The sequence below is a fragment of the Danio rerio genome, chromosome 13 (assembly GCF_049306965.1).
Source record: "Danio rerio strain Tuebingen ecotype United States chromosome 13, GRCz12tu, whole genome shotgun sequence".
In the NCBI taxonomy this organism is placed as follows: Eukaryota; Metazoa; Chordata; class Actinopteri; order Cypriniformes; family Danionidae; genus Danio; species Danio rerio.
Genome location: NC_133188.1, coordinates 3826191 through 3898279, shown reverse-complemented (window position 1 = coordinate 3898279; position 72089 = coordinate 3826191). Strand labels below are relative to the sequence as shown.

Here is a 72089-nt window from a genome sequence, read left to right as displayed (position 1 = left end):
GGAGCTGGAAGAGTCTGGAAGGGTCAGAAACAACTCGGTAAATGTCTGTAATGTTTGAAGAGCACAGGAAAAGCCTATTCCAGTTCTGAGACTTTGTCTATTATAGATTGTTTCTTTACAGGGATAGTTCACGTTCTCTCATCTCTTATTAATCTCGCAAACCTGTGTGACTTTCTCTCACTCAGATATTCCTGACCGCTCTCCATTCACACTACTGTTCTAATGTTTGTGGTTGTAAGATTTCATTCCATCATTTCACCTTTGGCTCTGATTTATCAGAGGTCGCCACAGAGGAATGAACCAACAACTACTCTAGCATATGTTATTTACAGCGAATGTATTTAATCCACAAGCGCATGTGTTTGGAATGTTGGGGAAACCAGACACCCAGAGGAAACCCACGACAACACGGGGAGGACATGCAAACTCCACATAGAAATGCCAACTGGCCTAGCTGAGAGATTCAAACCAGTGACCTTCTTGCTGTGAGGCGACAGCGCTACCCACTGTGGGTAGCACAATCGCCTCACAGCAAAAGGGTTGCTGGTTCGAGCAAGTCAGTTGGCGTTTCTGTGTGGAGTTTGCATGTTCTCCTCGTGTTCGCGTGAGTTTCCTCCGGGTGCTTCAGTTTTCCCCCCAAGTCCAAAGATATGCGCTATAGGTGAATACGGTGAGCTAAATTGACCGTAGTGTATGGGTGTTTCCCCAGAGATGGGTTGCAGCTGAAAGGGCATCCACTGTGTAAAACATATGCTGGATAAGTTGGCGGTTCATTCTGCTGTGGCGACCCCAGATTAATAAAGGGACTAAGCCGAAAAGAAAATGAAAGAAATGTTTGAGTAAATCTGATAATGAGCCTGATCAAGAGAGATGGAACTGCACCCCTGGATCAGGATAGCAGGAGACAGAAGCAAAGCGATCTCAAGTCAGCCACAAAACATGGCAGAAAGGTAACTGTGGGCTCCTCTTGAGGTTTAGACAGAGTGAGTCATTTTCGCTTGGAAATAGTGAACTGAATATCAGTTTGAATGTCAGTTTGTTTGTTTGTTTGTTTATCTATGGCTGACCGTTAATGTTTTATTGCACAAAATAATTAAAGACCGTTCAGAATTTTGATGCTTGATTTTGCTATAAGCGCTTGGTAACGTCATGTTCCTGGAAAACTGTGTGGTGGACGTTGGTCTAGGTAACTTTTATTACCTGGTTGTGTTCCGGAAATTATACATTTACAAATGGGCTCTATGCACAGCTAGAGTTTCAAAGCCAGTGATTAACTTCCGGTTTCAATTTCACAAGGTTGTTTTTACAGATGTTGTAATGTAATTAAAATCCATTCAGTTAGACTTAAGCATTCATTTAATTGTTCAAGCGTAAAACAAGGTGAAAGACCGTCGTAACCACTAACGCCGTCAGTAGCAACAGGCTAGCGCAGAAATTCTATACTGGGGTAAAATGAACTGTCATGTTTTAAAAATGGATATTATGGATATTAATGCAGTGCTTCTTGTCCGATCTGAGACCCACTTTACATCGTATATCTAAAAGGTAGTGAAGATCGCTGATTTTTGAAGAGATTAGGTCTTAAACGTGACAATTTTGTAATGGAAAGACACTTTGTGTGCATATAGCCCATTAAGCTCTGGGTAGTACCCAATTCAAACGTGAGATTTTGGGGAAACAGATCTAAATTTACAGAACGGTCAGGTCAGGTAAAAAACAGGGCAGGTTGGGCAGCAGGTGAACAAAGACTGAATATACTGCGGGAGCTGTCCGGTGCAAATAAAACCTCACGGGAACGAGACAAAAAAAAAATATTCCCACACAGACCTTTAAAGTAAGCTCCAAATTGACAAAAAAAAAAAAGTACAAAATCACAGAGAAACAAAAGTTTATGCTAATAATAATAAAAAACATTATTGGGGGGATAGTTCACCCAAAACTGAATTTACTCTTGTTCCAAACCTTTATGAGTTTCTGTTCAACTCTAATAGAAGAAACCTGAAAACCTGTAACCATCGACTTTAAAGGGCACCTATGGTGAAAAGTCTACATTTCAAGCAGTTTGGACAGACATGTGTGTAGGTATATTGTATAGATCGTCATATTGGGGTGATATAAACACACCCCATCCTTTATTTTTTATTTTTTCAATTTAACAACATAAAAACGGTGGACCAATTGGAGCGGTTTTGAGACCAACCGCAACTTGATGTAGGAGTGCGGTCCCCCCGCCCACCAATACTGATGACGCATGCATCGTTACATAGCGGCGGTAAAGCTATACAAAGACACAAATGATTTTGTAACTAGCACTCTGACACATTCTGGCACATTAGGAATATTGATTCCTCAACAGTCGTCTCTGCTTGTTCTGTGTCCGAGTCGTACATGTACGGCTGAATGCTGGTCCTCTCACTCATGTTGCTTCTCTCTGTCTGCCTGTCTGCTGCCATACACAAAGTGGAGGAGCTCTTGGCTCCGCCCTCTTGTTATGTTGAGCGGGGAGTCGAAACACACCCCTAAAACAGCGAGCTGTATACACAAACCCAACATGACACTTTTTAACACATTTTAATAAACAAATCTGAACTGTGTTTTGAACTGAACCTAAACTGGCACACAAAGAAGAGCCATAATATTAATATTAAATCTTAAAAAAGGTGTAAACTAGGTGTCCTTTCATAGCATGTAAAACAAATACTACAGACAGGTTACAGGTTTCCAACTTTCATCAGATGATCTTCTTTTGTGTTCAACAGTCGAAAAAGAGGATTGGAACAAGTACAGGGAGAGTAAAAGATGACAGAATTTGCATTTTTTGTGAACTATCCCTTTAATTCAGTCTCGCGCAAGCTCTGAAACAAACTACAGATGCCATTGATTTTATTTAAAGAGCATTGAAGTAATTAGGTGATCAATTTAAGGTACTTTTGTGTCATTTTGGGGCTTCACAACTCACTTTTACTGTATGATAAACTTCCAGAGTCATCTTCAGCTCAGAAAGAAAGTCATACAGGTTTACAGATGACAGAATGATCATTTGCGGCTGAACTATTCCTTTAAAATGTAACTTTGCTAACCTCTATGTCTAATGCCTTCAGGATATACAGGACTCACGACTCGGCCATTAGAATAAACTCAAGTCTCTATTTCATAAGCAGTAAATGATCTCTCCTAAAGAATGCATGGGGAGGAATGTGAATGTCTGTACTTCCCTTTTGGCCCAGCCTTTTAGAAGCAGATACTGCAGGACAGTCACCCACACACACACACGAAAGGAAAGAGAGAGTGTGAGATCTGAACGAGACAGTCTTGAAGCAGAGATATTTGAGGCAGTGTTCAGCCCTTACTGCTGTGCGGGAGCCAGGCGGGTTTCTCTCGGGCCGTCACCGAGCTGCCGCGGGCCTCTCCGTCTTTATCCTCCTCCTCGTCTCCTTCAGAGAGGAGGTCAGAGATCTGCTGCTGGAGCTCGGGGCTGATGTCGTTCTCGGCCAGGACCAGAACACGCAGGCAGGTGGGGTAATTCTCCACCATGTCCAGGAAGATCTACAGAAGTTGCATCCCAGATGACTATACACATACGTGAGTAAGACATTTCCTAAACAACTTTGCCCTCTAGTGGAGATTTATGGAAAAATCCTCCTCAATATTGAGTTTTGAAGAAAACCAAGAAGGTTTGAGAGCTTTAAAAAACAAAACATCTACTTTTTGCTGACGTCATATGTGATTTGTGTTGACCAGCTGTATTTTTTGTCGTCTATGAAGCACAGGTCGCATTTTACAAACCAGGACTACTGAGGAATTATGGCTTAAAGTTGTGCTTAATCCATTATTTTCCTCCACAATGCTATTTTTCAGCAGGAGGTGATAGGAAAGCAAAGATCAAGGTCCCATAATGCAATTCACAACACCATAAATAAACAAAAAAACATTTGTAAATCGCAAAATACAGAAACTTGTAATTAACAGATATTTTTTACAGTGTACACTCACCGGCCACTTTATTAGGTACACCTGTCCAACTGCTCGCTAACGCAAATTTCCAATCAGCCAATCGCATGGCAGCAACTCAGTGGCATGTAGACATGATCAAGACGATCTGTTACAGTTTAAACCGACCATCAGAATGGGGTAGAAAGGTGATTTCAGTGACTTTGAACGTGGCATGGTTGTTGGTGCCAGACGGGCTGATCTGAGTATTTCAGAAACTGCTGATCTACTGGGATTTTCAAGCACAACCATCTCTAGTGTTTGAATGGTCCGAAAAAGAAAAAATATCCAGTGAGTGTCAGTTCTGTTGGCACAAATGCCTTGTTGATGCCAGAGGTCAGAGGACAATGGCCAGACTGGTTCCAGCTGATAGGAAAGCAACAGTAACTCAAATAACTACTCGTTACAACCGAGAGCATCTCTGAACGCAAAACACTTCAACTCATCTTCTGATGGCTACTTCCAGGAGAATAAGGCAACATGTCATAAAGCGCAAATCATCTCAGACTTCTTTCTTGAACATGACAATGAGTTCACAGTACTGAAATGGCCTCCACAATCACCAGAACCCAATCCACTAGAGCACCTTTGGGATGTGGTGGAACGGGAGATTCGCATCATGGATGTGCAGCCGACAAATCTGCAGCAACTGTGTGATGCTATCATGTCAATATGGAGCAAAATCTCTGAGAAATATTTCCAGTGCCTTGTTGAACCTGTGCCATGAAGTATTAAGGCAGTTCTGAAGGCAAAAGGGGGTGTACCTAATAAAGTGGCCGGTGAGTGTATATATAAAATGTGGAAATTAAAGGGCTAAGGGGTATAATTATCATTGCTCTAAACCTGTCCCTAACCTTAACCGACTTGTTAACTGTTTGCAGTACTGCGTGTGTGATATACCTGTGCTGACTGATTGGTGAGGCCGGTTCCCTCCAGGTCCAGAACTTCTAGGGTTCGACTGGATGCCACTGCGACAGCCAACATCCCAGCAATGTGATCCCCTGAAAACACAAACTGAAGGCTCAGAGCGCAATACGCAATCCTGCTGAATTTCACAGTGCAAACTCTGCACTTCTCCAGCAGACAAATGTGGACACTTCATACCCCGGGGAGCAACGGTCAGCAAAATAAATGTCTCTGTATATATACATCATCGACCCCATCCATTATACTTCAGAGAAAGACATGCGGTGCTTGAAAGACTTATCTGTTAAACCAAAGTGTGTTGCTGATTAAAAAGGCTTTAAAGCTGTACAGTAAGCAGAGGTGCAGTTAATGAGAAACAGAACAGAAAACAGAAAATTCTGTCATCCTTTAGACATTCATGTGTTTGTAATGTCTTAACTATTCTAGTTTTTAATAGCAGATGGTGCTCTAGGCTAGTTTTTAACTGCAGATGACGCTCTAGGCTGTCTTTTAACAGCAGATGGCGCTCCAGGTTTGTTTTTTAACAGCAGACGGTGCTCTAGCCTAGTTTTTAACAGCAGACGGCACTCTCTAGGTTAGTTTTTAACAGCAGACAGCGCTCTAGGCTAGTTTTTAACAGCAGACGGCGCTCTAGCCTAGTTTTTAACAGTAGACAGCGCTCTAGTCTAGTTTTTAACAGCAGACGGCGCTCTAGCCTAGTTTTTAACAGCAGACGGTGCTCTAGGCTGGTGCTCTAGGCTAGTTTTTAACAGCAGACGGTGCTCTAGGCTGGTGCTCTAGGCTAGTTTTTAACAGCAGACAGCGCTCTCGAGGTTAGTTTTTAACAGCAGATGGCGCTCTAGGTTAGTTTTTAACAACAGGTGGCGCTTTAGGCTAGTCTTTATCTGCAGACAGCACTCTCTAGGTTAGTTTTTAACAGCAGATGGCGCTCTAGGCTAGTTTTTAACAGCAGACAGCGCTCTAGGCTAGTTTTTAACAACAGATGGCGCTCTAGGCTAGTTTTTAACAGCAGACAGCACTCTCTAGGTTAGTTTTTAACAGCAGATGGCGCTCTAGGCTAGTTTTTAACAGCAGATGGCGCTCTAGGCTAGTTTTTAACAGCAGACAGCACTCTCTGGGTTAGTTTTTAACAGCAGATGGCGCTCTAGGCTAGTTTTTAACAGCAGATGGCGCTCTAGGCTAGTTTTTAACAGCAGACAGCACTCTCTGGGTTAGTTTTTAACAGCAGATGGCGCTCTAGGCTAGTTTTTAACAGCAGACAGCGCTCTAGGCTAGTTTTTAACAACAGATGGCGCTCTAGGCTAGTTTTTAACAGCAGACAGCACTCTCTAGGTTAGTTTTTAACAGCAGATGGCGCTCTAGGCTAGTTTTTAACAGCAAATGGCGCTCTATGCTAGTTTTTAACAGCAGACAGCACTCTCTGGGTTAGTTTTTAACAGCAGATGGCGCTCTAGGTTAGTTTTTAACAGCAGATGGCACTCTAGGCTAGTTTTTAACAGCAGACAGCACTCTCTGGGTTAGTTTTTAACAGCAGATGGCGCTCTAGGTTAGTTTTTAACAGCAGATGGCGCTCTAGGCTAGTTTTTAACAGCAGACAGCACTCTCTGGGTTAGTTTTTAACAGCAGATGGCGCTCTAGGTTAGTTTTTAACAGCAGATGGCGCTCTAGGCTAGTTTTTAACAGCAGACAGCACTCTCTGGGTTAGTTTTTAACAGCAGATGGCGCTCTAGGTTAGTTTTTAACAGCAGACTGCGCTCTAGGCTAAGTCTGTATAATAACAGAAGATGTACTGGCAGTTTATTACAATGTTTTTGTAGTGTAATGTACAACACCAACCCAGACAATATAGCACTGCAAACTATTTGAAATGTTCATAACTCATCACTTTATTTTTTACTTTTCAAGGTTAATTGTTGTAAGAAAGATCAAAATGCAACTCAAAAGCAGAAATAAACAGGACAAAATATGCAAAATACGTAAAAATACTAATTCACGGATATTTTTAACAGTGTGACGGTCTTATTTAATGTTCTCCACAGACATCTATGCCTCAAACCTGCAGAAAGTCACTCACCCAAGGGATTGTAGTCGAGGTTGAGGACCCGTAATTGTGAGCTGTGAGCCGCGGCGATGGCCAGTCGTGCCCAGCCCTGAGAGCTGATGGCAGGGTTGGCACTCAGCGTCAGCTCTTTAAGACCTGTGTAGAAAATTCATGATCCCATAGAAGAGACTTTTAATTCACCGCTCATGCGCTAGATTTACCATAAAATGAATGTTTTCAATGAGGAATTTCAAGTGCAATTCATAGAATCATCTTTAACTTCCTTAGGTCTTAAAAAAAAAAAAACGTACACAACCGTCACATTCACATTTATAAATCAGCATCATATAAACAATGTTACAAAATAAATTCAGTACAATACTACATAATATAATATTCATTCATTTTCCTTTAGTTTAGTCCCTGATTTATCAGGGTTCACCACAGGGGAATGAATCGACAACTTCTCTGGGATATGATTTATGCAGCGGATGCCCTTCCAGCCACAACCCAGTACTGGGAAACACCTATATACTCTCACATTCACACATACACTCACACATGGCTAATTTAGTTAATCCAATTCTCCTATAGCGCATGTGTTTGGACTGTGGGGAAAACCAGAGCACTTAGAGGAAACCCACGCCAACACAGTAAGGCATGGAAACTCCACACAGAAATGCCACATGACCCAGCTGGGAACTGAACCGTGTCATTCTTGCTGTGATTACCTAAAAGAGAGTTCACCCATACATTTAAATTTTACCATCATTTACTAACTCTTCTTTGAGTTCTCAAACAGGTTTTTAAAAAGGGAAGGGGGAGTAAATGGTTGCAGACACAGTTTTTGTGTGTATTATCTCTTTAATTGTGTTTTTTATTTCTTTTATCACTTTATGGGCTCCCGAAACATTTCCAGCATGTTCTGTGCCTTTATTTAGCTTGTTTCAGTATTTTGATGAAGATATTAGAATGTTGGAAACTGGTAACATTGATTTCCATAGCATTTGTTTTTCCTATAGAAGTCAATGGTTACAGGTTTTCAACATTATTCAAAACATCTTCTTTTGAGTTCTCAAACCAGTTTTTAAAAAGGGAAGGGGGAGTAAATGGTTGCAGACACATTTTTTGTGTGAACTATCCCTTTAATTGTGCTTTTTAATTTTTTTGTTTTGTTTTGTTTTGTTTCTTTTATCACTTTTTGGGCTCCTCCGACACATTCCCATCATGTTCTGCAGCATTATTTAGCTTGTTTCGGTATTTTCATGAACATATTAGAATGTTGTAAACTGGTAACATTGATTTCCATAGGATTTGTTTTTCCCATAGAAGTCAATGGTTACAGGTTTCCAACATTATTCAAAATATCTTCTTTTGAGTTCTCAAACAGGTTTTTAAAAAGTGAAGGGTGCTCCCCCGAAACATTTCCATCATGTTCTGTGCCATTATTTAGCTTGTTTCAGTATTTGATTTCCATCGGATTTGTTTTTCTTATAGAAGTCAATGGTTACAGGTTTAAAAAAGTGAAGAGGGAGTAAATGGTGGCTTTTTTTTGTGTGAATTATCCCTTTATTTGGTTTTTTTATTTATATTATACCTGTTTGTCACGTTTTGGGCACCTCCGACACATTCCCGTCATGTTCTGCGCCATTTTCTAGCTTGTTTCATGAAGATATTAGAATGTTGGAAACTGGTAACATTGATTTTCATGGGATTTGTCTTTCCTACTATAGAAGTCAATGGTTACAGATTTCCAACATTATTCAAAATATCTCCTTTTGCATTCTCAAACTGGTTTCTAACTCAAAAAGGTTTTTAAAAAGTGAAGGGGAAGTAAATGGTGGCTTTTTGTGTGAACTATCCCTTTAATTATATTTCTTTTTTGGGGTTTTTTTAATCTGTTTTGGGCTCCTCCGACACATTCCCATCGTGTTCTGCAGCATTTTTTTTTTTAGCTTGTTTCAATATTTTCATAGTGTTTTTCTTAACTTGCAGTGTGTTTGAGCTCTCTGAGCCACCATATAGGGAACAGTGTGTACAGGTGAAGTTTTGCTGTTTTACCTGATTTGGCTCCATCTGGAGGAAGCAGGCCACAGAGGAGACGGATGGCCTCGTCTCCCAGCATGCAATCTCCCAGATCCAAGGACACCAGCGAGGGATGAGTGGACAGAGCTGTGTTCAGGGTGACCAGGCCTGCATCTAAAAGTGGACTGCCGTGGAGGCTGAAAACAGCACAGCAAAAAGTAGACAGACGTAACAAATCTGTGCTACGTTTACATGCCTTCAAGAAAATGTCAATGCTTTCAACACAGCAAGTAGAGTTTTAACTGCGGCTTCTGCTTAACCAAAATAACGGGCACAGCAGCAACTTCAAGAAAACATTTCATTCATTTTTCTTTAGCTTAGTCCCTTTATTCATGATAGGTCACCACAGCGGAATGAACCGCCAACTTATCCTGCATATGGGGTAAAACAGGTGCCCTTTGAATTCTGATTTCACTTTTATTGTCTGAAAGGTTAAAGTCAAGTATAGCATGTGTCTTTTCATTAATAATATCTCTAATAATCATCATCGCAATGTTGTTCACTTGCATCACACACAAGAGGGTCTATTTTTTTATTAATGTATGTATAATTTGACAGCTCTTGGAATTAATATTAATGAAAATAACATTAACATTCTACAAATAAATAATAAATAAACAAGCAAATAATGATGTTGATGATGAAAAACTGAGTTTGAGATTCCTAAAAGACTATTCACAGTGCAGTCTCCGATTACTTAGGAGGATAAAACACTATTCACTGATATTACAATGACGTCATCGTTTCAGAAAGGCTTGAATAAACTCCACCACAAATACATCAAATAAACTTGGTATTTTTGACTAATGAACTATTTCAGATTTATCAAAGTCGGTCTCTGTCACTGACTGCTGTTTATCTGACGTAACACAATGAGAGGCAGATGCGCACATGGGAACGGTGGGCGGGGAGAAGCAGCTCATTTGCATTTAAAGCCACAGGCTACAAAAACAGCTAGTCAGACACCAAAGTGGGCAGATTCTGAAGGCTATAATAAATAATCTGACGGGGATTTTGAGCTGAAACTTTACAGACACATTCTGAAGACACCAAAGACTCATACATCTTGTCAAAGGAGTAAAATATGTGGCCTTTAAATTCTGATTTATATTTTACTGTTTGAAAGCTTAAAGTCAAGCACAGCATGTGTCTTCCTTAGCATCTCTAATAATCATAATCACAATGCTGTTCACTTGAAGATGTATCACCCGCAAGAGGGTCTATTTAGGCATAATTTGGCAGCTTTGGAATGTGAACATCAACATTCTGCAAAAATAAATAAATAAACAAACAAGTAATGATGATGATGAATTTCCTACAAGAGAGATTCCTGGAAGACCATTCACAGTGCAGTCTCCACATTTAATCTGAGAAAGACCACCATGTGCTGATATTACAATGACGTCATCCAGCTCGCTTGAAATTGGATGGCAAAACAACAGTGGCAGGTCTTCAAACTTAGTACGCAATAGTATGCACACTTTAAGTGCGGATTAAAACCCTTTCAAACGGATGGGAATTTAAGAGCATTTTCAGCATATTGACTGATTTCGCTTTTATTGTCTGAAGCTATAAAGTCACTTTTAGCATTTTTTTTTCTTCCATAATTGTCTAAAACACTAAAGTCAATTATAGCATGCATCTATAATTGATATCTATAATAAACTGTTAGTCAGGTAGCCTAAAGCATGCATCTTTTTCTTCCACAATTGTCTAAAAAACTAAAGTCAATGCATGTTTTCTCTTCCACAACTGTCTGAAAGGTCGATTAAAGCATGCACATTTTTTCTTTCAAAATGGTATGAAACGCTAAATTAAATTAAAGCATGTGTATTTTCCACATTAACATGTCTAATAATCATCATTATTTAAATGCAGTTCGTTTGTCGCGTGTGGATGCATCACTCACAAGAGGGTCTGGATGGATCTGTTGGCCTTCAGCGCATCTGCCAGCTGTTTGGTCCGGCCGATGGTGGACACCACGCCGAGGTTGAGGTTGAGCTGGGCCAGAGAGTGCGACTCCGCCACCCCGCGACACACACGACCAAAGTCCCGGTCTGAGAGCTGACAACCGCGCACCGACAGCAGCCGCACGCTGTTCTCCTTCAGGCTGTCGCATATGTCTTTGATTTCAGCACCGGACAGCGCCTCTCCCGTTATCTGAATGGAGCCCGGCAGCATCTCGGTGGTGTCAGGCTCGCCCAGCGCGCATTATGGATCCTGGAGGTCGGATCTGATGTGTCTAATAGTGATGATAATAATCCATCCGACGCCGGAGCTGGAAGGTGTGGTGCTGCTGATGTTGCTACTACGGTGTTTTGCGCTTGCACATGCTGCTGGAGGATCCTAAACGCGTCCCTCTCTTCAATGCATGAATACTGCTGTTGGTCTGCCTCGAAATGTCGCGTTAAATTGCTCTCATCTCATTGCCCAACAGCGGTATTGGTGAAGCAGGTATTACAGGAGGTAATCCGCCTGAAAGCTGATGCGGGATTGGCCACACGGAGAGTACGTATCTCTGTGTGTGTCACGAGCGCAGCCTACTTCTATTCATTACTCTCTCTAGGGATTATGATGATGGTGGTGGTTACTTGGTTATTGGATGAAAGCTAAATGAATTGCATTAGAAAATAGAATTGAAAACTAGGAAATGTAAGTTAGTTTTTTTTAAGAGGGACCTAGCTAGCAAAATTCATGCGGCTCAAATCCGGCCCACATACAGCATGGAATGATGAAACTTGGGTGGTCCGCTCCTGTTTGCCACACCTGAGCCACTTTATATCAAGTGGCCTTACATACTACATACTTGCATTAAAAATTACAATGTGCTTGTGTTCATATGTGTATTGTGCACCACTTATGGTAAAGGACTAGTTTGGTGGTATTTACAGTCGAAGTCAGAATTATTAGCCTCCCTGTTTATTTTTTCCCCCCAATTTCTGTTTAACAGAGAGATTTTTTTTCAACACATTTCTAATAGTTTTAATAACTCATTTTTAATAACTGATTTATTTTATATTTGCCATGATGACAGTAAATAATATTTGACTAGATATTTGTCAAGACAATTTGTATATAGTTTAGAAACCAATCCCTGTGTACCTTAAGAGTCATGCAATAGTTTCAACAAGGGGCGTCCTTTAAGAGGAGCCATCCAAAGGACCCCATAGGCTTTAATGGCCGCCCTCAGCTGTAAGTAAAAGAAAAAGGAGGAGCTTTGCAGATTAAACTTAATAGAAAGTTCTTCGAAGGTATGGAGGCCATTTTCACCAGATTACCCAATGTGTGAATACATTTGTCATACCATTGTCGACACTGGCCAAACTAAATTGGATGCTTACCAATTAATAAACCGTAGTTATTAAATATAGGAGGATTCCAAGTTTGAATTAATAATACAGACCTTTTCTGCTGCTCTTCAGACTGAGAGAGTGTGATATTAAGGGGCCAAAACTGAGTTTGCGCTTATTTTTTAGGTATATTAGCAAACAAAATTTCATTGAACGTCAACGGAAGAACCAAGTTTTTTTTCAAGTAAATGCCAAAAAACTTCAATTTTATCATCAAACCAGCAAAGTAGGGGATGAAGGGTGAAAGACCAGTTATAAAGTTTGAAATTTGGGAGTGAAAGTCCACCAGCATATCTGTCTCGTTGTATTATAGAAAGTTTGAGACGTGATCGTTTGCAATTCCAGGTAAATTTGGTAATTACTCTCTGTAATCTATCCTAGAAATGAGTAGGAGGTGAAAGAGGCAACATAGTGATTTAGCTAATTTTAAATAAGTAGTCTAAACAAACAGCAAAGTTTTTATTTTTAATTTTTTTTTTGAGAGAGAGACAGAAAGAATAATATATATAAAACGTATAAACGTATATACGTATAAAATGTAGGAATAACAATGAATCAGTATTTTGTTGCTGCACGGTGATAAACAACATGCCATTTCTGTTTAGCTGTTCATGCGGATGCACAAACACCATTCGTCCACCTGCTCATGTGAGGCCTGTGAATAATATATTGAGAGGATCCACATGAATGTCACTTGTCTTTCTCTGAGCAACAGTCTGCGGATGTGCTGGTGGATTGTATGACCAATTGTACCGTAGCGTGTCTGGTTGCATGGCCCTATCCTTGTGTCAGCCTCAGCGAGAGCAGGGAAACGTGAGCCATCAATTCAACAAACACAATCAATTCCTTATGCAGTCCAGTGTATGGACTCACCTTAACTTACCCGGATCACACTGAAACACCGGAGACTAAAAGTAAGAGTGGGGGTGCATTTAAAAATTGGTCATACTTTATTTTAATTCATACAAACCACTAATAATTTATCAAAAAAAAACTGCCTTCTTTCATCTGAGAAATATTGCTAAGTCACGAAGTATGCTATCCATCTCAGATGCAGAAAAATTAGTTCATGCTTTTATGACTTTTAGGTTGGATTACTGTAATGCTCTGCTTGCTGGATGCCCAGCATTCCCTATTAACAAACCTCAGCTATGCCAAATTCCTTCAAACTATTGTGAGAAGCTCGTGGAAGGATACCCCAAACATTTGACCAAAGTTATACAGTTTAAAAGTAAAGCTCAAAACATACCAAGGAAATGTATGAAAACTTTTTACTGTGTGGAAATTAATAAAAAATTCTTTGAAAACAATTCTCACATTATTCTGGCATTTAGCAAATGTAAACGATTTAGGTAATCCTGACGAACCTAAAATAGTAAACATTTAGTGTGATTTACCATCAGACATTTTACCAAAAAAAATGTTATTTTCCTTTTTTAGAGTGTATGTAAACTTCTGGTTTCAACTGTATATGTATATGTATGTGTTTGTATTTCATTAAAAATGTATTTGTTTTTATTTGCACATATTTGTACTATATAGAGCTCAGATATTGGAGAAAGTGACCTTATAAACTTAACTTAAAAGATATACGAGTTCAACTGACTCTTTTTTTTTTTTTTAAGTTTAATAAGTTCTGCCAAGTAAAACTTTAATATACAAGTTGTCAACACATTCAATCCAGATATGTTAACATAACTCAAAATATTAAGTTGTCCCAGCTAATTTGCACAATCGTCTTTTACAGTGTAGTTGCCTCGGTGGAAAACACAATGCATTTCATTTCAGTTACGAAGGCAGCCTCAGGTTTTTGGTGTGGACACAAGGTGACAACACAGTTGGTTTTCTTCAGCGCTACACTGAATTAAAAAATAATTAATGTCAGTTTTTAAGTGGTTGCAAACCATTTTTATGGGCTAAATTTAAACAAAGAAATTAAAGTTGAACATGACTAAATTGTATTAGTTTTTTTTAAATCGAGCCCATATAAACTGTTTGCAACCATCTTTCTTAAAAAAAAAAAACATATATCCAATAAATCATTTTTTCAATGTAGTTCTTTGGCATAGGCTTGGTGTGTCCTGGCCTTTAGAGTCCTCTACCTGCATTAACTTGAATCTCAAGTCTATCAAGTCTAATAAGCTTTGAGCTTATTTCCGAGCATCATCCATTAAGCTGCATCCAATCATTTGGAGTTGTGAAATTGCTGGGAGGGCGGCACCGTGGCTCAGTGGTTAGCACAGTCGCCTCAAAGCAAGAAGGTCACTGGTTCGAGTCCAGTTGGCGTTTCTGTGTGAAGTTTGCATGTTCTCCTCATGTTGGCTTAGGTTTGCTCCAGGTGCCTTTCCCACAGTCCAAAGACATGCGCTATAGGTGAACAAAATTGGCCATAGTGTTTTTGTGTGTGTGTGTGTGTGTGTGTGTGTGTGTGTGTGTGTGTGTGTGTGTGTGTGAATGTGTGTATGGGTGTTTCCTATTACTGGGTTGCAGTCAGAAGAGCATTCGCTGTATAAAACTGTATAAGCTGGAATAGTTGGCGGTTCATTCCAGTGGTGACCCCTGATAAATGAGAGACTAAGCCAAAGGAAATGAAATTGCTTAGAGAGTTCAGCAAGCCATTCACATTCAAAGCATCAGCTAGAGCTGTGTGGATTTCCAATCTATTTAACAGTGTAGTTATTTAAATGGCTTTTACTCAAGTTAAATTTCACAACCCAACAGCTTTAATTCAACTTTTCAGACTTTTGCTGCTTTATTTTGATATGTTTGTACAATATTACAGCACTTAGGTTTGAGGTGTAAAACCCCTAACCATTAGCACTAGACATCTCAGCGCAATGCATCTGATCACAAATGAGGACGACAGCATTTCTTTAATTCCAGGAACCCTTTAAATAAGCTCACATGTAAAAGACAACATAATGAAAGAGCACAGAACTTCCTCACCCCCAGCCATAGCTTTAAATAGGAGGAATCAGACTGCACCAAAATGCCTGGCTAACTGTGGATTAGGAAAAAAAAAACAACAGACTGCATGCACCAGAACAACCTCTCATCTTCAAATTAAAGTTTTTTCAAAATCTGTACACTGAACAAAATAGATTTCTCTACTGTGTCTTAATGAAGAATCAAAATGACGTACGATCGAAAAACAGAAGTGTTATGTGATTTCATCCATTGTCTCAATAACCGAGACATCTCTGAGGACTATTGCACCAATTAATACACTCTCACCAAGTCGGCCAGCTGCATTTAATGTCAAATATAGTGAATTTTTAATTAAGGAATCCTTATATAACCTGAAAATACCATTCTGACATTAGCAGGTCATAGGATCTTCAACCCTTAGCAACAAAAAACGATTAAGACAAGTGTACAGTGAATGTGATAGTGTGTCAAAACGTCTCATAATAACATAAGTCAAAAGGGAAGTCATCTTGACCTAAGAGCATCAATATAGGCCCTTTTTACTGGAACAATATGTGAGATACAAGCTGAGCTTAGACCTAAGGTGCTCAATGGAAACCGCTCCATGATTCTTTTGCCCTGACCCTACATATGTACAGCAGACTAGCTAGACTGTGTGACCTACCCAGAAGCCAAATTTACAATTGCTGTGACTGTACAATCGCAGCTATTGACTTTACGGTGGCATTCACAACAGCACTGGCAACCACAGGAACATCTCTGGCCACTCTCTGGATGGGTGGGATGTTTGGTCCTTCCAAGGTATCCAGAATACCTGAAAACAGACAAAAAAAAAAATTGGTAAAAACTGTAGCTAACACTGCAAAATCCTGACCATTAAGCTGTTTTAATGCGTACACCCACCCCAACCCCCAGTGACAACACTTAGAAGAAGTGCAAGGAAGGAGGAGCTGGAGCTCAAGCTCCCCTTTGCTGGTGCTCAGCTCTGGCCAAGTGGCTCTGCAGTGAGTACCACTTGATAGCTTTTGACAACATTGGCCATTCACCAGCAATAAACAGATAAGTCACTGAAGCAAAGTCCAGCAAAGTCACAATAAGAGCTTAGCGATATGACACTATACATAAACTCGCGTTAAACATGAATATTCAGCATGTGTCTGTTGCCTCATTACAAACAAACATGGCACATTTCACAACATGTTAAACTATCAAAAAAAAGTACATTTAAACAGACTGTATGACCCTTTGGGGCGACACTGAATACATTTACAATCTGTATATCCTGCATTTTGCATTAAAGAATTGCTTACTCTTCCTTAAAGGCTGGTTTATACTTTAAGTGATCAGCGTGTCAACCCTCCCGTTTTTCCCGGGATTCTCACATATTTTACAGTTATATCCCACTATTATCCCGTAAAGGTATTTTCCTGTATTTTCAGTGTTTCTCTGAAGGGTGGCAAGAAACATTAAAGAGCCGAGCCTCCCTATATGCAACCCATACCGCTGAACCACCAGGGGCCGCCCCTTGCTCTTAAATGTGAGCCTGTTCTGTGCTTTCGCTTTGTTTAGGTACCAAAACACTTTTAAATAAATATAAATAAATATATTCCCAAACAGATTCTGTACATGCGATTTGGAAGCGGAGCGAAAGTCTGGGTTTTGGGTGCATGTTTAAACAGATATATACACATAATGAATAATAATAATAATATCTAAAGATGTTGATCTTGTTTTTTTTTCTCTTAAATAAGCATAAAAAGTTAAGAAAGCAGTCGAATGTCTTCATTATATTGTTAGATGTGTGCATTATTAAAGTGACACCTGTTATTTAATGTAATTAAACGAAAAAAATCTAAATAAATAAGAGATTCATTCATTGCTCTTTAATCAGAATGTGTGAGTTACAGTGAAAAAAATGACTAATGAGATTTGGTAGCTTGATTCTATTTTATTATAATAGCTATTCATTTTAAAAAGCTAAACTGTTTGCTAATGTAGGCTATATATTTATTTTTTCTTTTGTGAATAATAATAACAAAACATATTATTGACCATTTAACTGTTTATTTACAATGAAACAGCTCCAAATGAACATATTTAGGAATTTGGGGATTGTTTAAAGGAGGTTGAGGGGAAGATCCCTTATTATGGTGGGCATATCCCTTATTTTCACATCCCAATGTTGACAGGTATGGCGTGATCCACGGCGCATGCCTTGCGTGTTGCTGTGCATTTAAACTTCCGCGTGCTGTTTGTGTTGCTCTGCAATAACACTTCAGAAACACTAGCTAGTAGTAGATTTTTAATGTTCCTCTGTGTCGAGTTTCTTCGCTGGTGTTTTGTTTTTTCTAAACGCTACCTTAAATGTACAAGTAGCTAAAACTCGCTTATTCAGAGTCGGGAATTGGCGGACGTGTGACAACTTTAATCATAAGGTAAACACAAAACAAAAGTCTCCATCTGGAGCTCATTCACGGGACTCCACACTAAAACACTCACTCCAACAGGCTCACATTTCTCCCACACTCGTCACAGCTACCAAGCTGACCAATCACAGAGCTTGTGATATGCCTTACTGCGATGTGTAGTTACATTTATTGAGAGGTGCATGTTACTGTCTGCCTCAACCACGGATCATATGCGTTTGGTTGACGCAGAAGTATAAATCAGCCTTAAAGCTTGTACTGCTTACAAAATAAGAGTCCCACATACATAGTAAGCTTGGATAAACTTAAAAATAAGGGGAAAACTATCATTGTTTAAATTTACTAGGAAAATTCAATATATTCTGCTTTTCACACAGTTTTGTTTTACAAAAGAATGAGGAAACATTAGTGACCATGTACTTAACTCCTATTATTCAGCTAAGTCTAGGCATATCCTGATTTTTATTCTATAGCACCTTTAAGGAGAATTAAGTGCTAACACTACAAAGTTATACCAGGTTAGACTAAACACCAGAGTAAACCAGTAGGATGTAATATATTGTGTGACATTAGAAAGCCCAAACACAGGGGATATACATTTACCCTGTGATCAATGGTACCAATTGCATTACATTATTTACATTAGAAAGGTAACAAATACATGTAGAACAAGACAACAGATTCTGATCATACTGTTCACTGTGCTACAGATGAGTGGCATTTTTCAAACTGGCCTCATTTGAATGGGCTAAAAATAGAGAGCACCAAAAACACATAGGTGCTCAGATGTCTAATATTAGATTTAAGAGTGAGTTTCAATTACTAAAGGTCACAATAATGCCCTGGAGACATTCTCATGCTTGGTCTATATGATTATAGAATTGGATGACACACTTCAACGGGTTGTTTTATACATATACAGGCCCTATTTACACCTAGTGTTTAGATGTGTTTTTGTTGACCCAATGATAAGTGGACAATACTAAAAACAGATGTAAATTGTTTATCCACTTATGACCTCTTTCAAACTATTTTTCAATCCCATTTTTATTCAAATCCTTGACCTTTTCCCTCCCCCAACACTCCCACCCAAACAGAGCTAGACACACCCACTTTCCTGACTTTCTCCATACTAGAGGTATGAAAACACCCTGCAAAAACGGGGGGTTTCATGGCCCTTTAAGATATCCGAATGTAAAGGACTCATTTGCTCGCAGATTCATTACCTTCAACCATCTTATGGTAAGCAAAGTGCAGGTAGAGCAGAAACAGCATGTGCAGAGCAGCCAGAGAGCCACACAGGATGAGGCGAGGAGTCTGACCAACGGTCCGGGAGATGAGCACAGCCACCTGAGAAAAACACATGACAGTACCATATGCTGAAAACACATCCTAAAGCAGGAGTGCTCAACCCTGTTCCTGGAGATCGACCTTCCCAGAGATTTCAGCTCAAACCCTGACCAAACACACCTGAATCAATTAATTAGGACCTGAACAGCCCTTGATAATTACAGGCAGTTGTGTTTAATATAGGTTGCAACTGAAATCTGCAGGAAGGTAGATCTCCAGGAACAGGGTTGGTCACCCCTGTCCTAAAGCAATACATGCATAATCCCGGTCCATGTTAATCTTACTTAATTATGGGTTTTCTGAAAATTCTGATTGGTCAGTCGTGACATGCAGGGATGTCAAACTCAGGCCGCAGCCCTGCACAGTTTAGTTCCAACCATGCTTTAACACACTTACCTGTAGATTTCAAACAACCCTAAAGGACTCAATTAGCTTGATCAGGTGTGTTTAATTAGGGTTGAAACTAAACTGTGCAGAGCTGCGGCCCTCCAGGAACTGAGTTTGACTCCTGTGTTCTAAGGTATGTTATTCAAAGATAACAACCACTAAATAACACAGACTCACCCAGAAACTTTGAATCACCTTGACCATCAGTGAATACATTCATACGTATCTGCTTGTCTGTCACTCTGTGGTTTTTGACTGTTTGGTGCCATCTTGTGACTGAATAATGCACAGGTTAGTGTATACTCCATCAGCTGTTTTCATTTCTGTTACCTTTGTGTTTAACGATTTAGTAAACTAAAATGGATCAGAACAATGTTTTGTGTGTAACTTTGATATTTTGCAGCAGGTAGCCATGTAATAAGTGAAATAAAGTCATCCAGATTGGTTGTTTTTTGCAGAACAAAGCCCTTCAGCCTTTTACTCTGCTTTGCATCTGGCTGTTATTCTGCGATAACAACCTCCTAAATGTACCTTATCAGTAACTTACCATACGCAGAGTAGAGAGTCCTCCAATCACCATCCAGAGAAGGTAGAAGAGCGAATGGAAGTGGACGTTGTAAGTGATGAAAAGGACCACACAGTGGCCAAAGAGACCATAACCCTGAAAACAAACAAACAATCTTCAACATAATGTAAGCCAAATATTCCCAGCATTAAAAATGGAAGTCATCAATCCCTTCTACTGGATGATGTGATGTAAACTTACTAGCAAAGACAGCATCTGCAGCATGGTAATTTGAGCATTGCAGAGGTAAGCAAGGAAATAGATGAAGGAGGACACTCCCAGCCAGTACCCAAAACCGGTTCCAATGGCAGTGCCCATGAGCGTGCCCTCTCTCTGTTTCAACAAACAAACACTGGTTGTAAGCAAGAGCACTGTGGTGAAGAAAAACATTCAGGGCATTAAAGTCTGCATGACGTTTCTTATTGGCATCACTGCTTACAATGACTGTTCCTGAGGTCTTCATGCCATGGAGCAGAATAGCCACCAGTGTGAACACCAGCATCATTGGTCCATACAGCTCTCCTGCCACTTTCTGGGTTTAAAAGATAAAAAGTGCCACATGAAGCAAAAAAAACTATTTGATCAGCAAATCCTGTGTCCTGTGTGTCACATTAAACTTTCTTCACATATTTAATGAGTACAATTAAACTTGGTTTCTGTTGTTTAATTCTTAAAGGGCACCTATTTTACCTCTTTTTAAGATTTAATATTAATATTATGGCTCTTCTTTGTGTGCCAGTTTAGGTTCAGTTCAAAACACAGTTCAGATTTGTTTATTATAATGTGTTAAAAGTGTCATGTTGGGGGTGTTTACACAGGTCGTTGTTTTAGGGGTGTGTTGCTTCACATGAAAATTAGTTTCAACTTCCCGCCCAACTTAACAAGGGGGCGGAGCCAAGAGCTCCCCTCCTTTGTGTATGGCAGCAGACAGGCAGACAGAGAGAAGCAACATGAGTGAGAGGACCAGCATTTAGCCGTACATGGACGACCCGGACTTGGACACAGATCAAGCAGACAGTATTGTTGAGGAATCAATATTCCTAAAGTGCCAGAATGTGTCAGAGTGGTAGTTACAAAATCATTTGTGTAGTTTTACAGCCGCTATGTAACGATGCATGCATCATCCGTATAGGGATGCAACGAATAACCAGTTTCACTTTAATTTGAAACAGTAATTTATCATAAAGGCATCTCAACACCGTGTTTCTGCACGGAACAAAACTGCAGCAACTAAACAAAGTCATGCCAGCTGCGTGCTAATTTAAAGTTCCGAGCTTGTAATAATAATAATAATTCCTTACATTTATATAGCGTATTTCTGGACACTCAAAGTTCTTTACACATTGGGGGGGTGTCCTCATCCACCACCAGTGTGCAGCATCCACCTGGATGACGCGATGGCAGCCATATTGTGCCAGGTCGCACACCAGCGGATTGGTGGAGAGGAGACAGATGAAGCCAATTATGATATGAGGAGGCCCTAATGGACAGTGGGCAAATTTGGCCAGGATGCCGGAGTTAAACCCCTACTCTTTTTCGAAGGACATCCTGGGAGATTTAACGACCACAGAGAGTCAGGACCTCAGTCTCATGCGAAAGATGGCGCCCACTGAGCAGTATAGAGTCCCCCTCACTGTACTGGGGCATTAGGACTCACACAGACCGCAGGTTGAGCGCCCCCTGCTGGTCTTACTAACACCACTTCTGGCAGCAACCTAGCTTTCCCATGTGGTACACAGAGACTAATAACCACGCACACTGGATTAACTTTGACTGAGGCTATAACTAAGGCAAGTATGTTATTTCCAATGGAGGGACGCGTACGCGAGGCAACACGTTTGCATTTTCCACCTGCACCTAGTTGAGATGACAGGAAGCTTCTGTGACCTCAGGAAATGCAAACTGCTGAAGTTTAAGAAAGACACAATGAAAAATGCACTGGTTTGCAAACCCACCTAAAGTTACAAACAACAGCGTGGATGAGAGCAATCATGTGGTGAATGTTGATCCGTCAGCCGAGATCAATCAAATGTTTTGGGAGAGAGTGCTGACTCGGTGTATCAGCTGTTTTTAATGGTCCGAATCTCGATACGTTGCATTAACGACGTGTTCTGCGCAAATGGGCGCTAAATGTAAAATCTCTGTTGCTCATTCGCAGGAAGACAATGAAGGCTCTTGTGTTGCGCCCAATGAGCCTTAAGCCTGATTTATACTTCTGCGTCAAGTGACCGGCGTAACCCACGGCGCATGCAACGCGCGTGGCTGTGCATTTATACTTCTGCGCGCTGTCTCTGTTGGTCTGCGTTAACACTTCCGAAACGCTAGTGGGCAGTGAGGTGTAAATGTTCCTCTGTGTCGAGTTTCTTCTCTGCTTTTTTGCTTTTCCTGAACACTTCCGGGATGTACAAGTGGCTTAAACTCGCTCATTTTGAGGCAGCAACCGGCCGACGTGCAGCAACTTTAACTATGAGGTAAACACAAAACAAAACTTTCCATCCGGAGCTCTTTCAAGGGACTCCACACTTGTAAATTCGCGCGGCTCTCGGTCCTGCCCAGACTCGTCAGCGCTACCAAGCCGACCAATCACAGAGCTTGCGCTACACGTTGTTGCGACGTGTAGTTACATTTTTTGAGAGGTGCACGTCAGTGACGGCGACGGCCACGGCGAAGGGCTATGCGTCAGCGCCGTAGCATATGCCGGTGTTTGACGCAGAAGTATAAATCAGGCTTTACATCTAAAAATAGAGCAAGGGTGTTCCTTTGGTGACACCGCTTTGACTCACTCGCTAAAAATGGCGACGTCGATCTCAAAATCGCTCCAATTGGTCCATCGTTTTTATGTTGTAAAATTTTTTGAAAAACAAAAATAAGGACTGGGTGTGTTTATAACACCCCAATATGACAGTATATACACTACACTTACACACATGTCTGTCCAAACAGATTGAAAAGTAGATTTTTCACCATAGGTGCCCATTCAGGCCGTACTCACACTAGGTACAGTTGCCTCGAACCGGGCCAAAGCACGCTTGTCCCCCCCTCCCATCTCCCCCGACGGCCCGCGCTCACACCATATCGGGCCTGGGCACGCTTACGTCATCGATGCTGCGCTGTTCAGTGAGAATCGCTTTCACTCAGCAGCACAGTGGAGATTTCTCTAGTTATATCGTTTCAGTCGTTTCATATGCAGTGACATGCAGTCAAATCAAGACATGAAACAGTCCCTTAAAGTCACGTCTCGCTTTCAGCTTCGGGCTTCGTGATTCAACGCACTCACACTTCTCAAACGATCCGTGAAACGGGCCTGGGCACGGTTCGGATAGCATAGTGTGAGTAGGCCCTAAGGCTAGCATTATCAATCTTACCTGTGGAAAGTTGATCATTCGGACTGGGATCAAGGATTCGACCAGCCTGCAGATTAAAAAGTTGTTTAACTTCAGAATCAGAGAAGATGCCGGAGTAAATAGTGTGAATCTGCTACTAGCCTGATGTGCGTCTTACCTGTTTCTCACTTGAATAGGCTCAACATCAAAGTATGGCCGGAGAATGTCAATATTAGCATAGAGATTGAAAGCTTTCGAGGCCTGCCGCTTTCCTGCCTGCCATACCTGTGTAGATACAAGTTACATCAATGTATTTTGTGACAAGGCTTAGGGGTACATAAGCAATGGCTGGTATGAACCATCATGCCAATACTGTGCAAATACATTTGAAATGAAATAAAAATGCAAGATCAAATGTTCTCACCTCATCTGCAACCTGTCTGCCCAGCTGTCCCTTCAGGCCCTTCATCCCGAGGAATTCTCCATATTCTCCGTTGTCCTCCTCTGTGGCCGCAGCCTCGGCGGTCACCTCCTCTTCCTCCCTCATCCGCTGATGCATTTCTCCCACATCCTCAAAGCTGGATCCAGAGGTGTCATCCATATTCTCCATGTCTATCACCGCCGAGCCGGTGCCCTGAGGTCAGTCACAGAACATTAGATGCTGTCTTAAGAAGTCTCAAGTCAAAGCCACATCTCAGTTTAGCTACAGCATGTAATGATGTCATGAAGGAGAGCACGGTTTACTAACGACTCAATGATGTTTGTTCAATAAACTAAAATAATGCTTGATACAACACTGTGGTTAGATGTACTAAGGTCATCCAATACCTTAACCCAACTACTGCCTTAACCCTAACCTTATTTCAATAAGTAGGACATGTTCCTGGTTTACATCCATATTGATCCTGGAACAGCATTCCAATCAGCCAATCAGAATTAAGGGATATGTTCACAGTTCATGTTAAGTTTAGGCTTACGGTTAGATTAATGCACTTCTACATGATTGTTATCCAACTATTATTCCCCTCTGATTTTGGGAATAATTGACAGTTATGGTTAGGTTTAGGGGTAGGGAATAGGTATAGATTACATTATCATCAGCACAGATGTTAATGCAGGAAAACATCGTACTTGGCAAAATCATGCACTTACTTACCAAGTATTAATTAGTAGTTTATTGAGCTAAAAGTCTTAGTTAATTGTTTGTTAAATGGGTGAATTGTACACTTACATAAAGTGTCACACTAAATGATTATTTATTTTCATGCATTGGATTATGATGTGACCCATTAAATTTAATTTTAAATGCTTGGAAACATCTTAAAAGTAATTAAAAAGCAATATTTCGTTCTTTTTTGTGATCTAAACACATTTATGGACCCTGGCAGAGGACAAAATGTGCATAAACTGTGATGTAAACACATTTATTGACCCTAGTAGAGGAAGAAATGTGCATAAACTGTGATCTTAACACATTTATTGACCCTAGTAGAGGAAAAAATGTGCATAAACTATGATGTAAACACATTTATTGACCATGATAGAGGAAAAATTGTGCATAAACTGTGATCTTAACACATTTATTGACCCTAGTAGAAGAAGAAATGTGCATAAACTATGATCTTAACACATTTATTGACCATGATAGAGGAAAAATTGTGCATAAACTGTGATCTTAACACATTTATTGACCCTAGTAGAAGAAGAAATGTGCATAAACTGTGATCTTAACACATTTATTGACCCTAGTAGAAGAAGAAATGTGCATAAACTGTGACCTTAACACATTTATTGACCCTAGTAGAAGAAGAAATGTGCATAAACTGTGATCTTAACACATTTATTGACCCTCGTAGAGGACAAAATGTGCATAAACTGTGATGTAAACACATTTATTGACCCTAGTAGAGGAAGAAATGTGCATAAACTGTGATCTTAACACATTTATTGACCCTAGTAGAGGAAGAAATGTGCATAAACTGTGATCTTAACACATTTATTTACCCTAGTAGAAGAAGAAATGTGCATAAACTATGATCTTAACACATTTATTGACCCTAGTAGAAGAAGAAATGTGCATAAACTGTGATCTTAACACATTTATTGACCCTAGTAGAGGAAGAAATGTGCATAAACTGTGATGTAAACACATTTATTGACCACGATAGAGGAAAAATTGTGCATAAACTGTGATGTAAACACATTTATTGACCACGATAGAGAACAAATTGTGCATAAACTGTGAAGTAAACACATTTATTGACCCCGGCAGAGAAAAAAAAAACTTGCGACATAAAACACAATTATTGACCCCAGCAGTTATAATAAAAAAGTATTATTATTTATTTTTCTAATCTTTTTATTAACATTTTGGTCAATAAAACAACAATTTCAAAAAGATCTGAAAAACAGAGACTAAAGCGCAAATATTTCAAGTACCTTTTGTAAAAAAAAAAATCTAACTGCAAGTTAAATAATGTTCTTTCATCCTTTAGAAAAGACAGTTTTATGAAAAATAATACAACATAATTATTCTGACCTGTACTTGTTAACGTAATGCAAGTTATGTAAGATGTAAGTTATCATACTTCACGTCAATCAAAATGATTAAAAATGTCTTGCTTGCAAATGAGTAAAATATAAAGATTTAGGGCGATATGGTGGCTCAGTGGTTAGCACTGTCGCCACGCAGCAAGAAGGTCGCTGGTTCGAGTCCCAGGTGGGTCAGTTTGGGTTTCTGTGTGGAGTTTGCATGTTCTCCCCGCGTTGGCGTAGGTTTCCTCCACAGTCCAAACACACACGCTATAGGTGAATTGAATAAACTAAATTGGCCGTAGCGTAAGAGTGTAAATGGGTGTTTCCCAGTACTGGGTTGTGGCTGGAAGGGCATTCGCTGTGTAAAACATATGCTGGTGGTTCATTCCGCTGTGGCGACCCCTGATAAATAAAGGGACTAAGCCGAAGAAAAATGAATAGATGAATGAATATAAACTTTTAAAACGCATTTAATTTAAACTTGTAACAAAACAAAATAATAATAATTATGGCTTTGATATTAGCAACCACCAAATCCCTTGGTTTATATTATTTTGTATGTGTTTTGGTTTGATTTATTTACTCAATTTATATGATGTTATTTATGTATTGTATTTATTTGTTTAGTATTGTTCTGCTTTTATGTTAATGCTCTGTATTTGATATCAGTATGCATTTTTTGCAGATAAGAAAATCAATAAAAAGTTCAAGCCATGAAAACACTAAATTTTTTAGTATTTTGGGTCTGTGCTCCTTAAATAAAATAAAATCATCATCATTTAAAATGATTCTTGTCAAATAATCCCTGACAAGATTTTTGGTAACGTTATATAAACGTTAGATTGTTCCACTAAAGGTCATTTGACATCTATAAACCATGGTAAAAACTGTTGTTTATATTGTTGAACATTTTGCTCTGAAGAAACACAAATAAACAAACAGGCCATATTGAAATATACTGAGATAACTATGCGCTGTTTTGACATTTAAAATTGCCTGTTTAACGTTGACCGATGTACAAAATTGTTTGACAAAGGTTATACAACACATTTGAGTCTTTAGCTTATTGTATTTTAAACACGTTGCATACATTTTACAATTAATGAGCTAAACAATGTACATAAGTCGAAATGAAACTGAACAGCACCACAGTGGTCCATTTCAGGTGCTAATGGTCAAAGCAAACTAACGATTTGCTAAATAGATCAAATGTATATTATATTACTGTAATAATCATGAGCAGAAGCAAATTACCTGAATAATATTGTCGTCAAAACCTCCCCATGGTTCCGCGTTCGTGTTTTTGCTTCCTTGTGATGCCGACATTGTTTTGCACTGACAGCCACAATAATATAAACGGAAACTTTAGCTAATTAGATTGCCAAAATATTGCTATCTATGGTTTGATTTTGGTGTTCATTGTAGTTTGATTTTAAAACGATTTACGCGGATTGTTTGGCCAGCTGTACAGTGCTGGGACTAAAATCCGACGTAATGACGACTAAATGTCTGACGCTACTTCCGCTAACGTTAAGCGTAGACCAAAACTTCCTGACAAACCAGTCATTGGAACTGTATGTTCATCCATATTGTCATAATAAATCGAATTTAAACGCATATAAAAATGACCTATGTTCAATGACATAAAACATTGTAGTTTTAATGAGTTAACCCGAAGCAATTATGAGCATTCATGCCATGTCAAAATAAAAGTCCTATTACGTAACGTTAGGCTTATTTATAATAAAGATCTGTGTTTTTCCTTCATCTTATTTGATGCTGTGAAATAAAATGTTTCATTTTGCTTACTTCTTAAATCCATTAAATAAAAATTACTTGTATGGATATATTGTGATTTATAATCATTGTAAACATCCGATAATAAATTATTTCACGCAAAAGAAAATGTATTTAGATATTTTACATAATTATTTCTATCTATCTATCTATCTATCTATCTATCTATCTATCTATCTATCTATCTATCTATCTATCTATCTATCTATCTATCTATCTATCTATCTATCTATCTATCTATCTATCTATCATTATTCATGACATTATTCATGAATTCATGACATTTTTCAAACTGTGGCTGAAAACTGAAATACTGTAAAAAAACAAAACAGGCAAAAGTAATAAAATACTGTGAATATTAGAGAAAACACATGTAAACTAATATACAGTCAAATATATTGGGAGTATAGGACATAGCCACTATTGACCTCCTCCATCAATGCTGGCACAGAACAACACAGACCTTCCACCGTTTTATAAGGTTTGCAGAATGATGGCTAATTGAAGATTTGTGTGAAGGAGTGTCAAACCGGTGCTTCAGTGATTTCATACTGATGTTGGTAGTTTTTATTAGTTAGGAATAGTTTCTGTTTGGTTACCATAACTAAAACAATGGAGTTTGGACTGCTTGAATGACATCTGTGTTAACTGTTTTGAAAAATGGTGGGGAAAATGTGTCAACCCAATGAGAAAGGGTTTACACATTTGAAAGACCTGTCTAATAGGGATAGTGATAATGAAAATGAAGAGGAACCTAGTTTCTTTAACCAGGTCAAAGCAAACAAGAAAAAACTGTAATCAAAGCACATCTTATTCTGGATCCAATTCTTTGCAAAAAGGCAAATTTGACAGCCCAAATAGAAAGACAACAAATGCTATTGGCAATACAATGGCAAGCAATGGTGGTGCACTGAGTTCTGTATTTTGTACTTTGTTGTACATTGTGTAATGATTAATTGAAAGACTGCATCAAAGCAATTGAGAAAAACTGTAATGCATGTCCAAACGCATTTGCAATTTGCTGGAAGGAATGAGAAACTGCTACTATGATGTGCACAAATGACTAACTGTTTTGAGAAATGCATTTACTGTTGTGCAAATGTAAACAGTGTTGTGAGAAATGCACCAAAGCCACTGAGAAAAACTGTAATATAAATATAATAATATATAACATAACTAAAATAATATAGAATAATATTCAGACATGTTTATGTTCGTTTTTAGACAACATAATGCCAATATTTTACCTTCCAAATAGTAAAATTAATAAATATTAATATTTGTGGAATACAAATATAAAAAATATTAATATTAATATTTGGTTAAACATATTTGACTATTTATCATGATTTTTTTTCATTTGTTATTCTTTGCAATTGTGATTTTCTGAAGTAAAAACTGCTAAATGACAAAGGTTTTCATTTATAATAAATGTTTTCAGATCTTTACAAAAATATACAAAATTTTCTCAAGCAAAAATCTGATAAATCCAGTAAAAGGTCTGTATTTTATGTTTTACGATTTCTTTTTTAAGACATTTCTGCAACTATCATTTCATTTACTACTGCTACTAATAAATACGTGATATTGTTTTCAATGGCCACCAGATGGTAGCATCATACTTAAAAACGCAATCACAGCATCGCGAGATTAAGTTCTGTCGCGGTGTTATCTGATCTCCTCTGACATTAGCCTCGCGGCCCGGCTAGAGAGTAAGCACGAGAGGACGCGGCAGTATTTCTTCCCAGGAGGGTTTATTATATTAATAAAACCTTCATTTCCACACTAGGATACCAGGTCACCCAGGTATGTATTCATCGAAACTTTACATATGATGTTTTGATGAGTATTTAAACTGTTAGCTAATATGGCGCAGGAATGTGAATGTAGGTTAGTGGAGGTGACCACATGAGATCGCGCTGTTTAGTATCAAAAATACGTTTATGTTATTGTCATAGTGATATATTGATGGTATTAACAAATTTATTTAATACATCGAGTGTCGTTTTAATACATATTTTTAAATATATAGTATTTAAGACTTCAGTTCACCGTGTTCCCCGGCACATTAATACTAAAAGGGGCTTCAGACGGGCGACATGTTGGATATATTTTCATCGTCCACTTCATATTTCAAGTCTTTGGTTTATTTAGGCTTTCTTATGATTTCACATGTCTTGAATAAGCGTGCTTTTGGCTTGTGTCCAACTATTTCGTAATAGTTGGTGAATTTTATCATTGCAAGTGATGTAAAGGCAGTGAAAGTGGTCACACTTTACAAAAATGTCTTATTAGTAAATGCTACACTGTAAAAACTATGCATAATTTAGTAGTTTTTCATATTTTGTTTATATGAAACAAGGTTTCAGATGTTATTTATATTTATTCTTCTGAATAGCATAATGAGACCTTGATAATTCTTAAAAAGTTGAAGAAAAGTGAATTTTAATAACATTAAATTTTTTTTTTAAGTGATATATTGTCGTTGGTGTTATATATATTATGGTACAAAAAACCTTGTAAAAAGCTGCCAGAAAATCATTTTGTTATTTTACAGATTTATTTCTATATATTTCTTCTAAAACATTCATACAAACTACTGAAATGTCAACAAAAGTCACTGTTAAACTGTAGAGTTCAACATCAAAACTTGACAGAGCAGGGATCAACATCCCATAATGGAACTCACAATCGCAAATAAACAGAAAACACAAAATAAGGAAGGTGTTTTAACCAAGAGGTAAAGTTGGTTTTATGTTCGCACATTCATTTATTTAGAAGTCTCTATATTGTTTACCATGTTACTTTTGAATATTGATCGTAATTAGCACGCAAGTATGACTTGAAAACAACATTAACACTGTTTATTTGACTGTGAACAATGTTGTACTTTGATAGCCATTGGCTGCTAATATGATTTCGCTATTTAGAGTTTGCAAATAATACTTTTACGAAATTATATTATTAAGGTGAAAGTCTAAATGTGTGAATATAAAACCAACTAACTTTACCTCTATTTAATTAACAGATATTTTTTACAGTGTCGTTTTTACTAACACAAATTAAGATTGAGGTGAAGCTGGTTTTATATTCGCACATTTGTTCAGTCACTTTTTGTTTTTGTCATGTTACTTTGAATATTCGTTCAGAAATCGCATGTTAGAATGACTTCAGAATGATATTAGCACTGTTTAATTGACTGTGAACTATACTTTGATAGTTATTGGCTGCTAATATGATCTCCCTATTTAGAATTTGCAATGTATACTTGTCTAAAATAAAATTATTAAGGAGAAAGTCTGAATGTGCGAATATAAAACCAACTTTACCCCAATCGAACTAAAGAACATAAAATACTAGTACACAGGACTGTTTAGTATATCATTTCAGAATTGGCATTGCAATGTGATCATTCACAATACTTGCATCACAGGATATACAATGTTGAGTTGGTGTTATAATTGATCATTTGCATGCGTTTTTGATGCCTGTGATTGTTTAATGATATTAAAAACATTCAGGCATAAGAAATAGTACCATTTGTGACCTTAACCATAATTAAGTTTATTGAATTATTTTTATTTTTATCATTCATTTACTGCACTTGAATACTTTTAGACTCGGGAAATGCTAAAACGCTTTTTCAGTTGTTTCTTTTTCTTCATTGTATTTATAGATTGTTATGCATGAAAATACTCACAACACGTGCAATTACAGAAATGCACTTCAAAAAATAGCACAGACCACAACGGAAATTTGTTGAGGGACCCCCAAATGTTTATAAATTGATTATTAGATTTCATGGAGATGCAAATAGTATAGATTAATTTATTAATCTCTGACTGAAAATACTCACAACACATGCAAATAAAGAAAAGCACTGCAAGTTGCACAGACCACAGCAAAAATTCAGTAAGGGACCCCCAAATGTTTATAAATTGATTATTAGATTTTATTAAGATGCAAATAGTTAACGTTAATTCATCAATCTCTGACTAAACACGTGCATGAAAATACTCACAACATGCGCAAATAGAGAAACGCACTGCAAATATCACAGTCACAACGAAAATGTATTGGGGATGCATTCCCACTGTAGAATCATCCCAATCATTCTAACATTATAAATTCTTTCCAAGTAAAGATATTACGTCATCTGCTGAAATTGTATTCATATAACAATATATATTACAAAAAATTTTAGATTTTTTTCGTGCAGCCCTAGTAGTTTAAGACTTTAAGCAAATAGACCCTGATTAAGAAATGATGTTAATCGGGGTCTATTTGCTTAAAGTCTTAAATCTCAAAAGCTAAATTTTAGGCCTTTAAAAGTCTTAAATCTACAGAAATATCATGTTGTAGGTCTGAAATCTTTTTTGTTTTTAAACGCTTAACTTATTTAAAAGTAGCATTTAATTACTGTCCTTACAGTAACATTTGTTTAAAAGTTCTCCATTTATTTTCATGCTGAGGATACTGACCTATATATTTTTATTATTAAGTTATTATTATCGTCTTATTACATGTATTAAATTATCATTTTTTGATAGGGCAAGTAAAAATCTTTTCCAACTGGGATATTCAAATAAAATCCTTAGCAATTAGCCCTTTAAAAGTCTAAAATTTTATTCATAATGGTCTTAAAAGGTCTTAAATTTAACTTGGTAAATCTTGCAGAAACCCTTTTTAATTATAGGTAAACATTTACTAGTGCATTATTAAAATCCCAAATCATGCATGTTAACTTTAAAGCACTGTGAGTTAACTTGAACTTCATTTTCTTTAATAACTAATGCTAACAAAAATTAATCAACATTGTAATAAATGTATTGTTTGTTCATGTTAGTAAATGCTTGAACTAATGCAAACTTATTGTAAAGTTTGACCGATAAAGTGAACATCACAATTAGAAGTCGTAATGTTACATAATAAGCATGCATATTCAGTTACCCTTTGAAAGACTTATCAGCATCCGACCTTTGCTTCATTCTCTTGTCAGCTGTTTTTATTTACAGGCTATTTAATAAATCATAATTTGGATTGGTTATCGTTTTAATTTTGAATAAGAGTACAAGATGATTTCCATGATTGCATTAACCCTGATTTTGCATTAAAAAAATATGCAATCTAAGACAAAACATTAAGGTCAGTGCTGCTGGTAATGTTTACATACTCAAGCGTGATAGCATCTTTGCAGAACAGAATCAAACATCAGCATTTTTGCAGCAGCGACATTATTTATTAAACACGTCAGCATTTATTCAACACAAGCTCATTTTTAGTTCCATATTTCGGTTTCTTTTAAGTCACATGTTGCAATTCTCAAAAAGAGAAGTCTCAATTTATTTATAAAGCACTTTCAACACCACATGTGGAACTAAAGTCCTGTACAGGAAAAAGGAAACCAATAATGTGAAGCAAAACCCAAAAGAAGTGAAATTTACAAGACATTTTACAAGTAAGTTTTTAGCGCATGCGCTCTGGAATAAACCTAGTGTTAGAGAAGATTTTACATACAGAGGCAAAATAAAGGTCTAGATGGGATACAGCTGTGGTTGCATTAATATAGCATAATTGTAGTGACACTACACTAATTGGTTTGGTTTAGTGTTGGGGTAGGCATAGATATAATAAATATTATAAAAAATATTTGGTAAAATTACTGCTTTACAGTACTGGGATGGTTAAAGTTAGGGTTAAAATAGGAGTAGATGTTAAATACAAATGCATAATTTCATAAATAATATGAATAATACTCTGTATAACTACTGCATTACAGTACTGTGATGGTTAAGGTTGGGAGAGCAAGAGATGTTAATAAAAGGTAATTTAATAAATAATATGAATAATACTCTGTATAGTTATTGTTTTCACAGAACTGTTGGGATAGCAGTAGATAAATACATAAATAAATAAATACAATTAATTGGTATTTTAATAAATAATGCAAATAATACTTGCTGTATAATTGCTGTATTTACGGTACTGTCATGGTTGAGTTTAGGGTTTGCATAGAGGTAGATGTTTTATCTTATAAATAATATGAATAATATTTTGTATAATTGCTGTTTTTACTGTACTTTAATGGTTAAAATAGGAATTTGGTAGCGGCAGATGATGATAATGAAATACAATGAATGGGTAATTTAATAAATAATATTAATAATTCTCTGTATAATTAATTACGGTCTTTACGGTATACTATATGTTTGAGTTTAGGGTTGGGATAGGTGTAGACGACCGCAGCTGTATCCCTCCTAGCATTAACCCAGAGGAATGTCGTTCCAGGGCTTTTGTGTGTGTGTTTGAAATGGTTTCTGGAAGTCACTGAGTTCAGTGGGATGTGGTCGCGTCGTCAGTAGCGCAGCCCTTTGTGTGGGCCCCGTGTACGTGCAGAATCAGCCGGTGTGTGTGGAGGCCGATAGAGAAAGCGCTGCAACGTAAGCAGTGACGTCGATGTGGGCCGAGAAGAGCTGAGGGGTTTAAATAAACCCCGAGAACAATAACATTTAACTAAAACGACAAAATCTAACACCAAGCCGCACATTCGGATTAACCCGACGGCCGTTTTATAGCACTTAACTGGACCAGGTAGGAATCGAATCGTCATTTTGACGCGACGCATTATTGCACGCAAACTACATGTAAACAAAGGGATTTCTCGTGAACTCGATTCGTATCAGTGTGCTTTTGTTGTTCGTATTTACACCATTGCCGAAATGAATGACTCATTACCTGCTTGGCTATTACTTGCACCGTCCAATAGTATTACTTCTGTGTCCTGTCAGTAGTGTGGAAGTAACGTGCTATTAGTAAATATTTAATGGTACGAGAATGTTTAATAATACAACGTTATCATGTTACAATAACTACTCAATGACTTGAACTTAAAAAAACACCCCAGTGGTTATGCTGTGAGGAGTTTGTCAATGAGGTAAATTCCCTTTTATATGGTTTACAACACTACTTTTGAGTGTTTTGAATGAAAAATTGCATGTAAATATGACTTCAAAACAACATTAGCACTATTTACAATACTGCGGGCTGTGCTTTGATAGTCATTGGCTGCTAATATGATTTCACTGTTCAGAATTTGCAAAGAAACTATTCTGAAATTAAATTAAAGAGACTGAATGGTTGAATATAAAACCAATTTTACCTCAGTGTTATATTGTGTTTAGCTGAATCTCACATGGGGTTAGTATGTTAGTAGATTAAGCTATTTATTAAACCGAGTGCATCCGATTTGGTTGCTTTAATTTAAAATGTGCAAAAATTGTATTGTTTCTTGTGTAATTCTTGCACGCACTGAAGATAGAATGAGCTTTTGTTTTGTCTCTTGCATGCTGTATGCAGATGTTGCTTCTCAAAGATGTTTGTTTTCTGTATTACTGGCTTTTATTACAAAAGGAGGGTGCAGATAACATTTTTAGATTAAAATACTAACCATTTGATTTGATCGGTCTCTCAAAAACTAGACTTAATAGGCTTTTGTTATTCTTTTGGCTGTATAAACAGTGGTTTTCCCCTGCTGGGAGCAGTCTTGGTTTCTTTTCTCTCACACACGTGCTCTGGGAGTCAAAGCTTCTTGCTCTTCAAACACTTTCAGCTGTATGTTCACGTGCAGCACTATATTTGGCAGGCGTATATCATTACTGAAATGCTCAGGATGTCAAGAGCGGTTCACTGGAAAAAAAGGCCACAGCTGTAAATGGCTGATATGGGTTTTTGCGATCATTAAAATGTTTGCTGCTATACTAATTTCTTAAGATTATTTTGCATAAACTGTAACAAATATAAAGCGTGAAAGCATTAAAATGACTGAAACTGCTATCTATATTTAGTACCATGCTTGAGGAGCTGAATTGTTAGATGCTATAGTACTGAACAGTATTAAAGCAGTTTGCAAATGATGAAAGGTTGATATTTTGTTCAAGTTAACGGTTGGGAAACATTTATACAAAGAATAAGCTGAAAAATGGTTTATGTAGTTGAGCATGAAGCCTTTGGATCAAAAATATTAATTTATTTATTAATCACGAGAAGCAAAATGATGTTTATCAGACAAACAAACCAATTATCAGTTTCTAAGATGAACCGAAATTGTGTTCCTTGTCAAGGGGATATTTTTTTATATTAAATAAATCAGATATACTTGCATCAAATAAATCTGAAATCACCACAAACCATATTAAACTGAAGCAAATTGAGGACTGAACTGAAATGCTCTCATGTCATAATACGGTGGCTGAAAAGAAACAAATGTCAAAGATCATGATGCTGTCAAACATTAAAATCAATGAAATAGTTGTATTCTAGCATATATTTGTATTCGAGAAATGAAACCGTGTGAGATATGTAATACAAACATCAGATGCAGGGCTCAACAATAACGACTGCCCGATGACCCAGGGCCAGAGTGCAAGGTGCTCGGGACAGTAGACCGGATTGATACTGGCCCGATCTGTGATGCCTTGTCACAAAAGTTCAATTTGCCAGCGACTATTTGTCAATTGCGTATGAATGCAGTTATAGAATCGAGGAACAGTTTGTGGTTTTAAGCCTTTAAATGCTGCCTTCTCTGTGATGTCGTAAACGCCATATTGCTTTTGACGGCAACATAAATTTTACGTGGGTACAGTGCAACGATTGGCTTATTATACATTCTTTAACATTTTAAAAATATTTAAATTCTAGATTCAAACACATTTTTGACACAATATTTAAAACATGTGGCTAAGAAATAGCTATTAACTTTTACTTTATTTTTGTTTTGTGGGGCTGGTGAAAATATTGGCAGGGCATGTAAAAACCTGAACCGCTGGCACGGTCGGGCCAGTAGAAAAAGATCCTTAGCGTTATATCAGTAAACACTGCAATATTTATTGTGATATGAAGACAGTTGAACAAGATGACCTAAAGCTCTATTTGGAAATAATTCATTATTTTTGGATAATTGGGGTGATTTGGTGTTTGGGGGACTGAAATATATATGAACTATATAACAAATTGCAAGCGTAGATGATGTGATATACAATAGAAAAAAAAAGACAAATGAAATATTAAAATGAATCCATAAATCGCATGTATCCTGAATTGTGGTGCCTGATCAGCTTTGATTTCTTTACAATCACACATCCAGTAGTGTGACTATCGCAGATGCAAACATTGATGTTGACGCTGGATCCACATCATGTACAGCCCAATAGTGAAGGGTATCCTAAAGGTATAGCGATATGTGCGTTACATCACCTTTCATAACAATTAGCACTAAACTGGCTGTCTATGTATGCTAATGAAACTCATTTTGCTGTCTTGAAGGGAGATTCAACCCCAAAATTAATATTGACTCACTTTTTATTCACCTTCAAATGGTTTCAAATCTTTTGAGTTCTATTGTTATGTTGAACACAAAAGAAGGTAGTTTAAAGAATGCTGAAAACCTGTAACCATTGACTTCCATAGTAGGAAAAACAAATACTATTGCAGTCAATGGTTACTAGCTTGGGTGAGGCAGTGACACAGTAGGTAGTGCTGTCTCCTCACAGCAAGAAGGTCGCTGGGTCGAACCTCGGTTCAGTTGGTGGTTTTGAGCGGAGTTTGCATGTTCTCCCTGCCTTCGTGTGGGTTTCCTCCGGGTGCTCCGGTTTCCCCCACAGTCCAAAGACATGCGGTACAGGTGAATTGGTTAGGCTAAATTGTCCGTAGTGTATTAGTGTGTGTGTGTGAATGTGTGTGTGGATGTTTCCCAGAGATAAGTTGCGGCTGGAAGGGCATCCGTTGCGTAAAAACTTGCTGGATAAGTTGGCGGTTCATTCCGCTGTGGCGACCCCGGATTAATAAAGGGACTAAGCCGACAAGAAAATGATGATGATGATGATGGTTACTAGCTTATTTCAAAATATCTTCTTTTGGGTTAAACAGAATAAGAGTTATAAAGGTTTGAAATGAGTAAAGGTTGAGCAAACGATGACAGAATGGTCATTTTTGGGTGAACTCCCTTTTAATATGGTGAAACTGTGCATGTTGTTGATAATTTTGTATGCATATAATTCATTTTTATTTCCTTACGAAGTCATTCTAACCATGTAGAATGGTCATGTAGAGTTCTGTAATGACATTCATTGATGGCTGAGTGACCTAGGCCTTTAACCAATGAATAGAGAACCCAGGGATTGATTTTTGCCTGGTGTGTTTTGTTGTTTGTGTGCAGTATGTCTCCTATGGGGCAGAGAGAAAAGGCTGCCCTCAGGCAGTGCATTCAGGCCAGAGCCCAGCTGGACGAGGCCATCGCTGACATCATAAAAGCCGAAGTCCAACTCAAAAGCAATTCCAGAGAGGTGAGACGTGTTTTTGGCATCATAAAGCGCATGAAGTACGCAATGTCTTATGGCCCGTTTCCACTGAGTGGTACGTACAGGTCACCTTTATCAGGCTTGCGTTTCCACTGCCAAAAGGGTACCAATGGCGAGGTGTACAACAGAAAGTTTCAGTCGACATCATTCTCACTCAAGGAAATGTCTACAGTAAAGCTGCACAGGTCATTCACACATCATATGAGAAGCACTTCTCACTAAACAGATGCTTTATACATATTAATGCTTGTGTATAAATGTTTATTACTTACTTTTCTATGAACATGATATGATTATAACTGCAGATCAATGATAGTGTGATATAACCTACTTTAACGTCTGCGATTATATAAAATAAATAAATAACTGCAACATGTATGAACACATACAGCCCCTTATAGTCTCCGATATGATACAAATTACAGAAAAACTACCCGCAGCATACATTTAGTCTTTATTTGGATTCAAAATCAACACGAAATATAGCCCACAGTCAGTGCAAACCTCTCATCTGTGTCTGTAATCTTTACCAGCACATGTAGCCTCTAGATAGAGAGTAATTCCATCATTCAGAGTTCATAATGGTCTAAAAGGTGATGATAATAGTTAAACATGGCACAGTTTAAATCCAAGCCTGCTTCAACACACTTACCTGTAGGTTTCAAACAAGTCTGAAGGACTCAATTAGTTTGATCAGGTGTGTTTAATTAGGGTTGGAACTAAACTGTGCAGAGCTGCGGCCCTTTTGGAACTGAGTTTGACACCTGTGCCTTAAAGGGTTAAACAGCACACACAGCACTATACGGTCACAGAAAAGTTTGCGCTGTTATTATTCACTTACCTTTTCATACATTTTCGGTGCAAATAATTTTTAACCTGCTATTTAAAACACAACAAAATATTTTGCATAAGAAGCTGTAATGTAGCTGTGGCGGGATGAATTTTGGTGTGGCGCCCCGCCGCGGAAGAATGAATGTAGCGGAAACCATGCCTGCCCCATAGATGCTACATTAGAAACACCCCACATTAGCGGTAATTTGTTGTTGCATTTGTTTGTAATTTGATGCGAAGATGATGTAATAAATACATACTTAAAAAAAAAAAAAATCTAAATATTAAAAACTTTAAGATGCTGATGACAGTTATTGCATTATAATTGTGAAAAGAGTGCATTTACTTACTGCTTAAATCATGCTTGTGTTATTATCAGTTGACTACACTGATTATGGCTTTATAACGCTTTAGGGAGATGTTATCTTCTTGTTTGTGTCATAAACATAAGAAAACATCCATGCACATGACATCATCTCTCACATCCCATAGGCGCAGTTAATTACTATTTAGATTGAGCACTTACTAGACCACAGATAAACAAGTTCAGATGTATTAACAGTTGAGAAATTGTCTCAGAAATGCTTTGTATGCGAGTACGTTGGATTTGCACTCATTCGCTTAAGCTCTGTTGAGAAACCCCAGTAATCTCTCAAAACAGCTGCACTGTTGGTTCAGAGTAGAGTAATGAATAAGGACCTTGTGTTCATGATTGTGGAGCTCGGAACATTGCAAGGTGTCAAGGAGGTGGGGTCGTCTTATCAGCTTTAAAAGCTGCTTGGCATCTCGGCACTTTCAAATCTGACGTGAAGACTGATGTGTGTGTTTCTGTCCGCTTGCTCAGGTGAAGTCTCAGCTGCACAGCTGCATCAGTAGACATCTGGAGATCCTGCGCTCTCGTGAGGTCTGGCTGCTGGAGCAGATCGATCTGGTGGAGCAGCTCAAAGGAGAGACTTTACATCAGCAGCTGCAGCAGCTTCATTCCGTGAGTTTGGCTTGTCATTTGTGCAGCTGCCTGTTAGCCGATAGACTGGTGTGTATTTTTGAAAACTAGAGCTGGGCGATTTGGGGAAAATTTCCAATTGAAATTTGCTTTAATCAATATTGCGATTTAATTTGTGAATAAAACTTTAAAAGGAACACACAACACGCTTAAAGTGTATAAGTACATAAACGGTGCTCAGGATAAATGAGTTCACCCCTCACAGATCTGTTTTAAGCTTATATTTACTAAAGCAGTGTTTCTCAACTGGTGGGTCTGGTGGATCACTTTTGGGTCGCGGGAACATTTTCAGTGGGTTGCGGTGTTTGTAAAAAAAAACAAAACAAAAAAACAACAAAAGTTACACTTTTTACTTTTTTTTTTTTTTTTTTTTTGCTTTTCCCGGACTTTTATTTTGAAATGCGTGTGTGACAATCCTACCATTTGACATGTGAAATTTCATTTAATTATTGCAACAAATATGTCAAGCTAAAGTACGACCCTGAATATGTTAAGTATGGATATATATATATATATATTGACAACAAAATAGACTTAAAGCCTCAGTGTCATATGTAGTGAGGTGCTCTCATGAGAGCATGAAACCTTCTAAATTAAAACGACATTTAGAAACCAGAAAACATGTTTTATTAACAGTTTATTATTAACAGTATTTGTCATTTTTACTTTGTAATATTTCTATATTTTGATCCATTTTGTTAAATGACAACAATAAAATAGTGTTTATTTGTAAGTCTTGGTGAATTTCTTATGATTTATCTGTCACTACTTGTTTATGTTAACAAATAAATACAAATGAATTATAATTCCTAAAATTATATTATAGTTTCTAAAAATTTGGGTCGCGGCTTGATGACCATGTAAAAATGTGGGTCCCATGGCCAAACCAGTTGAGAACCCCTGTACTAAAGGATGCTTTACATCAGGGGTCACCAATCTCGGTCTTGGAGGGCCGGTGTACCTGCAGGGTTTAGCTTCAACTTGCCTCAACACACCTGCCTGGGTGTTTTAAGTACACCTACAGGGCTCAACAATAAGGACTGCCCAATGGCCCGGGGCCAGCGTGTGAGATGCTCGTGACCGTAGACAGGATCGTTGCTGGCCCGATCGGGCCACTGATGCCCTGTCACTAAAGTTAAATTTGCCTGTGACTATTTGTCAATTATGTGCAAATACAGTCAGAATCGAGAAACAGTTTGTGTTTTTATAACTTCAAATGCTACTTTCTCGGTTCCTCTTATCTGATTGGATGCTGTGGGCATGTTATTTTTTTCGAAACAACTAGTACATCGAAGAGACAGCAACATGGCGGCAACATCAAGTGATGATGCTAAAGGAAAACATTTGTTTCTAACGTCTTTGAAGCAGACATTTATGAGGGTATGCCAAGACTTAAAAAATTAAGTGATGTTTTGTACAGTTTGCCGTCAGTTTGGCAGGTCAGCCATCTTTTGTTTTGCCATAAAATACCTGCACATTTTGCTACTTTTGTTTGCAAAACACTTTGAATTTTGTTCATTACACATTTATTAACATTTTCAAATCATTAAATTCTAGATTTACAAACATTTTGACACATTTCTTTTTTTAATTTGTGGCTAAGGAATAACTATTAATGTTTTTTTTGGTAAGGCCAGTGAAAATATTGGCAGGGCAAGTAAAAATCTGAACCACTGGTCCGATCAGGCCAATAGAAAAAATCCTTAACATTGAACCCTGACCTAGTAAGACCTTGATTAGCTTGTTCAGGTGTGTTTGATTAGGGTTGGAGCTAAAATCTGCAGTACACCGGCCCTCCTGGAACAAGTTTGGTGATCCCTGCTTTACATTAATATATTTGTGCATATACGTTAGATTTAGTCAGAACTGAAGTTAAAAATGGAACTAATCTAGCAAAATAATGTCAAAAAAAAGATCAAAATTAGTGCACCCGAATTAATATGTTAGCAGAAAATTTTAAATAAAATTTTAATAAACAGGACAAATAAAGAGAAACTTTTGAAAAGAAATTGTCGTTCTTTTTTTGGAATAACCTGCTTACATTTAAATGATGACCAGTTGTTATTATTAAAATAAAGAGTTTGTTTAATAAAACTGTTTTGTCTAAATTCACCAAATTTATTGGCTATTTTCATTAAAAATTGGATAAAAATATAGATTTTTTCAAAAGGGGGTGTACTCATTTATGCAGAGCTATATATGTGTAAGTCTTATTATTTTGAAAGCATTTTGTGTTTTTCTCTGTACAGAAAGACTATGTTCTATTACCATAACATGAACCATTTTCTACAGTTAGTTATCTTATCAGACAACTCTGACACGTTCATAATCATTGCTACCACTGATAACCCATTGTCTATAAAGCAGAAACGATGCCATACCTGAGCCTCTAAATTGCTGCTATTCCTGTCCAATACAAAAGAAGCCAACAACAAAGAAGTTGATGTACATGTAGCGTTTCGGTTCTCCGTGTAATTTCCTCACATGACATAAAGGGCTCTATCTAGAAATAATTGATGGTTTTAGATTGATTAAGATCATTACGTAGGACCCTGTATATGCATAACATGATGAACTAATTACAGAGCAAAGATAGAAATGAAATAAACAGTGGCTTTCATACAGCATTCAGACACAGAACTTTGAGTTATCAATGTAAATAATCAGCATATGGTGTTCATAGTATTAATAATCAAATATAAATAGTCTTTGTTAAAGCTATAAATAATAATTTCTTATTAAACACGTGGAAATGACTTTGATACTTTGCGATGACCATAATCTCAACTGGACAGTGAACATGCTACAATGTTATGACTATTGCAGACGTGTACATTGTGATATGAATGTTGAAACGATATATTGTGCAGCCATATACTAATGGTTTAGAAGCACAAAGAGGACCCATTTCCTCTCAGAAGGAGAATAAATGTGTTTATATATTTATATCACAACATTTCAAGTCAAGATTGTGATTAAACTAGAATTGTTCAGCCCTAGTATTGACTTACTGGTGTCAGCTGATGTATTAAAAGTACAGGTACTTTTTTCAAGATCTCCCTATTGAAGCTACATTTATGGAATCTTTAAACACCGAAAACGTGGAAGTGAAACTCCTCTGCTTCAGTTAAATTGGTTTAAAGCTGAAACGGCATGTGTTCTGTCATGTTTCTCACAGCTGAAAGGCCAGTTTGACCTGCTCATTCATCAGCTGGAGTATTCCGGGAGTAACAGTCTCACCACCCAGCTCACAAACTGCCTGGAAAAGTAAGTACCTACAACGATTACACTAGTTTGCATGGTCTACTTCAGTGTGTTAAATGCATGAGATGCTACATTTAAATCTCCCAAAATGCATCTTTAGGGAATCTCAAATTAATAACAATATATCTTTGCAAGTAATACCAGTGTAGTTTTAAAACTCTTCCTTTGTCATTTCAGGCTTTCGTCTCTTAATCTGACTCCCGAAGAAACCCCAGAGATGAGTTTCCAAGCAGATGCGCACACTCTGCGCAAGGCCATCACATCATTTGGGACAATTGCCTCAGAGGTGTGTGAAACCGCACATTTGTACACTTGTCTGTGTCTATTTGTATCAGTGCTATTGACGTTAAACGGCTTAAATTTGAGTGATTTTTGTTGAACCGCCATCATAGCCAAGTAGATTTAAAACATGTCACAACTGCAATACAATATACATTGAACTGTAGAATACAATAGAAATTGGTACAGGTTTGTAGATCTGTTTTAACTAGATGAAAACAGGAACAAAATAATCATAAATGCCAGTATTCTTTACATTTGAGCAGGTGCAGCCATTGGTACCTTAAAGGCCCATGACACCCCCCACTTTCGGTTAAAGTCTACTTCAGAATTTTTTCAAAAGATGCATGATTAATGGGCGTGGAGCTCCGCGAGCATCGGGCAGGAGTGGGCGTGGCCAGCAGGGGAGAAGGGGAGCGAACAACTGTTGTTGACAGCTCACAAATTGAGACACAAACTGTGAGGAGACGCATGAGTTTATAGTTTACAAAGTTAAAATGCAAAGAAATAAACAGTGATTTAATGCCCTGCTACATTTGTTATTCGTAATTTCATATACACATAACCACAATTTATATCATTATAAAGATAGTCGTGTTTATACAAACACTATAAATGAGGATTCTCCCTCAATTCCCGGGTCTGAATCATAGATCTAAATGCAGACTCAGTGGAGCAGGTCTCCTGACCTGTCTATTTTAACCATTAGTCCTGCTGGTTATCTGGAGGATTTAGGCAAACACAGCAGCACGGCAATGTGTCTTAATGTGAATGAACTCCTGATACAAGACAACATCCGCCATTCTCCAATTCTCTTGCTGCTCTCCTGACAAAAAATGCTTGCAACAAACACACAGCTTTGCTGTATGCCCTGACAGGATCGCGGGGAAAAACATGCAACAAACCCCGTCGATCATGGAAACAAACACATACAAGCCTTCAAAAACGGTTACTGCGTGCCGTGGGTCTGTGTCTCACAGCTTGAGCTTGGCACTGGTCTGCGTCTGCCTTGCCTTCGGAAAGCATGTGCTGTCGTGCTCTCATGAATAATTAAGCAGCCGGCTCTTCTCATAGGATAAGAAAACTCCGCTTTGAATAATAATGAGAAACCGATGCGTCATCATTGCACTTGCGGTACTTCGCTACGTCGCCGATTTTGATCCCGCCCCAAAAATCATTTTAAACCCGGAAGCTGAAATTAGCTGACAAAAGCTCAAAATTATCCAGTTTTCCCCACAATTAAAGCTGACAGGTGCTAACATTGTCTTAACTGATGCTCAACACACACACATCTGTTAATATATATAAAAAAGTTCTCCAGGGTGTCCTGAACCTTTAATGTCTCAAGACATCCAGTCTCATTTGCTTCCATTGATTTTCAGCCATTAAAAACAGCTTATGCCTAATGGTACAAATGTATTATTTTTACTTTTATGTATTGTCAAAGTTTGACCGTTTACCATGCCTGGTCATTTCCCCCATAGGCAAATCAATGGGAAGTGCTGTAAAAACAACTGCAGAAATGCGATTACTTCCACATTGCAGAATAAGGTCAATAGCAGTACAATGGTCGCAGCTTATCAATTGATCATTTAGTCAAGTTTAGGGTTGTCAAAAGTATTGACATTGGTACTGGATTTCTAAAAACGTCCATTTCCTGATTAACATTAGTGCTTCCCGAAAGCATGTGCACTCATTCAAGTTCTCTCCACTGCAGCAAATGGAGACCTCAGAGTCTTTTGCGCGACCTTGGCTTTTGCAGGACTGTCCAGTCTTTTTCAAGAAGCAGGTTTGTATTGATAATTGCACTCCGTTTATGTCATTTCCAACTCATTAATGTACATGCAAAAATAAATAAAATAATAAAATGCACATCTTGTTTAGAAACTGGATCCCGAACGCACTACACCTCTGACCGAGTGGCTTTTGGGGAATCATCCAGTTTGCAGTGCTCCAGTAAAATACCACTTCAGCACAAACCCTCATGACTGGCTGCTTGTTTCCAAGGAATCTCAGGTGAGTTATTGATTTTTAATTAAAAAAAAAAGTTATTCACTTGAGATGCAAGTGCATTCAAGTTAATGTTGTTTTTGAGAGTAAACAACAGTAAGTGTTGGGCTTAGGGCAAACATGCCTGGAGGGCCACCAGCACTGCATGCTTTGGATGTCTCTTTTGTCTTCACACCCATTACAGGTCTTTCAGTCTCTGCTGATGATCTTAATCAGGTGTGTTTGGTTGTGGAGACATGGAAAATGTGCTGGTGGTCCTCCAGGAGCATGGTTGAGAAACACTGCTTTAACTAATAGCATCTGATATGTTAAAGTATGTGTATGTATGTAAATAAGTGATTTGCCACACTTGTAAAGTAACCACTAATATAAATGCATTATATTCCAGTCCCGATCAAGAGTGTAACAGCTGATTAATTGAGTCTGAATCTGCATGATCGGGCCTGATTTCTGAACACGTGATCGTGTCTAGACACCCCTAGGTTAAATGCAACCTTTGTCAAATCATATATATATATATATATATATATATATATATATATATATATATATATATATATATATATATATATATATATATATATATATATATATATATATAGTCTGCGCAAACTAACTCTTTTAATAAACAATTTACAGGAAGAGAAACAGCTACCTGCCTTTGACTTCCAGAAGGCTTGGGGCCAGCTCCATGACCTGGAGTCATGGCTTCTGAAGGAGAAGTTGCCGATTCGTAAGCGAACCTGCAGCAGCAGCTCCACCTTCTCCATTGAGATGATCGACGAAAGCGACTTCAATCTGGATGACGTGGAAGATGAGCAGGAAAAAGCAAGCGACACTTTTGAGGAAGAAGAACTCAATAAGTGGCTTGTCAACTCAAGCCTGGTGAAGCCAAACCAAACCAACCCAGATGCAGAGCGCTTCAAGCAGATCTTCAAACCCTTCTACGAGAGCTTCTCCTCTAGTGATTGGCTATCAAAATCCGACTGCGGCTCCTGCTGTGCCACGCGCACTACAGCTGTGGAGATTGAAAACCTCGGAAAGCTCAAGTGCCTAAAAACACCACCGCCATCCACTCCGGTCACCACTCCAGATCCCATGGAGATGTGGCTCCACAAGACCATCCCTCTGGAGAGCACATGCAAAGCCAATGAGACCTGCACCAGCTACGCCCAATGCGTCTGCGAAGACAACTGCGGAAAAGAAGCTCTCAGCGCTTGGCTCCTCAAGAAAGAGGGTCGAGATAAAAACGGCGTTCCCGTCAATAAGAACAGCACAAGCAAAGCCTCCAGCCACCAGCAGGAGCAGCAGCAGAAGGTTCAGGCTATCCTTGAGGCCTGGCTGCACCCTAGTAACTCTGCCAAATCCCCAGACCTGACGTCCCTGTCTGCGTGGGCGATCCCGCACATTAAACTTGCAGATCCGGAGAACTCCGTTGAGAATCCTCTGCAGGCCGAGAACTGGCTGCATCCAGCAATCAAGCAAATTAGCAGTGCCACCGAGATGCCAAACAAAGCAGAGAGCAAGAGCGCAAAGGATCAGGACGGGAAAGATAATGTTGAGGAGGACAAATGGCTTTTACGCAAGCGGGTCAGTGCACAGGTGAGCCGGAGATCTCTGTTTGATAGAATTATGGAGGGTTTAAATGTTGAATGTTGCGGTAGTGAACAGGGCTGCACGATACTGGAAAACTGACATTACAATATTTTATTTTTCCGTGATGACATATGAGTAGGACCAGACAGAATCTGCAGACAGTGCTATGTCTGCACAGAATGTTGGGAGTATTGTAACTTATACAGAATCTGCGGACGTTTTTTTGCTGTTTGAGATTTTTGCTAAAAATCTGCGTATTTCTGCGGAAGTATTTTGGGAGTATCATAACTAAAACCTTAATATGTGAAATAAAAAAAAAATATTTTTAACTTTTTATTTGATGTTTAAAATGCAAATCCAACGATATTCACTTTATTTGGTAAACAAAGCAAGTCTCTCGGGGTCTTATCGTCTTAAATCTCAAAATCCAAATTTTAGGCCTAAAAAAAGTCCTAAATTTACTGAAATATTGTGTTGTAGGTCTTAAATCTTTTTTTAAACAGGTCTTAATTTTCCTTTGTTCATGTATTGCTATCAAATCTGGCCAAAACCCATACAATCACCAACAGTCATCTCAATAAAACTTTACATTTTTTTTTATTTATAGAGGTCATTTTTACTCTATTTATCATAATAGTTTAATTATTTTCCTTACAATAACATTTGTTTTAAAGTTCACCATGTAATCACTGCTGAGGACACCGAACTGGACAGATTGCTGTGCAAAGATTTAGTTTATTATAGTTTTTAAGACTTTTAAAAATTATTTTAAAGAAAGTTGTTTTTTTCACTATTGAAAATATTTTGCTAAGAAATAAAATCTAAAGTATTTTTATTTTTGTTATTAATGTATTATTGCAGTGGTTCTCAAACTTTTTTCATCAAGTTCCACCTCAGAAAAAAATTGCCTCTCCTAATACCACCATAATGAGCAGCATTGAAATAAAGTAGCGTAGTAAGCCCCGTAAAGCAGCTACAGCTCGGCACAGTTCTAAAACGTGGCAGATTCATTTATATTAAGAATATTTATTATTGTCAGCCATTTTAAACATTATAAATAGTCTGAACGTTAACACTGTACTGTGCTTTTATGTAAAAAAAAAAACAAGCAAACTAAAAACGTCAACCTTTAAAAAAAAAAAAAATATATATATATATATATATATATATAGTATATGTCAAATTCATATAGAAATCTTTTTTTTTTTTTATATAAATTTTGAAATATATGTAGCATGTACAAATGACACCATTTGATATCTCCTTGTACCACTAGAAGCAAGCCCGCGTACCACTAGTGGTACACGTACCACAGTTTGAAAGCCACTGTGTTATTGTAATAATAAATGTATTAAATTATAATAATGTTTTGCTAGGGCAAATAAAAATCTTTTCCATCTGGGCAGTTTGAAAAATTCCTTAGCCTTTTATGAGTTTAAAATTTCATTCATAACAGTCTTAAAAACGTATTAAAGTCTTAAATTGAACTCACTGAAACCTGCAGAAACCCTGAAAATATATCCACTAAAAGACAGAAAATATTAATGCACAAACTGCACTGTACATAAATCAGATGAACATTTTCAAAACTGAAACAGAAAATTTTAAAAACTGTATAAATATAGATTTACACATATTTACTGAAGTAAATGAACAGAATTAATGATGGGCTAAAAATCTGCAGAATTCTGCGCTCGCAGATTCCATGTGGGCCTACTTATACCTTAATAGATTAAATAAAAAATAAAAAAACACATTTAACGTTTAATGTTTACAATGCAAATCCATTTGGATCAACTTATTTGGTAAACAAAGCAAGTCTCTCACATAATATAATAAATATACTAAAAGACAGAAAATCTTACTTTACAAGCTGTATTGTAAATAAACGAATCAGAACATTTTATATTAGTCAATAATAGTAGTGAAATTCATCTAAAACCGAATAATTCTAAATGTACATACATTTACACGGGTAAATAGACTCAATGTTAGGCTTAAAATCTGCATATTTCTGCACTCGCAGATTCCATGTGGGCCTACATACGAGTGATAATTTGAACAGATGCGTCTCTTTTTGGAAAGAATAAATAATTTTACGACAAATTTGGATGAAAATAAAAAAGTTAGTAACCAAATATTTCCACTAGGGAAGTTTTCCGCTGTTTCTAACGCGTGGTGCAGTGGTTGGCACTGTCGCCTCACAGCAAGAAGGTTGCTGGTTTGAGTCCTGGCTGGGCCAGTTGGCGTTTCTGTGTTGAGTTTGAAAGTTCTCCTCTGGATGCTCCGGTTTCCCCCACAGTCCAAACACATGCGCTATAGGTGAACTGAATAAAGTAATTGGCCGTAGTGTATGTACCGGAATAATTGGTGGTTCTGTCACTAGACACTAAGCTGAAGGTAATGAATGAATGAATGAATGATGTTCTCTGTTGGTTCATTTAGGAAAGGCTCGGCCTCCCTATAGTATGTGACCTGTTTTCCTGTATGAAGCTCGGCGGTGACAAAGAAAAGTGGCTCCATCAAGCAGCCACACAGGTGAGGAAGAACTCGAATATTAAATAATTAAGCAGAGCTGTTTTTTTTTCGTTTAAGCCAAGTAAAAGTATGCTCTCTTGTCATTTCAGATATGAATGCAGCAGCATTACTCTAGTGCTATTGAATTGCTGATTATTGCACAACACTCTTCTTCCGTGCTTTTTGGGGATTCATTTTGTCTGGGATCTTCTGTCGACTGAGAGTGATTTGAGCCCCGTGGCACATCGTTTTTGGGAATTGCTGTCATATTTTACTGTTTTATTGGCTCAGTTCAATTCCTGCGATGAAGGGGAAGACCAATAGATTTCATTAATGTGATTTTAAATATCAAGAACAAGTGGACTGGATGCATACAAAACAAATGATTTCTTCACCACGGGGTCAACTGAAATGTTCAAGATGCGTCTATAATAGATTTAATCGCACAGTTATAGCTTTCTTCTTCTTTTTTCCCCCCAAATATTCATATGAAGATGCGCTCTAAACCATTTTAACCTCTTTGAAGATATATTTATATAGAATTATTTTACTATTTTAAGTATGGAGCTTTCTTTGCCATTTCTTGTTTCATTTGTCACGATCAACAAAAGTCACATGCCAGCTAAAACATAGCAAAACTTCTGTTTCCAAACCTCAAGAAACAGAACTGGTGCCTGATGTGTTGAATGTGTAGCAATGCTTGCTGTCAGTCCATGTGTGTGTGTGTGTGTGCAGTAAAAACACCTTAGTCTACTGTCATGTGTGTGGCTTGAACCTGTGGCAAACGATCTCTCTATCGCTCTTTAAAATGCATCCGCCATAAACAAACCACTGATACTGCTTTGTGAACATGTAGACAGGATTTAATCTTTGCACTTAAAGATTTCAGATTTAAGAACTGCATCAGAAATGAAACGCTTTGAGAGGTTCAGCTTAATCTTGGTGTCTGTCAACTAGTAATGGACCAAGGACTGAGTATACACACGCGTTTCTTCTGTCAGGATTGTGCCAGACCGCTGGATTGCGCACACATGTACTTATTTAGGTATTGCTTACATCATCTATAATGCTTCGATCCATTTCAAATCAATAAATAAATGAACATGTGTATAAATATAAACGTTTCCTGTTATCAAAGTAATTTTCTGTTTCCTGACACTGAAAATGAAATTGTGTGGTTCTATATATACACATGATGGCCACTTTATTAGGTACACCTGTCCAACTGCTCGTAATATTTCTAAGCCGCCCATCACATGGCAGCAACTCAAGTAGACATGGTCAAGACGATCTGCTGCTGTTCAAACCGAGCATCAGAATGGGGAAGAAAGGTGATTTAAGGGACTTTAAATGTGGTATGGTTGTTGGTGCCAGACAGGCTGGTCTGAGTATTTCAGAAACTGCTGATCTACTGGGATTTTCACGCACAACCATCTCTAGGGTTCACAGAGAATGGTCTGAAAAGAAGAAAATATCCAGTGAGCGGCAGTTCTGTGGGCTCAAATGCGTTGCTGATGCCAGAGGAGAATGGCAAGTGTAAGCACTTGCTACAACCGAGGTCTGCTATAGAGCATCTATGAGCGCACAACATGTCCAGCCTTGAGGCGGATGGGCTACAGCAGCAGAAGACCACACCGGGTGATACTCCTGTCAGCTAAGAACAGAAAACTGAGGCTACAATTCACACAGACTCACCAAAATTGAACGATTGGGAAAAACGTTGCCTGGTCTTATAAGTCTCGATTTCTGCTGTCACATTCTGATGGTCGGGTCAGAATTTGGCGTCAACAACATGAAAGCATGAATCCATCCTGCCTTGTCAATGGTTCAGGCTGCTGGTGGTTTAATGGTGTGGGGGATATTTTCTTGGCACACTTTGGGTCCATTAGTATCATAAATATATAAATATAAAAGAGAAAGTTGGAAAGTTTAAAACAGTTTCTGACCAGCAGTCTGCTAATAACATCTGTTTTAAAATATCACAAGCTACACAAGACTGCTCATATTGTACTTTATTAGTGCCAAGTTATCACACAAACCCATTTTACATTTAAGTAAACGCTTGGCTAAATGCACAAATGTGAAAAGAATATTTATAACAGATTAGCAACATTAATTCAATTACCAGATATGCATTCAGGTGTCTGTTAATGGGATAGTCCACCCGAAATGACAGTTTCCTGTTAATTTACTCACCAACAGGTTATCCAAGACTTGTTTCTTCAGTAGAACATTAAAGAAGATTTTGAGCTGAATCCATGCTCTCTAGTTATTCTTATAATGAAAGTGAATGGTAAATGTTTATTTCTCTACATTCGCACATGCCCCGACATCTGTTTGACCAGGCTGTGAATTAAAGCTAGTAATATTGTAAATAATGTTTAATTTCTTACACGGATCAATTGTTTCGCTTCACAAGACCTCAGTGTGTCTTTGAGAGCCAAGACTATTGATTTAGGCTTGCTTGTATGTGTTTATTTTTAATCTCAAAAGACTGGTGCCATCGACTGCCATTATATGATCACCACTGATTCAGCTTCATATATTCAGCTATATATTTATATATTCAGCTATACATATATATATATATATATATATATATATATATATATATATATATATATATATATATACACACACATATATACATATACATACATACATATATATATATATATATATATATATATATATATATATATACATACACATATATACATACATACATATATACATACATATACACACACACACACACACACACATGAATGACAATGGAATACGGTAAATATACCCTGACACTCTGACCAATGTGAGGAGAGTTTACTCACACGTGACTTGTTTTAGCTCTTTTGGTCCGTTTAGAAACTTTGCAGTGTGAAAGCGAACCGCTCCAAGAGCAAAGAGCAACAATGTAACATTTTTAATCCCTATTTCGGAACAACTGAATCAATTCACAGGTGTGAAAGCACCCTGAGTTCATGAACTGAACTGTGACCTTGTCATTGGAGATGAATACAAATACCATTACAGCTCTAGAATGCAGGCATAGCTGTAGTGACAATCTCACAGACAGCTGGAGAGACTCAGAGCTTCGCCCATATCCAGAACATGCAGAGGAGCGATAGAGCTTCGTGAGGACTCCACACCCAGCATGAGTTCAGGCTTGATAAGTGCTTAATCAACTAGGGGGGGTATGAGCCAGAAGGAGCCCACCCTTCAAATACAAACACCAGTGGAACACTCCAAAATAACACACTGTCTCTTTAAAGCATGTTGCAACATGTCTACATTCTTGCTTTCTGTCAAAATATAACAGAAGCTGTCCACATATGCACAACAAAACAATAGACAATGCCAGTAAAAAAAGCTGTAACTATGAGTTTATAGCACCATAATGATCAACGAAGGCTTCCTGTGCGCTTGTAAATCCAGCCTGTTTGACTTTTGACTGAAATGTGAGATAAAGAGAGATCTTGTGACAGTCTTTGGAGACATTAGAGAGAAACTGCGTGCGCTGCAAAACTCTTATCTGACAGTGAACTCTGCCAAATGCTTTTCAGCTTATCAAGCGATGTGCTGCATCAGAAACTTCCCTTCTAAGAACCACGCAGCATGAAGCATGATGGGAAATTATTTTGTGACTTCCTAAGGAAAGTTTTCCCCTTTTATCTTTTAAACGTGAATCAGCTACAGGAAAATACCTGTAGGGTAATTCCTCAGTAACTTCCTTATAGAAACAGTGGCATTGTGTGTCTAGCACCACACAATGGCCTTCAATGACCTTAAAGGGATAGATCATCTAAATATGAAAATTCTGTCATTTACTCCAAACATGATTGAGTTTCTTTCGTCTGTAAACCCAATAGAAGATATACTGAAGAATGCTGTAAAAAGCACACATTAGCTGTTCACATACACTTATTTGAAAAAAAAATGTTTGATGAGAACACCAAAACGCGCATAAGTTTTGCAAATGCACATAAAAAAGTAACTGAGTAGGAAACACGTTTCATCCGATAAGAAAAGATGCATAAATTACAATAGCCCCTTTCACACAGTGATACCGGTAAATATCTGGAAAATTTCCGGAAAGACTTTACCGGTATATTGAAAAAAGCGCTGTTCACACAGGCGAGGACGTTACGGAAATTTTCCGGAAAAGAGCATTCACACATCCATTCCAAAATACCGGTAAATTCTGACAACATTCACCACAAATGAGCTTTAAACGGCTGCGCTTGTATTTGTAAACATTTGACTAAATTACAAACTCTGTGGATGATCAATATTGTGAACAACTTTCGCAGGATCACTTTCGCATGTCGAGATGTTCATAATATGTGCGTGTGCAGGCGCTCACAGGCTGTATCACAGGCACACGCAAAGCTTGAAGGTAAACAAACAACGGCTTATCATAAGCATCTCATCGATGATTATTTATACAGGTGGCATTAAGAAGAACATATAAACGTGATCTGACTAACTTCTAGCAGCTAAATGTGTCTGGAAAAATATTCAAAGGCTTTTATCCTCACAAAGCGCGCGGACGTAAATGCGTCTGACTGTTGTGATTGGCTAAAGCAGACGTCTCACGTCAGCACGTTCTAGACGTGCACGCGCTTATTACGGGAATCTTCCTTCTGCATTCACACAGCGCAGCATTCCGGCAAATTGCCGGTAATGTTACAACTTCTCTTTCCGGAAAATAGCCAGAACGAATTTACCGGTATTTTCAAAAAGGACCTGTTCACACATACAACCTTTCCGGAAAATTGCCGGCAATTTTCCGGAAAGGTCTGTATGTGTGAAAGGGGCTATTGAAACTCTTTTACCGAACAAATTCCAGTACGCGCATTAAAAAGCTCATGTGATTTTGCTATAAGAGATCATGAAATGATGAAAATGTGTGTGAATGGATAAACCAGCAGGCTGAGCACACTGTAAACCATCTGAAATGTTGTTCTGGTCATTCTAGAACACCGTAAGCATTTCAGGGTTAGTGTTATTATATTATTAATGACCTCCAGAACTGTCAAGAGCATCTTTGCTCTGCATCTCAAGTCTTCGAACGCCACCACGCGTTCACTGCGAGTCAGGATTGCCTTCTGAGGCGCAAGTCATTTATTAAATAAAGAAAAGATCTAATAAATTTTAAATCTTTTAAATCTTTAAATCTCTTTAATCTTTTAAAAAGATTTTAAATCTTCTCCTTCTGCAGTAAATTTTTACTGTTGATATTTGGCGGCAGTTAATCAGGAAGTGACGATTTTGTTCGCTTTGACTCGTTAGATGGAAACGCTGCTTTATTTGCACGTCTTTTATGCAATATTGCAGTTTTCCACAGAAATTTCATTTGCATCTTTAGATGGAAACATAGTTATTGACTTCCATAGTATTTTTTTGTTCCTGATGGCGGCTTTTTTCCAGGATTCTTCAGAATATCTTGATTCGTGTTTGGATCAACTGTCCCTTTAATAGGTGTTTTTGGGTACAACAATAAGTTCAAGAAGTAAAAATCTAACTAATTTCCAATACAGACATATATAAAGTTGAGGTCAAAATTTTTAGCCCTCCTGAATATTTTTCCCCAATTTCTGTTTTCAGCACATTTCTAAACATTATAGTGTTAAGAATTCACTTCTTATAACTGATTTATTTTGACCATGATGACAGAACAATATTTGTCTAGATATTTTTCAAGATACAAGTATTCAGCTTAAAGTAACATTTAAAGGCTTAACTAGGTTAATTAGGCAAGTTAAAGAAATTAGGCAAGTCATTTTACTACTGAAAATAAAAATATTGCTCAAGGGGGCTAATAATATTGACCTTAAAATAGTTTAAATAAAATTAAAAACTGCTTTTATGGCGAAATAATACAAATATGACTTTCGCCAGAAGAAAAAATATTAGAGGAAATACTGTAAAAATTCTTTGCTCTGTTAAACATCTTTTGGCAAATATTTGAAAAACAGGAGGGCGAATAATTCTGACTTCAACTGTATTTTTTAAGAGTTATCTCTAAACCTTTTGAGCATGAGCTCTAAGGTTAATTAATAACACATTTTACATGTAATTTACATCACAACGATGCATTTATTCAAGATGATATGTTCAAAAAAATCAATTTTGTAAAGAAAATTTTGATTTAAGCCCAATCCCAATTCTACTCCTTAACCCTCGCTAAATTTCACTATCTATAATCTATAATAACTCCTGTACAGCAGTCCGACAACAGTCTGACACTCGAATACCCTGTCAGTAATGTCTAGTGGCTGGGAATGAGCTTTTTTTTATCAGCTCTAAAAATGTTTCCCTTTTGTCATCTATGACAGTGTTTCTCAACCACGTTCCTTAAGGCCCACCAACACTGCATGCTTTGGATGTCTCCTTTGTCTGTCACACCCTTTACAAATCTTTCAGTCTCTGCTGCTGAGCTGATGATCTGTGTGTGTTTGGTGAAGGAGACATGGAAAACGTGCAGAGCTGGATGGAACGTGGATGAAAAACCCTGGTTGAACGTGGTAGAGAAACACTGCTCTATGAAGTCTTCAGCTGAAAAGGAAGTAGATATTATTGTTGAACCTTCCCCTACATTCTTGCTTCCTTAACAAAATGTAATAAATGTATAATACATGATACCTGGAGATTTGTAGAGGACGCCAGTCATTGTTCCTGCAGCGATGGTGTTCAGGTCGTCCTCTGCTCCTCTGGCTTTCTCTATGATCACCCCAAACGCACTGTAAAGCAGAGCTAAACAAACAAACAAACAAACAAACAAACAAACAAACAAACACACACACACACACACACACACACACACACACACACACACACACACACACACACACACACACACACACACACACACACACACACACACACACACACACACACACACACACACACACACACGGATTGGTGTTCAGCTTCAACATAAGTGAAAACAGCCACAATATTATCCTAATATTGTCTCCATGTGTGTGTAAAATATATAAGGCATGGATTACACAAGACCTCTTAAAAGCTTAAAGACGGGCTGGTCAGAGTACTGCTGATCTACTGGGATTTTCATGCATGACCATCTCTAGGCTTTACAGAGAATAGTCAGAAGAAGAGAAAATATCCAGTGAGCGGCAATTCTGGGGGTGCAAATGCCTTGTTGATGAGGAGAATGGCCAGACTGGTTCCAGCTGATAGAAAGACAACAGTAACTTAAATAAGCACTCATAACAACCGAGGTCTGCGGAAAAGCATATCTGAACACACAACACGTCCAACCTTGAGGCAGATGGGCTACTGCAGAAGACCTGACGGTCTGATGAGTCTCGATTTCTGCTGCCACATTCGGATACTCGGGTCAGAATTTGGCATCAACAACATGAAAGCATGGATCCATCCTGTCTTGTATCAACGGTTCAGGCTGCTGGTGGTGGTGTGGGGGATATTTTCTTGGCACACTTTGTGCCCATTAGTACCAATTGAGCATCGTGTCTATGCCACAGCCTGCCTGAGTATTGTTGCTGACTATGACCACAGTGTACCCATCATCTAATGGCTATTTCCAGCAGGATAACGCACCATGTCATAAAGCGTGAATCATCTCAGACTGGTTTCTTGAAAATGACAATGAGTTCACTGTACTCAAATGGCCTCCACAGTCACCAGAACTCAATCCAATAGAGCACCTTTGGGATGTGGTGGAACGGGAGATTAGCATCATGGATGTGCAGCCGACAAATCTGGTCAAAGACCATTAGGCTACTGATTCAACTCTTATTAGTTATGCATACCTGTTAATGATGACTACATGAGTGTCAGGAAAGATTACTATCTATTCATATTTGACATATCATGCTGTTCAAGCACCAGGTTCATTGCTTTTCTTATTTTGTAGGTCATGTTTTGTTTTTTTCCGCTGACTTTTCAGAAACAAAATAACAACAACAATCAAAGCATCATGTGCTGTTGAGCTTTAAAAGCATGACACTGCAGTCTTTGCTCAGCTGCTCTCCTCATAAATCAATAAACGCATAATCATTCTACATCATCATTCTGCTCCTGCAAGCGTATAATTGATAATCAAAAATGTGAAGTGAATTGGATTATTGCCATTATGAAATAATATTGGCTATAACATAATTAAACATTACAAATAAGACGTAAAGACAGGGAATAATAGATTGTGAATTTTTCCAACTCAATTTTGGTGTATGGCTTAAATTATAATAAATCTGATGTTTGTTGTCAGACGTTTTAGCTAGAATAGTGCAGAGCAGGTTATTTTCCCTTATTAAATGTGTGGGAGTCTTATATTTTATCACAAATTTGACTCTTCCCTTAGTAAAAGAGGACGGTTTTATGGCATCTGCTTTATGGCATCGGCTCTAGCCTAATAAAAGTACGATGCTACAAAGGTTTTAATGAGTTTTAAATTTGACTTGGTGAAGGCTGCAGAATCCATGTAGCATCAAGAGAATGCAAGGTTTACCATGTTGCTCTGATGCAGCCGTCTATCCATCAGTATTTTCTTTTTATTGAAGGCACATATCTTTTGGCCTGCCCAATGTTCCCGCTTACAACACAGGCAACTCAGGAACTGACTGTTCTGTTCACTTGCTGCCAAATGTCCCAACCCTACACAAGTCCCACAGTAAACACTTAAGCAATGCTATTCATTTAACCTGTCAGTTAGTGGTTTTAAATCCAAATCAAGTGATTTTGCAGGTTTCAAGTCGAATTTAAGGCTTTTTAAGACCTTTTTAAGACCATTATGAATGAAATTTTTAAACTTATACAAGACTAAACACTAATTATTTTTTCTAATGGTCTGGTTGGGCCAATGGAAAAGGTTTTTAGTTGCCTTATCAAAAGCATGCAATTTTAGTTATTTCTTAGCCACATATTTAAATAATGCATCAAAAAAAGCAAGCTCTAGTTGTATACATGCACCTTTTTCAATGTAACGTTACTTTTCATTTTTATTTAACACATTTTAAAAACTATAACACTCTAAATGTATGCTAACAGTCTGTCCTGGTCAGTGTCCTCACCAGGGAGCTATACAAATGCTGTTGTAAGGAAGATAATCAAATGGTAAATAGAGTTAAGATTTAGATTTTTCTATTAAGATAGATTGCTGGTGATTAGATGGGTAACTTGACATAGACATAGGGAAATTAAAAGCTGTTTAAAATGATTCAACATCTACCACACAATATTTAATTCAATGTAAGACTTTTTAAGGGCTAAATATTAGTTTTTGAAATGTAAGCCATTTTAAGACACTGCAGACACATTTAAGCTCAAAGAACATGAAGTCACCCTTCTGTATCAAATGAGCTCTGATTTGACCATCTGTTGATTTAACCAATAAGTAGGCCCACATGGAATCTGCACGTGCAGAATTACGTACATTTTTAGGCCATCATTAATTCTGTTAAATGTATCCAGTTTTTAAATGAATTACAGTAATATTATTGATTAATGTGAAAATGTTCATCTGACTTATGTACAATGCAGTTTGTACAGTAATATTTTCTGTCTTTTAGTAGAGCTATTATATGAGACTTGCTTTGTTTACCAAATAAAGTGGATCTAATTGGATTTGCATTTTAAACATTAAAGTTAAAAATATATATTTTTTTTATTTCACATATTAAGGCTTTAATTATGATACTCCTAAAATAATTCAGCAAAAATTCGCAGAATTTTACCAAAATTCTCAGCAGAAATAGCAAAAAAAACATTCGCAGATTCCATCTGGCCCTGCCAATAAGCGAGAGAAGCACCTAATAAATACCTAGAAGTATAAATTATGCCTATAAATTATATATTACATCATTTTCTATCATATTTTGTATGGTGAGGGGTTCAGCAAATAAAAATTAAAACAAAATTATCACATCTGCGCCAATTTGTCCCCCACTCCCAATCATGGAGCAGTCCAGCAGTCAAATCAGGTTTAGTTTGTAAAACAGAATAGATTCTTTATTATTTTTAGATGTTTAGATGAAGTTTAAGACAAGAAAATAATTTAAAATGTAGCGATTGTATTACAATAAAATAGAATATGAGATTGAGCATATATATATATATATATATATATATATATATATATATATATATATACCCCCTATGAAATAGTTTTTCTTTTTAAAATATTTTCCAAATTATGTTAAATAGAGCAAGGAAATTTTCACAGTATGTTTGATAATATTTTTTCTTCTGGAGAAAGTCTTATTTGCTTTATTTTAGCTAAAATAAAAGCAGTTTTTAATTTTTTAAAAACCATTTTAGGAATAAAATTATTAGCCCCTTTAAGCAGTTTCTTCCCGAATAGTCTACAGAACAAACCATCGATATACAATAACTTGCCTAATTACCCTAACCTGCCTAGTTAAGCTTTTAAATGTCTCTTTAAGCTGTATAGAAGTGTCTTGAAAATATATAGTAAAATATTATGTACTGTCATCACGGCAAATATTAAATAAATCAGTTATTAGATATGAGTTATTAAAACTATTATGTTTAGAAATGTGTTAAAAAACATCCTCTTTCTGTTAAACAAAAGTCAGGGAAAAAATTAAATGGGGGCTAATAATTCAGGGAGTTTAATAATTCTGATTGCAACTGTATATATATATATATATATATATATATCATCACGGGGCTGGAATTGCTTACGATCCTCAAATCACTAAATCCGCCCCAGGATTTGACAACCAAAGATGAACAGAATTAATGTCAAGTCATGTCAAGCTTATTGCGCTATGTGTGTGGCTATTAAGTAGAGAAAAAAAAAAGTCATGTCATGAAGGACCACAGTGCACCGTGAATAAACACAATCACAAATAAATACACAAGCCCAAGGCTGAAATTGTGCCACTCACCAACTGAACCCAATGTGTTTGCCCATGTGGCACCTTGGCGGGTCACCATGTTTAGGATTCTGAATTGGAGAGAAGAATGGAGATTAGGAGTTTACAATAAACTCACAATTGACTCAAATCACTAATGACTTTTATTCTGTTTATGCCAACACAATTAAAACTGACAAGTCTCGCAAAACAGCTCCTTAATATCTTATTAGTCTATATATATATATATATATATATATATATATATATATATATATATAAAAAAGCTGTTCTTTGTATGGCTTTTCTCCAGTCTCATCATGAATCAGCTCCTAGTGTGTCTGGGTAGAATCGTTCAATATGAACTTCTATGAACAGTGTCAGTCTTTAGGAGAACGGTATCTCGCCATCAGATTATAGCAGGATGATTATGTTCTTTTTTCTCCAAAATATGCAATAAATCTGCTGACAGTGGCGGCATTTGCACGTGCTGACAGAAGAGATGTAAACTTTGGCCTATTGTACTTATGTGTCGACCAAAGAGCTGCATGTAAACAGTCTTTAATGCAGCCTTGACCACATGATGCTTCGGGCTGCACAGGTGTGTACACACAGATGAAATGGAGAGCTATTGATTTATAACAGCTGGTAAAATTTTAACATCAGTGTTGTCAAAAATACTGATCCTGAAATATTTAAAATGATCAGCTTTTGGTTAGTACTGATACTGGCTTTTCTCTCACACACTCAGCAGAAGACAGATGAAATAACAATATTAGGATTTTAACACTGGAAATAAGATGAGATTGCAGTAGTTTAGCTTTTATTTTGTAATTTATCTTGCCTTTTAGATTTAAGGACAGCTGTTGATTGTTTAGTTTTTTCCGATTTTTCTTTCATGTATATTTTTTTAATGTAGCGAAATTTGCACAGTATCAAAAATGGTATCAAATATTGATATTTTTCAAGGTATCGTATTGAAGTTGGAAATTCCAGTATCGAGACGAGACTAATCAACATGTTTCAGAATGAAACATAAAATGTACAAAACATGCACTTCTGATAAGGAAAGTTTTATTACTGTTTAAGATAGTTTTAATATTGCACAATTTATTTCCCATAGTAACGAAAGCGGTATCGAATATCGTTTTTTTTCAAGGTATCGTATTGAAGTTGGAAATTCCAGTATCGTGACAACACTACTCAACACATATCAGAATAAAACATAAAATGTACAAAATATGCACTTCTGATAAGGGCTGAACAATATATCGCAAATTTATCGTTATCGGAATAATACAATATTTGTATCGCAGACATACGATAAATTACATTCTATGCATTAGTTGTTTATCTACATTTGGACTTATGATCTGCTGATGTACCTGGTATAAGCATTACATGGTTTCGTTTTTGCCTTTTTTACTTTATTTGAATACTTTAAATATTGTTATATTATATTATATTATATTATATTATATTATATTATATTATATTATTTATTCCCCACAGTATTAAAAATTGTATTAAATATTGATATTTTTAAAGGTATCATATTGAAGTTGGAAATTCCAGAATCGTGACAACACTAATCAAGATGTATCAGTATGAAACGTAAAATGTACGAACTATGCACTTCTGATTAGGGCTGCACAATGCATCTCAAAATTATCGTTATCGCAATAGGAGTAAATGCAACATTCATATTGCAGACGTGATAAATTAAATTCTATACATTAACGTCTGCTGACATACTTGGTACAAGAATTATATGGTTTACATAGGCTGCAAACGATGGGTTGCAAACTTTGGCCTAGTGTACTTATGTGACTTCCTAAGAGCTGCATGTCAAACAGTCTTTAATGCAGCCTTGACCACATGATGCTTCGGGCTGCACAGGTGTGTACACACGGATGCAATGGAGAGCTATTGATTTATAACAGCTGGTAAAACTTCAACATCAGTGTTGTCAAAAATACTGATCCTGAAATATTTAAAATGATCAGCTTTTGGTTAGTACCGATTCTGGCTTTTCTCTCACACACTCAGCAGAAGACAGATGAAATAACAATATTAGGATTTTAACTCTTTTCAATTAGCAAATGAAACCCTTATCATAAAGTACTTATTTTAGAATTCAATAATAATAAATGAAGTTACATCTTGAACCTTAAAACTGCGACTCAAATGATTAATCCAGGCCTGATAACAGTTGCAAAAACTCAAACATTGACAGAAGGTTAGCCAAGTGTTGTAATATCAGCTGTCTCAATCATTAGTCTTGATCTTGAGTGTCCGTTGTGATCGGTTTTCTTCTCCACTGCTTGATGTCGCAATCTTTACGCATATGAAAGCCACAAACTGACAAAAAAGTGCATGTGACAGTGGAATGTGGTGCAGCACAACAAACTGAGAAAAACCCAAATAAACCCAACACTGCCGAGCTCAGTCTGGTTTATCTGCCTACTCATATTTCCTCTGAAGTCACGGAATATCCCTTTCATATGTTTCCTGGAGACACCTTTAGGAAATAGCTCTCTGGTCCTACATTGGCAGTGGGCATACTGTGGTGAACACTGCCCTCTGCTGGTGACTTTATTCAACTCTGCCTAAAACATGAAGGAGAGCAAACTATATATACAGAAGAAGTCATGATAATAAGCCCTCCTGAGTTGTTAGCCCCCCTGTATTTTTCCCTGAATTCTGTGTAATGAAAATACGATTTCTTCCAACACATTTCTAATCATAATAGCTTTAATAACTCATTTCTAATAACTGATTAATTTGATCTTTGCCATGATGACAGCACATAATATTTGTTATTATAGTTATTTTTCAACATACTAGTATTCAGCTTAAAGTGACATTTAAAGGCTTAACTAGGTTAATTAGGCAAGTTAGGGTAATAAGGCAAGTCATTGTATAACGATGGTTTGTTCTGTAGACAATCGAAAACAAATATTGCTTAAGGGGGCTAATAATATTGATCATAAAATGCTTTAAAAAAAATTAAAAACTGCTTTTATTCTAGCCTAAATAAAGCAAATAAGACTTTCTACAAAAGAAAAAAATATTATAGGAAATACTGTGAAAAATTCTGAGTCTGTTGAATATCATTTGGGAAATATTTAAAAAAAAAAAAAAATAATAATAATAATAATAATAATAATAATAATAAATTTTAATCTCCTATTTACTGCATGAAAAAATATTTTACATTCTAAATTAAAATATAATAATTACATTATTATTATTTATTTTTAATTGTCTGGTAAAAAATATTATTATTTGAAGAAATTATAATATGATCATGACATCATTAATAATAATTACATATAAAAAGGTTGACGTTATGAAACCAACTTACAGATGTCTGGTGAAAAAAAAATAAATTAACAAACTATAATAAAACCCTATAATAGCATCTAAAATGCTACTGTGTTTATTTCTTCAAACTTGTGTCGGTTTGAGAAATCTGAATGGTTTGTGTAATAACACATTAAGTTTTGACATCATAATTGCATTTTAAGTATCAAATATTGTACTTCAAATATTCCTCATTACCACTAATTCATTCAATTGTAACAAGTGCTGTAACTACCTACTTTTAGGTAATAAATTGTAGTGTACAGGTAGCTAACTACTTTTTTAGATGGGTAGTTTCACAGTAGTTTATTGACTTTAACTGACGAGTAGCTTGTAGTTTCAAAACAGCTTCCTCAACACTGACTAACAGACTGTCACAAACGGTAACTGCAATTCAATGCAGCTTCAGTACTTACTGCACATTTTGAGGTTTGGACCAAGCCATGTTTCTAGTTTCAGACAAGCCCATTCTAAGTCCATTCACAGCCCCACATAGAGCACCTGCATGCAAATACAAAGACTGTAAATGTCATGTAAATAAAGTTTCGGATTTGTTTTTTGCTTTTTTCCTTTTAGAAAATGTGAATAAATAAACTATTAAAATTAAATTAATCAAAAGCAAATACTAAGGCATTTTCCTAAATGGCATACACATGAGTATAGGACAAAAATCAGTTAGTAAGCAAAAAACAAAAGTGTAATACAGCTTTAATCATACATGTTTTACTGTGACTACACTAAAGTGCCGTGTCGTGTAATAATAGTTAAAAACTTAAGAAGCTTATTTAAAACAAGAATAATATAATGACATATTAAAGATATTTAAATATTACAGTGACCTTAAATATTATATTTCTTTATATAATATTATTATTATATTCATTATATTTCTATATTATTTGTATTTATAAAATCTGCTTTTCTACTATCATTCCGAACCGTTCTAAGAACACATATCCCCGGTTTCACAAACAAGGTTTAAGGCTAGTCTAGATTAAATTGCATGTTTGAGCTGTCTCAACTCAAAATAACTTGCGGTGGGATGTCTTAAAATACGTCAGTGTCATTTTTTGTCTCCAGGTGCACACCAGTACTATATTTTTCTAAGGCCATTTTTATGAATGTGGCTTAAATAGCCTAATTTAACTAAGGCCTAGGCCTGGCTTAATCTAAGCCCTGTTTGTGTTATATATATGTATCTCATATATATATATATATATATATATATATATATATATATATATATATATATATATATATATATATATATATATATATATATATATATATATATGTATATATATATATGTATATATATATATATATATATATATATATATATATATATATATATATATATATCTCATATATATATATATATATATATATATATATATATATATATATATATATATATATATATATATATATATATATATATATATATATATATATATATATATATATATATAAACACACACACTACCTGACAAAAGTCATGTCGCCCATCCAAGTTTTGGGAACAACAGATAACTTCTAGTTAATCATTTGGTACTGGAAGTGGCTTATATGAAAAGGCAAAGACCTCTAGATTCTAAAAAATTCTAGAAAAAGTATGAATATTGTGTCTGACTCCATCATGAGCTTGTAGGACTGCATCCATATATCTCTGCAATGACTCAAATCACTTATTGATAAAGTCATCTGGAATGGCAAAGAAAGCGTTCTTGCAGGACTCCCAGAGATCATCAAGATCCTTTAGATTCATCTTCAACGCCTCCTCCTCCATCTTACCCCAGACATGCTCACTAATGTTCATTTCTGGTGACTGGGCTGGCCAATGACCTTCTTTGCTTTCAGGAGCTTTGATGTGGTGGCTGAAGTATGAGAGGGAGCGCTATCCTGCTGAAGAATTTGCCCTCTCCTGTGGTTTGTAATGTAATGAATGTAACCCCAAACCATGATTTTTCCTTCACCAAATTTGACTGATTTCAGTGAGAATCTTGGGTCCATGCGGGTTCCAGTAGATCTTCTGCAGTATTTGTGATCATTGGTATGCAGTTCAACAGATGATCTACCTTTTGTCAATTTTCCAAATGATCAACTAGAAGTCAAGTTAATATTTGTTGCTCCTACAACTGGGATTAACAACTTCTGTTAATCACATAAAAATAATAAATAAAAAAGTTTTATTTTGCCCAGCAATAATAAACGTACATAAATATGTGTTATGTTAAGTGATATTTTGACATTATAGTTTCACAAAAGCTATTTGAAGCATTAACACTCCACTTGCATTTAGTAGGCTTTCTATGTATAGAAAAATCAACAAAATGTGAACACCAAATGACAACACAACATGGCGAGATTGACTGCAGATGTGGACTGTTACCTGTGATGCAACACCCTCCAATCGTAAAGAAGGCCAGCTCAAATCGTCCTCTTGTTTTATTTGCTCCAGTGGGTAAAATGAACTCATCGGTATCCTGCGAGAACATCACAGTCAATACATACATTAAATCTTAAAATATTAAACTACAATTAATGCCAGTTGTGCTTTTGGGTTCCATGAGTTTTCAGATATCGCTTCTTACAGTGCATCCAGAAAGAATTCATGGCGCTTCACTTGTTCCAAATTTTTTTTTTATGCTACAGACTTATTCCAAAATGGATTCAACTCATTTATTTCCTCAACATTCTACACAAAATATCCCATAATGACAATGTGAAAAAAAGAGTTTTTGAAATTGTTGCAAATTTATTCGAAATAAAAATAAATCACATGTACATAAGCACTCACAGCCTTTGAAATGAAGCTCTAAGTTGAGCTCAGGTACATTCAGTTTCCACTGATCATTCTTAAGATGTTTCAGCAGCTTCACTGGAGTTCACCTGTGCTAAATTCAGTTGATTGGACATGATTTGAAAAGACATACACCTGTCTATATAAGGTCCCAGGGTTGACAGTGCATGTCAAAGCACAAACCAAGACAAAAGAATTGTCTCGAGGCACAAGGCTGAGGAAGGTTACAATAAAGGTTGAAATGAAGCTTTCTGAACAGGAAGCGATCAACCCAATCGAATCGGAAAAAGGCTCAAAGCTTTCTAAATCAGAGCTCGATGAGGACCTCTTCTGGTTAAAGTGTGGGAAAGCACTGTGTTGCAATAATGTCAAACGTTCAAAACTGACCAACTCATTTACGTAGTAATCCTACAACAGTAATATAAACACATTACTCAATTACTGTCGTTTTTACACATAAGGTATGTTACATTAAACCACCTATGACTGCAGTAAAATCCAAGCTATTCAAAAGTATTTACAACTAGTCCTTCACCCACCCACTCGTTTCAAGCAAGGATCGAATCAGCGATTCCTGCATGGGAGGCAAATGCTCTAGGAGGAGGCTTTGTGAGTGATACACTGGACTGCACTCGCCAGCTGGCCTCCGTTAAACACTAAACTATGATATGCAGTGATTTCCTTTAAAGATGGTTGTAAAAAAAATACGCTATTACACTTAAGTATGATTCAAAACCTTTTTACTATAAATTACTATTGTATTTTAATTTAATTGCAGGTGTGTGGGATGGGTGCAGTGCTTTGAAACAGTAGAAATGTACTGTATGTAATCGACGCCTAATCTCTCGCTATACAAGCCCATGAGGGTGTTTAAACCTTTGAATCAAAATTTGAAGCAGTCACGTGGGAATAGACGAAAATGAAGCTTTGGAAGTCACAGATCACGTGATGATGGCAAAACGAATCAAGCTCCGGTACACTGCTTCACTGCAAGATGTATCTCTTTTTTGATGCATGCTTCAAAAAGCCTCAGCGCACAACGTCACATCTTTAATCTCAATCCTTTTCCAGCACTTAACAACCACAGTAAATTATGTTTATATATGCTGTATGTATTTTTTTACATTTAAATCCATTGTGCTATATTAAAAAACACAATAGCACATTTTAACTTAAATTGCTGAATAGTTTAGAACACAGGTGTCAAACTCAGTTCCAAAAGGGCCGCAGCTCTGCACAGTTTAGTTCCAACCCTAATTAAACACACCTGATCAAACTAATTGAGTCCTTCAGGCTTGTTTGAAACCTACAGGTAAGTGTGTTGGAGCAGGGTTGGAACTAAACTGTGCAGGGCTTCGGCCCTCCAGGAATTGAGTTTGACACCCCTGCTTTAGAACATGGATTTATTGGAAGATTTCACCCAAAAATGGTAAAAAATTTCAAATAAATAAATAAATAAATAGAAAAAGTTCAGTTATTAAATATCTTTTTAAGTTTTGGTCTCGTTCTTACTGTCAGATTTTGTTTGGGTGTAGTACCAAACTTTCATGACCAGTCGCTTATGATATTTCATGTGCATTCCTATTCAATGTAACAAATTAAATCCTTATGGGTCCGAGCCATTCACTGTAAAGCCTGAGGGATGGAGTTTGCAGGTAGCAGCATTTGCCACACATTTTAATCACGAGATGTTGTATTTAATCTATTATTTATTTGTCAAAATGTTGTCAGTCGTGCAACTGCAGCGCAAAAGGGATTGCATTCACTAAGATTTACTTAATATTGAAGCTAATGAAAAGACCGCTTCTGCTATTAAGAAGACATTTGCAAATAATAAGTTACATATCAACCGTTTTAAACTATTTCTAAGTGTGTTTGCCGTGTTTAGGAAAACATTTTGCGTGACTGTCTCAGTAGCAATTTCAAGCTCTGCAATTTCAAATTTAAGCAGGTTCAGGCAAATTGACCAAAATCCAAATACTTTTCTAACTTGAAAACACTATATTAAAAATCAAGCATTTCCTCAGGATTTCCAGCACCTGTACAAACCCTGTGCATGTGAAAGCAACTGAGTATGGTTGACAAAGGAATTGTCTTGAGGCACAAGGCTGGGGAAGGTTACAGAAAATATCTGGTGTTCTGAAAGTTCCAATGAGCACAGTGACCTCCATCATCCGTAAGTGGAAGATTTTCTTTTAGTCCAACAGCCTTATTTCAATAACTCTAACCCATTGAACAGAAAAGGTGAACAACAGTGTCATAATAAATAAAAATATAGTTAAACATCACATTATGTTTTTGCTTGTCGCATGTAGTTGACAATTTATGTGCTTTGAGTAAAGGATGTGTTTCAATCAAGCTACCACCATCAAGGTGTTAAAGACTACTAGAGACTATTAAGCTGGTGTGAGTTAGAGGTGGTTGGAGCCAAACTATGCAGAGCTATGGCCCTCCAGGAATGGAGTTTGAGACCACTGGACTAAGCCGAAAATAAAATAAATGAATGAATGTTGTTTTGAAGTCATGCTTGCATGTGATTTCAGATCAAATATTCAAAGCACTGTGGTAAACAATATAGGGAACATGTCAAAACCAACTTTACATCAATTCATGTGAAACGTCCATGAATGAAATGTATTATTATTACCTCACCTGTATGAGATACCTGGGGTCCACGTTAAGATATGGAGAGATTGGACTCATGCCTGTCACTGTTAAGAAGAGCAAACTTGTGTAAGCTTTTTTATTGCAATAACAACAAGCCATTACAACAAATAGAAATACAAAACTGATAGAAGTATCCTACAAGCAATACAAATATTAGTTTTTTGCAACAAGAGAAATGTAACTATTTTAAAATAAATTTAATAAAGATACAGCAGAAAAAAGACAAAGAGAGAGAAAAAATAAAGGGCAAATGACAAAAATAAAACGAATTAATGCAGAATATTAAATAAAACACGTGTTTAAGTTTTACTTGCTTTCTTGTTGTCAGAGTGTGTGATGGTTCATAAATACAGTTTAAATTCTTATTTAAAAAATAAAATGTTTGGCTTAAATTGAGCATATTTGCATTTGTGTAAAAAAAAACTTTCCAATAAATAAAATGAGGTTTGTGCAAAAAGTTTAATTAAGGAGTTGTTTTTCTATACTATAAAACCCTAAAACAACATGTCTATAACTTAAAGAAAAATCACGGCAAACCTTTTGGACAATCAGAGAATTCACATCAGACCAGAAAGATTTAACAAAGGGACAATCCCAAAATAAGTGAGCAATAGATTCAGAAGAAGCCTCACAGAAAGAGCAAGACACGTCAATGTCATTTTTGAATTTTTGTAAAAAATTGTTTGACTGGATAAAATATGTGAATAATTTAAAAAATATTTCTTAAATTTAATTTGTTAAAAAAATTAATTCTGGGGAGTGACCAAACATACGACTATTTAATATCATCAAAGAGGTTGTTTCAATAAGAAATAGAAGAAGGGTTTGAGATGACAAGGTAAAAAAATAAAGACCTGATTTTATGATTGGATTTTTTTGTGGAGAAACAAATGGATCCAACAACAGTAGAATCAGGACAAAGGGAACAAACAGAAATTAATGAATTATTATTATTTCTAAGCTTCTCAATATGTCCACTTTGTAGTATGTAAAAGGTTTACTAACGTGGCACTCCGGCGAGCTCTGCCTTTGAATACTGTGGTCCAGCAGATCCAAACAGACCGAATCCTGCTGGGTTTCTCGAACCTGACGAGTCTTTATCCATCCCTGAATTCAGATGTTCGTGCACCTATTGTACTCTATTAAACATTTAAAGATATGACAAACTCGGTGAAACTGCTTTGCGAAACTACTTACTGTTAGCAAGCAAATGTACAACAAATGTACCGTTAATCTGTTCCTTAATGAGCTTTAATTTAGCAGGTCAGTGGTAATAAAGTCAAATCAGGACTACAACGTCTTGAGCTTAAGTTCATTTGGAGGTTAAACTTTGCAGTCGCTTTTCTAAAAACACAATTAAATGGTTTAAAAGCTCAATGTCTTCACAGAAATCATGCTAGCACTGCATGGGCAAATGTTCAACCTGATGCTCCTCTTGTTTGCCGTAAAGCAAGTTGTGTGCGGTCGCTGAGCTGCCAACTGTTCACGACAGGTTCTCCTCCATAAAACCAGCGTAATCCATTTATTGTTTTATGATATAAAAAAGAACAGCAAAAGTTATGATTGGGAAAACTGTGTTTGTTAAACATTCTTGGAATTGGATACCTTTACCGAAGCAAATCGCGACTGTTTTTTTACGACAGCAAAATGATTTCTGGCCAGATTAATGCGTATGGATTGTATGGATAGTAAAGATGAAACAGAACAGTCGATAAATTGTGCTGTGGTTACTAAATTAAATAAATGTATTTTTCTAAGGGACAAATAATGGGTATTCATTATTAAAGCCTAACGATAGGTAAAAAAGCAAAAGTGTTTTACTGTTTTCAAACTAATTGTTATTCGTTTTATTTCACATATGACTATAAAACATGTATTATTGTTATATATATATATATATATATATATATATATATATATATATATATATATATATATATATATATATATATATATATATATWWTTATGTAAAATAAAAAAACATGTAAAGTAAGTGTAAAAAATATAGAAATTAATAAATATTCATGCTTCTTTTAAATGTACAATTATTATTATTTATCTATTTTACTTTGTTTACATTTTTTGTATTTCTATTACACATTGTTTACAAGTTTACAATTTTTTATAGATAAACATTATTTTTTGCTATTACATTAATGCAAAATTATATATATATATATATATATATATATATATATATATATATATAGATAGATAGATAGATAGATAGATAGATAGATAGATAGATAGATAGATAGAGTGCTCAGCAAATATAAGTACACCCCTCAAAATTCTCTCTTTTAAATTTATTAATTTTTTTAATAGGAAACTATACCATATTATATTTGTGCATATACATTAGATTAGTCAGTACTGAAGCCAAATCTGAACCTAAAATAAAAAATAAAAAAAAACTTACAATAACGGTCCAAAAACTAGTACAGCCAAATTTATGTTTAGAAAAATTTATAAATTCATTTATTTTATTTTCGGCTTAGTCCCTTTATTATTCAGGGGTCGCCATAGCGGAATGTACCACCAACTTACCTCCAGCACGTGTTTTACGCAGCGGACGCCTTCCAGCCGCAACCCAACACTGGGAAACACCCATACATTCTTACACTTATACACATACACTACGGCCAATTTAGCTTATTCAATGTTATACATAAATACTAAATTAAAAAAAGAGGAAAAATTAAGAGAAGAAAAATGTCAAAATTTAGCTGAAATTTTGCAGGTTGTAATTGTTTTTTCGCAACATTTAGCTTGAATTTACTTGTATTATCTTACAATTTGTAAATATGTTTGGTGACTAAAATAGTATTTTG

General features: G+C 36.7%; 4 protein-coding genes across 14 annotated transcripts in view; 1 reads left to right on the top strand and 3 right to left on the bottom strand.

Annotated features, from left to right (window-relative positions):
• The window catches only part of lrrc73 (leucine rich repeat containing 73), an 11873-nt gene extending 339 nt beyond the window's left edge, over nt 1-11534 (bottom strand). The window contains exons 1-6 of one of the 3 annotated variants that reach the window (XM_005156507.6): nt 10953-11534; nt 9020-9180; nt 6992-7114; nt 4891-4991; nt 3351-3546; nt 1-3244 (exon numbers count right to left, since the gene is read on the bottom strand). The exon at nt 1-3244 is cut by the window's left edge and continues 339 nt beyond it. In XM_005156507.6, the coding sequence (XP_005156564.1) occupies nt 3147-3244; nt 3351-3546; nt 4891-4991; nt 6992-7114; nt 9020-9180; nt 10953-11224 (951 nt within the window). In that variant the 5' untranslated portion in view covers nt 11225-11534 and the 3' untranslated portion in view covers nt 1-3146. Of the gene's footprint in view, nt 3245-3350; nt 3547-4890; nt 4992-6991; nt 7115-9019; nt 9181-9559; nt 9565-10952 lie in introns of those variants that run through there. The other 2 variants (XM_009307070.4, XM_073920542.1) reach the window with 2 other exon arrangements.
• A 3581-nt stretch (nt 11535-15115) lies between these two features.
• yipf3 (Yip1 domain family, member 3) lies at nt 15116-27410 on the bottom strand. Of its 5 annotated transcripts, none has more exons than XR_012388434.1 (10): nt 27162-27410; nt 23797-24006; nt 23551-23657; nt 23415-23460; nt 20489-20581; nt 20251-20382; nt 19583-20145; nt 19333-19454; nt 18974-19160; nt 15116-16135 (listed from the first exon to the last, which is right to left on the bottom strand). XR_012388434.1 is itself a non-coding variant. In NM_199907.1 (9 exons), the coding sequence occupies exons 1-9, from the start codon at nt 27231-27233 to the stop codon at nt 15999-16001; spliced, it is 1035 nt and encodes a 344-aa protein (NP_956201.1). In that variant the 5' UTR covers nt 27234-27359; the 3' UTR covers nt 15266-15998. The 5 variants fall into 5 exon arrangements, 1 of the variants encoding a protein (NP_956201.1); XR_012388435.1 differs by having other exon boundaries at nt 19333-19440; XR_012388432.1 differs by having other exon boundaries at nt 19333-20145.
• Nucleotides 27411-29383: 1973 nt separating this feature from the next.
• On the top strand, nt 29384-50679 carry ncoa4 (nuclear receptor coactivator 4). 2 transcript variants are annotated; one of them, NM_201129.1, is given in 10 exon segments: nt 29384-29510; nt 37918-38044; nt 39735-39875; nt 43072-43160; nt 43335-43443; nt 45154-45225; nt 45321-45452; nt 46086-47048; nt 49488-49580; nt 49670-50675. In NM_201129.1, coding segments are annotated over 9 exon segments (1731 nt in total). In that variant the 5' UTR covers nt 29384-29510; nt 37918; the 3' UTR covers nt 49676-50675.
• timm23b (translocase of inner mitochondrial membrane 23 homolog b (yeast)) lies at nt 35209-70701 on the bottom strand. 4 transcript variants are annotated; one of them, XM_073920544.1, is made up of 9 exons: nt 70485-70701; nt 70263-70396; nt 69243-69301; nt 66180-66273; nt 64204-64288; nt 60455-60513; nt 56205-56315; nt 52264-53010; nt 51561-52129 (listed from the first exon to the last, which is right to left on the bottom strand). In XM_073920544.1, exons 2-8 carry the CDS (start codon nt 70360-70362, stop codon nt 52961-52963), a joined length of 558 nt encoding a protein of 185 aa, XP_073776645.1. In that variant the 5' UTR covers nt 70363-70396; nt 70485-70701; the 3' UTR covers nt 51561-52129; nt 52264-52960. The 4 variants fall into 4 exon arrangements, with proteins under 4 accessions (XP_003199736.2, XP_073776645.1, XP_073776644.1 ...); XM_003199688.6 differs by lacking the exons at nt 51561-52129; nt 52264-53010 and adding an exon at nt 35209-36924; XM_073920543.1 differs by lacking the exon at nt 51561-52129 and having other exon boundaries at nt 52367-56117.
• Between the last annotated feature and the right edge of the window lie 1388 nt (nt 70702-72089).

Coding starts and splice junctions, on each gene's coding strand:
- yipf3 (NM_199907.1), bottom strand. CDS start 27,233: ATGTCGGCATCACAAGGAAGCAAAAACACGAACGCGGAACCATGGGGA. Junction 19,098..20,031: donor GACTCTCTACTCTGCGTATG/GTAAGTTACTGA, acceptor TGTTTTTCTCAG/GTGGCTGTGCTCATCTCCCG. Junction 16,136..18,973: donor TTACCATAAGATGGTTGAAG/GTAATGAATCTG, acceptor GTCTGTTTTCAG/GTATTCTGGATACCTTGGAA.
- ncoa4 (XM_005156494.6), top strand. CDS start 37,919: ATGTCTCCTATGGGGCAGAGAGAAAAGGCTGCCCTCAGGCAGTGCATT. Junction 39,876..43,071: donor AGCTGCAGCAGCTTCATTCC/GTGAGTTTGGCT, acceptor TGTTTCTCACAG/CTGAAAGGCCAGTTTGACCT. Junction 45,226..45,320: donor CAGTCTTTTTCAAGAAGCAG/GTTTGTATTGAT, acceptor CATCTTGTTTAG/AAACTGGATCCCGAACGCAC.
- timm23b (XM_073920543.1), bottom strand. CDS start 70,362: ATGGATAAAGACTCGTCAGGTTCGAGAAACCCAGCAGGATTCGGTCTG. Junction 64,289..66,179: donor TGGAGGGTGTTGCATCACAG/GTAACAGTCCAC, acceptor ATTTGCATGCAG/GTGCTCTATGTGGGGCTGTG. Junction 56,118..56,204: donor CGTCCTCTACAAATCTCCAG/GTATCATGTATT, acceptor CTTCCTTTTCAG/CTGAAGACTTCATAGAGCAG.